This window comes from Antedon mediterranea, chromosome 2 (genome assembly GCF_964355755.1).
Source record: "Antedon mediterranea chromosome 2, ecAntMedi1.1, whole genome shotgun sequence".
NCBI classification, from domain to species: domain Eukaryota; kingdom Metazoa; phylum Echinodermata; class Crinoidea; order Comatulida; family Antedonidae; genus Antedon; species Antedon mediterranea.
The window spans coordinates 15967501-16020109 of record NC_092671.1 but is presented as its reverse complement, the minus strand read 5'-3'; the positions used below and the strand labels follow the sequence as shown (position 1 = coordinate 16020109).

The 52609-nt window shown below is 34.1% G+C and overlaps 2 protein-coding genes and 2 non-coding genes across 6 annotated transcripts in view; 2 read left to right on the top strand and 2 right to left on the bottom strand.

Annotated features, from left to right (window-relative positions):
* Nucleotides 1–219: 219 nt before the first annotated feature.
* On the bottom strand, nt 220–20457 carry LOC140040564 (uncharacterized). 3 transcript variants are annotated; one of them, XM_072086595.1, is made up of 30 exons: nt 20356–20457; nt 19156–19272; nt 18673–18789; nt 18280–18369; nt 17576–17663; nt 15921–15985; nt 15312–15443; nt 14356–14445; nt 14004–14091; nt 13668–13729; nt 13420–13509; nt 12909–12998; nt 12487–12574; nt 12133–12191; nt 8870–8962; nt 8674–8763; nt 8489–8575; nt 7262–7396; nt 7053–7136; nt 6487–6588; nt 6127–6225; nt 5402–5536; nt 4953–5036; nt 4201–4296; nt 3562–3657; nt 3068–3158; nt 2869–2939; nt 2553–2684; nt 1731–1957; nt 220–491 (listed from the first exon to the last, which is right to left on the bottom strand). In XM_072086595.1, exons 1-30 carry the CDS (start codon nt 20429–20431, stop codon nt 381–383), a joined length of 2985 nt encoding a protein of 994 aa, XP_071942696.1. In that variant the 5' UTR covers nt 20432–20457; the 3' UTR covers nt 220–380. The 3 variants fall into 3 exon arrangements, with proteins under 3 accessions (XP_071942696.1, XP_071942697.1, XP_071942698.1); XM_072086596.1 differs by lacking the exon at nt 6487–6588; XM_072086597.1 differs by lacking the exons at nt 4201–4296; nt 4953–5036; nt 5402–5536; nt 6127–6225 and having other exon boundaries at nt 6493–6588.
* Nucleotides 20458–49372: 28915 nt separating this feature from the next.
* Nucleotides 49373–50446, bottom strand: LOC140039317 (uncharacterized). The gene is made up of 2 exons (XM_072084922.1): nt 49971–50446; nt 49373–49775 (listed from the first exon to the last, which is right to left on the bottom strand). The coding sequence occupies exons 1-2, from the start codon at nt 50444–50446 to the stop codon at nt 49373–49375; spliced, it is 879 nt and encodes a 292-aa protein (XP_071941023.1).
* A 382-nt stretch (nt 50447–50828) lies between these two features.
* LOC140041479 (5.8S ribosomal RNA) lies at nt 50829–50984 on the top strand. Its single transcript, XR_011843073.1, has one exon. It is a non-coding gene; the product is annotated as a 5.8S ribosomal RNA (ribosomal RNA).
* Nucleotides 50985–51248: 264 nt separating this feature from the next.
* LOC140042430 (large subunit ribosomal RNA) overlaps nt 51249–52609 on the top strand; it is a 3705-nt gene continuing 2344 nt past the window's right edge. Inside the window, exon 1 of the ribosomal RNA XR_011843938.1 lies at nt 51249–52609. This exon is cut by the window's right edge and continues 2344 nt beyond it. This is a non-coding gene — a ribosomal RNA (large subunit ribosomal RNA).

Below are 52609 nucleotides of genomic sequence, written 5' to 3'. Positions count from 1 at the left end.
GGCCTAGTCTTTAAAATTGCAATTTGAAATGTTTAATGTTTTCCCATAAATACACATGATTGGCTAGTTTCTATTATTAGACTATATTTGCGTTGATTTTCGTTTTTCAGTATCGTTTTCAGTATTGATTTCATTTTCGTTTGTCCGTATACCAACTTCAGTAGGCAAAACACGTTTAGACACATTTTCAGGCAACACTTCATTTACCAAGAAAATAAGTTTAGTCGAAAGGAATATTTATTTTAATTCACAAAAGAATAAATACATATAATAATATAATATAACCAGAAAGAATACAATTTATATTAACAAATAATTTATTAGGTAAAAAGAAAAATGTTAGTTAATAGTTAAGTTTAGACATGTAATTGTCGTTTGATTTATATTTTTCCTGATCTTTTTCTTTGACACGTCATAGATGTTGTCGAACCGTATTGGGTATTTTGACGACACACACAGATACGCCTTTGATCCTCGTACGATTCGTTTACCTGCAAAAGATAACATTTCATTTTATATATAGATATTTCTATAAATAGCCTAAAAGATTAACCAATCACGGGCGTTTCTATTTTTGCAACTTCAAACTTCAAAGTGATTAGGCCTATTATACTTTATCTTTTTATTGATTTGTACATTCTAAAAATAGGTTCTCTGTGTATTTAGTATCATATGATAATAATACCATATCCATCATGGCTTACATATAACTAAGCATTTGCAGTATTTAGAATTAGGTTATCATTTTAATTTTAAATAAACTTTTTGAAAATTTCTTATGCACATTTAACGCCAAAACTGATCGTTTTTGCAATTACCAGCGTGATGTTTGTGCAATTGGTAGATTATGCATTTTTACACATTTGCACATTTGATGGTGCCATGTTTGCACAAATGTTGTTTGTACATTTAAGAACCAAATGTTTGCTCAAATATGGTTGTTTGCAAAAATATGACTTTTTGCACATTTCACGGCTCAACAGACCCCCAATTTAGTTTGATTTGTAAAAGAAACCATTTTCAGCAAGTTTAACAACTCTCAGCTTTCAGTAACCAGAATATATATATATATATCTTGTTATTTTAAGTTACAGTCTTTTATTTAAATTTAATTTTCTTCACTCATGTTTATTTTGTGTGTAAGCGTTCGTTCAGAATGTCTAATAATATACTTTCCATTTGCGACGACGTATAGAACACCAAGACTTATAAATTGTACAATACGTCATTTGTCAAAACCGCGAAGTTCTGTCAAAATAATTTCGTTTTATTCGTGACGACAGTACGCCAAAAAAAAGGTTCAAATGCGCATGTTTTACCAGAACCTAGAATTGGGTCGGACGACTTGACAAATTCAACGTATACGAATAGTACCTCCATATGACAAGGAATAGTTAAATTGCAATTAAAATATAATTTAACTCTTCCCTGATATGACATCAAGTCAAATTAGGGACTTACGAAACACGACGGGAAGCCACAGGACGGTGAGAGCTTTAACAAAGTGGGTGGAGCTTAGCGTGAAATTCCGTCGTCTTAACTTTTTGAGGATGATAAAGTTGCCATACGACTAGAAATAATGTATATATAATATATTTTACGCTCTAGCAAACACAGGATATATTCGTCGTCCTCCCCTAACCGCCGTGTTTCGTAAAGTCCCTATTATCATATTTTGTAAATAAACCATAAACCATTAGGCCTAAAATAGCGTTCGAGATATATCTTACCGAGTAGTAAACATCATTGTAAATGCAGCCGCATTCTTCTTGAGCCACACACCTATTATTCTTGTCCAGTACGCCACCATTTGGGCAAACACATCCCAGGACACACTGCTGTGTACAAAAAGTGATATCTCCTTGTCGTATTTCCTCGCAGGTAGTTATACCACAAGCACTTGCACACGTGCTAAGTTCCGTATCGCCTTCACAGGTACTGTCTTCAAGTTCAACATCTGGTGGATTAAAATGTATAAATTGTCTCTGAAATGCATGTGTATTAATAACTGTTCATGCTTTAGGCAATCAAATCAAATCAGATCTTTTTTTTTTCCATATAAAAATGTGTACTTAGAAAAATTGTTTTTCTAGACAGAAATATGGTAAAACAAACAAAACGTTCACAGTTACATCATACATAGATACAATTACGATTTATAAAAAAGATTTATTCAAACACACATCAATTCCATATAAAAGTACTATGTTATTATTGTATTTATATTCCCATTAAAAAACTGTAAAACTTATAAAAATATATATAAAGGCCTAGCCTATATTGCATGTGCGCTATTATGATCTAACAATCTTATGTTATGTTAGTTATGCCAATGCCAGCTTTGCTCCTATTATCCAAACTCGAACAAACCGCGGGATTCAAAATTAATTGAGGCCTAACATGGCACAAACATGTTATTTTACTAATGATGTTATAGTTAACTATAATTATCTGTTATAGAAGTTTCTCGGGCTAATGTTGCACAATCTGATAATACTTTAATGTATATATTGTTGGCCTACTATTAAATTGAAATCATCATCCGCACGTACCTTCATTGCAATATTTTCCAGTGAGTTGTGGTGGACATTCGCATGTGTAATGTGGGTCAGATGGGTCTGGGTTTTTTGGTCGACATGTTGATTCACTGGAACACTTATGTGACCCATCGTAGCAGGGATGACCTTTAAAAAAAATAAAGAATTATTATAATTGTTTAGATGTTGTATTAATTCTCGCACCATTCATTTTCTGCAATAACTCGAGGTAATGCAAATGAACCCTATATTAAGGGGACTCTTGCTTAGTGTCCCCTTAATTTAGGTGTCCATTGAGGTGTTATCTGTAAAAACAAATAAAAAAACATACCAGCTTTACAATCTACTAAATTAGCGCTGTCATCGTAATACTCGTAGTGACATCCACCGCAAAAGTTAGGCCTGAAAGATAATATTTGTACATAATAAATTGCTTATCTATCGTAATTTCTTAATGCCAACAGTTTTATTTGTCAGTGTTTTCTCGCGGTCATTTTGTCGTCATCATCGAGTTTTATAGTTTTACTTACACACATATGGCAGAATCATCGAGGAGACATCGCGTCCCTTTGCAGGGATTCTTACAATCAGCTGTAGGAACATTGGATCCAGGACAACGATCTGTATTATAAAATAAAATTTATATTCACTGAATAAAGCTGCATTCACACAAGGCGGCGTCGTTTATTAAATAATGGGAAATTTATCAAGAATTTAACGATCCCGTCTTCCGTTCCGTGAAATGGAACAAGTGTAAAATGTAGCTTAATAATAATATACTCCTTAGATATAGATTAAGCAGCTGCGGATAACCAAATTCGCAGGAACGTTTTGTATCGATTGCCATTTGAGCCAATTTCACGGGTTGGAAGTTATAAGGATAGATTACAGGAGTCAAACTTCGATTACCGAAAGCTATTTTTTGGCTCCTATCACATATTGTAACCGTAGTGTTAGTTTTTGTGACACCCGTTTGATTTGTATCGGATTTGGTTACGTGTATATTAGTTTTGGTGAATCTTACCTGGGTTTGGTTTGCATCGACAAGTCTTACAACCGTCTGAATCTAACTCATGTCCAAATGGACATTGGTACTCACACACGGGACAAATAACAGGGTCTGAGGGGAAAAAATTCCTAGATGAATCATTTATTAATGGTAGTCATTAAAGAACGTGGTGTTGTTCTTACACAACATATTCCATATTGCGCATTTACTATGTTAGAAAGCAGAAATTGTGCTACTTTGGTCACATTAAACGACAAGATGGAATGGAGAAGAGAATTTGGAGGCTTACATTCCAGGGAAGAGAAAAAGAGGAAGACCAAGATGGAAGAAGATTATAGCAGATGTGTTTGGCTCTATGGAGCAAGCAAGTAGGATGGCAGAAGACAGGAGAAGGTTTCAGAATACTGTTAGAGAAGCCACGCTGTTATCATAGTTTGCTTTGACGACGACGAAGACGATTCTGAGTTTACTATATATGATTTGTGATCGTACTTTCCCCTTTATCTTGTCTATATAACATTATTAAGCAATTATTATTATAGTTCTGGGTTTACTAGAGGACCAGTTAATAGTAAACCTATTCTATGGTTTCATTGTGTAACCCTTTTTATTTGTTAATTAGTGGATGATACGTTGTCAATGTACTGGACTTACTTGGATTTGGTTTACAAATGCACGTCATGCAGCCATTGTTGTCTTCCACAAATCCATATGGACATTTGAAACATGTGTGGATTGAACAAGCGGGATCTAAGGAAACAGAACATGTATCATGTCTTGTACTACTTGTTATATAATTGCATAATTTATAGAGATTTTTAAACAGTATATTATTGCAATGTTTGTGTTCTCTGCCGGTTCAGTTTCAGTTCGATTAGTGATAAGGACGTGGACCATATTCATACCGATAAGTATGTTCCACAGGCTAGGGTCACATCAATGTGTTTATTTACAGTCTTACTATGTGTGTCTATATGTTTACGTATGAATGCATTATCTTGATATGAAGATTAAAGTCTATTAATGGGTTATTATTTATTTTTACTCTCATGTGTATATTACCTGTGTTTCTGATGATGTACTTTACTTGTTTTTACGTATATTACTGTAAGCATGGAATATATATATATATATATATATATAAATCCAAAGGCAAATTACTGACAAAATGACAATGCTGTGGGTATCAGTGGCTGGATCTCAATGGAGATACAAAATAAAAGCAAAAAGCTAAATCAAAACGAGAAGTAAAACAGCCAGAAAAGTTAGCAGAGCTTTCGGGCAACACTAGCCCTTCATCAGTGCAATATATATATATATATTCCCTCCATGCTGTAAGCCGGACCCATACTATTAAATTAATACTATACATAAAATCTACTATTTTGTATAATAACTGAACCTACTTGGTTTACACTCGCAAATTGGACAGTTGTTTTCGTCTAGAACGTTTCCATAAGGGCACAATTTCTTGCACAAAGGCGGACAGGCTGTATATAATCAGAATAAAAACAAAAGTAATATTTATTTTAACACCAAAAAGATCGTCATCATGCTCAACAGCATCATTATCATTCTTTATCAACTATATCATTGTTATCTTCATCATCATTATCATTCCTATATCAACTATATTATTATTATTATCATCAGCGTCATCATTCTCAATCTCAACTCATCATCCGTACCAACAGTGACGTCGACATCGACGCATCAACGTATTATCATCATTCTCAACAACCATCTTTGTCATCAACTCACAACTCCATTTTCATCATATTTTTTTTTCTTTCTATATTTAGATTATCGAACGAACTTTTGTTATAAATTCATTTAAAACATACAAACTACAAACCATTTTCGCAAATTTCTCCGTAGTATAATTTAGGACATTCACACGTAAATCCACTGTCGTCTGGGTTTGGTACGCATGTCCCGCCATTTTCACATCCGGGTGTTCCTGGAGCACAGGGTCTACCAATCACAGGGCCTGTTTATATAAAGTAGTATATAGTTGATTTAGCACAAAAGGGTAACATAGTGTTTGTATATAATATATGCAGGGATGAGGCCGATATTTGAAGGTATAGTACGGGTCTTTGTGTATTAGAAGCAACTCACTCAATCGCAAATTTATGAAATGCTCTACTAATGTTAAATGTTGCCCCTTTAGATCATATTGTAATAATCTGTATTGTGCTGCCATTTGGTGTGACTATATTAATAAGACTATTAGATCACTTAATGTATGCTACAATAATGTTCTGCGCTGTATACTGAATATCTCAAGAAGCAGTAGTGCCTGTATGTTTATTGAACATGGCATCCCTTCTTTTAATGAGAATATGCGAAAATCTATTGATAGTTTTATGCAACGTATTTTGAATATTCTTGGCATCTGTGTTTGCAATGTGATATATTGTAGACGAAGAAGTATTCTATATATTTCAGCTTTAGAGTTTTCTAAATGATGCAAATTTGTTTTTTCCTTTTCTTTCTATTAGATTTTTTTTGATATGGATGAAATAATTTCAAAAGAAAACAAATTGAATACGCCTAGGTAATTAATTCTTATCTTACCTGGATCTGTTTTGCACTTGCATGTCTGACAGCCGTCTGAATCCAACTCATAACCAAATGAACATGGGAGACATTTGTACAGGGGACAAATAACAGGGTCTAAGAAAAAAAAAACAATTCATAATTAATCATAGTCATTGAGATGCCCAATTGTATATGTTGTCTGTTACTGCGTCACTTTTTGCGCATTTATGAAAATAAACATTTGTTCCTAAAATATAATGTGTACAGGACAAAACGACAAAAGTATTACAGTTGTTGACGAGTATCAAATCTAGTTATATTACGGGTTGTTTTTTGTGGTTTGGCCCTTTGTTGAATAGTGAAAATAATGTTAGTAAATACTATATTGTATATTACCTGGAATTGGATTTGGTTTACAAATGCACGTCATGCAGCCATTGTTGTCTTCCACAAATCCGTATGGACATTTGAAACATGTAAGGATTGGACAAGCGGGATCTAAGGAAACAAAACATGTATCTTGTCATATACAGTACTTTTTATGTTACGAAAAATTGACTATAATTTATAGAGATTATAGCATTTTATTGAAATATTGTAACGTTGTTTTGTTTTCTCTCCACCGGTAAAATTTCAGTTTTATTAATGATTAACACATGGATCATAATATATCCATACCTGATATTAAGATATACTATAGTATATTGCCGGTAAGACAGTTGGTCACATCAATGTTTTTTTAGTTTATACTATTGTATTAAGATTGTCTAAAGGTTTGCATAACGATTGGACATTAACAAGTTAAAACGTTGTGAATGCCTTTGAGATTGGGTTGTGTAGCAATCGTCTTCTTTAATTCATAAGAACGATTGTAATTGAAACGTGGAGACGTGTATTTCATTTTGGAAACTTAGTGTACCGCAACCCTTACTTTATATTGTATAAATAATAACTGAACCTACTTGGTTTACACTCGCAAATTGGGCAGTTGTTTTCGTCTAGAACGTTTCCATAAGGGCACAATTTTTTGCACAAAGACGGGCAGGCTGTTAGAATAGAAATAAGAACATTATTAACACATTATTAGTATATTATTGGAATCAGTCTGCACAATCTTGTTTTAAACTTTATTTGTAATTGTTTTAAATTATATATTTAAGAAGAAACAAACCATTTTCACAAATTTCTCCGTAGTATAATTTAGGACATTCACACGTAAATCCACTGTCGTCTGGGTTTGGTACGCACGTACCACCATTTTCACATCCGGGTGTTCCTGGTGCACAGGGTCTACCAATCAGAGGAGCTGTTTAATATATAAAACATATCTTGCACATAAAGCAAATTATTTTGTGAAAATTTCCTGGTGTGTTATTTTGATATTAGCACAACTATACAAATGTCGAACAGTGGATGATGTTTTCTCCAAACAAATAAATGTACTTATATAGCATGAATGAGCGAAAGTTAATTATAACAAACCTATGATAGTGTATGCCTAAACGCCCAACAATCTTATTTTAATTTTACGTAAACGAAACAGGTGGAGGTGGGAATATAGAAGTAATTTTTAACCCCAAAACAGAGCTGCTACATCGGAGTTATATCGCGGTTAACGACGAGGAGGTAAGAGAGTTAACTGATCGCACGGCCACTTACCTCGGATGTAACTCGGATATGATGAGCAGTAGCCTAAGCATGTATACAATAGAACAGAGTTAATTCTAGTGCGTGTAAATACAGGTTTATAGATAATAAAGTTACAGAATAAACAAGAGTGAGGCGCTTGTAGCCGCAGGATTCATGGGTGAAGATTTATCTGGGTGATATCTCTTTTTCGGCTCTTTTGGCTTGGAAGATTCACAGGTTCACACCACCGAAGACCTGACCTTCAGCTGTTTCGAAATGCATGTGGTTAAACTGCACACATCCATAGTGTTTACACGCACTTGAGTTAACTCGTTACCGGTAACTTGGTTTCGTTAACCTCGATGTAACTCCGATTCGCCTCTGATATCCGATTCGCCTCTGATACTCCGATGGGTTTCAGAGGTGTGTAACTATCTTCGATAGGTTTAAGAACCAACTGAACCGAAATGGAACTCTGATAGTCCGCTATTTAACTTCGATAGAGAATAGATCATGTAAAGAAAGCTCATGAACTGTCGAAACATTTCCATCCATAAAGGCATCATTATTACATTGACACAGACAGGGTGTTATAATCAGTAAAACCATAACAATATTTTATCATCCATCTATTCCGGGATTATTGGAATCAGTTGCAAAAAGTGTTTTATTTTTCAAAATAAAAAATAAAGGAAGTTGCATTTTCACAAGTAGGAGTCTGTGGACCGTGTAATGTGTTTTTAATTAAAATTAGCTTAGGCCTGCTCACCTGGTCTGCATAAACATGTGGGACAACCGTTTTCATCGGGAACGTTTCCAAACTCACAGAATATTGCACAAACGGGAGGACATGGCTCTAAGAATGGAAAAGCACGGCACCATTATCATCAATTATTCTTTGAAGTAAGTATAATATCATAGATTATGGTAATTAGTATGGTCGTGTAAACTCACTTGGTTTGCATGTGCATATTGGACAACCGTTTTCATCGAGAACATTTCCATACAAACAGAATTTCTCGCATAAAGGAGGACACGTCGGTTCTGAAATATTAAAGTTCCATATCATACCACTGCTATCCTAATTACACATTAACACTTTTCATAATTTATTGGTATTATTTTTATAATTATCATCATTTATACTAACTTGGTTCGCATACGCAGGTGGGGCAACCATTTTCGTCGAGAACATTTCCAAACTCACAGTATATATCACAAACTGGTGGACACGTGGTCGGTTCTAAAAGAGAAATACAACCAATGTATCACTATTAAAATATTATCACTGTTTTTATTATATTCATCCTTTTCGTCATCACTATTACAATCTTATCACTATCTTCTTTATATTCCTCGTTTTCGTCATCACTATTACAATCGTATCACTATCTTCTTTATATTCCTCGTTTTCGTCATCACTATTACAATCTTATCACTCTCTTCTTTATATTCATCTTTTTCGTCATCACTATTACAATCTTATCACTCTCTTCATTATGGCCATCGTTTTTGTCATCACTATTACAATCTTGTCACTCTCTTCATTATAGTCATCCTTTTTGTCATCACTATTACAATCTTGTCACTCTCTTCATTATAGTCATCCTTTTCGTCATCACTATTACAATCTTATCACCCTCTTCATTATAGTCATCCTTTTCGTCATCACTATTACAATCTTATCACCCTCTTCATTATAGTCATCCTTTTCGTCATCACTATTACAATCTTATCACCCTCTTCATTATAGTCATCCTTTTCGTCATCACTATTACAATCTTATCACCCTCTTTATTATAGTCATCCTTTTCGTCATCACTATTACAATCTTATCACCCTCTTCATTATAGTCATCCTTTTTGTCATCACTATTACAATCTTGTCACTCTCTTCATTATAGTCATCCTTTTCGTCATCACTATTACAATCTTATCACTCTCTTCATTATAGTCATCCTTTTTGTCATCACTATTACAATCTTATCACTCTCTTTATTATATTCATCCTTTTCGTCATCACTATTAAAATATTATCACTGTTTTTATTATAGTCATCCTTTTCGTCATCACTTCAGCTGTTTCGAAATGCATGTGGTCAAACTGCACACATCCATAGTGTTTACACGCACTTGAGTTAACTCGTTACCGGTAACTTGGTTTCGTTAACCTCGATGTAACTCCGATTCGCCTCTGATATCCGATTCGCCTCTGATACTCCGATGGGTTTCAGAGGTGTGTAACTATCTTCGATAGGTTTAAGAACCAACTGAACCGAAATGGAACTCTGATAGTCCGCTATTTAACTTCGATAGAGAATAGATCATGTAAAGAAAGCTCATGAACTGTCGAAACATTTCCATCCATAAAGGCATCATTATTACATTGACACAGACAGGGTGTTATAATCAGTAAAATCATAACAATATTTTATCATCCATCTATTCCGGGATTATTGGAATCAGTTGCAAAAAGTGTTTTATTTTTCAAAATAAAAAATAAAGGAAGTTGCATTTTCACAAGTTGAGTCTTATCACCCTCTTCATTATAGTCATCCTTTTTGTCATCACTATTACAATCTTATCACTCTTTTCATTATATTCATCCTTTTCGTCATCACTATTACAATCTTGTCACTCTCTTTATTATAGTCATCCTTTTCGTCATCACTTTTACAATCTTGTCACTCTCTTCTTTATATTCATCCTTTACGTCATCACTATTACAATCTTATCACTCTCTTCATTATAGTCATCCTTGTCGTCATCACTATTACAATCTTGTCACTCTCTTTTTTATATTCATCCTTTACGTCATCACTATTACAATCTTATCACTCTATTCATTATAGTCATCGTTTTTGTCATCACTATTACAATCTTGTCACTCTCTTCTTTATATTCATCCTTTACGTCATCACTATTACAATCTTATCACTATCTTCATTATAGTCATCCTTGTCGTCATCACTATTACAATCTTATCACTCTCTTCATTATAGTCATCCTTGTCGTCATCACTATTACAATCTTATCACTCTCTTCTTTATATCCATCCTTTTCGTCATCACTTTTACAATCTTATCACTCTCTTCTTTATATTCATCCTTTTCGTCATCACTATTACAATCTTATCACACTCTTCTTTATATTCATCCTTTTCGTCATCACTATTACAATCTTATCACTATCTTCATTATAGTCATCGTTTTTGTCATCACTATTACAATCTTATCACTCTCTTCATTATAGTCATCCTTTTCGTCATCACTATTACAATCTTATCACTCTCTTCTTTATATTCATCCTTTTCGTCCTCACTATTACAATCTTGTCACTCTCTTCTTTATATCCATCCTTTACGTCATCACTATTACAATCTTATCACTCTCTTCATTATAGTCATCCTTTTCGTCATCACTATTACAATCTTGTCACTCTCTTCTTTATATTCATCCTTTTCGTCATCACTATTACAATCTTATCACACTCTTCTTTATATTCATCCTTTTCGTCATCACTATTACAATCTTATCACTATCTTCATTATAGTCATCGTTTTTGTCATCACTATTACAATCTTATCACTCTCTTCATTATAGTCACCCTTTTTGTCATCACTATTACAATCTTATCACTCTCTTCTTTATATTCATCCTTTTCGTCATCACTATTACAATCTTGTCACTCTCTTCATTATAGTCATCCTTTTCGTCATCACTATTACAATCTTATCACTCTCTTCATTATAGTCACCCTTTTCGTCATCACTATTACAATCTTATCACTCTCTTCTTTATATTCATCCTTTTCGTCATCACTATTACAATCTTATCACTCTCTTCTTTATATTCATCCTTTTCGTCATCACTATTACAATCTTATCACTCTCTTCATTATAGTCATCGTTTTTGTCATCACTATTACAATCTTATCACTCTCTTCTTTATATTGATCGTTTTCGTCATCACTATTACAATCTTATTACTCTCTTCATTATAGTCATCGTTTTTGTCATCACTATTACAATCTTATCACTCTCTTTTTTATATTCATCCTTTTCGTCATCACTATATTACAATCTTATCATTCTCTTCATTATAGTCACCCTTTTCGTCATCACTATTACAATCTTATCACTCTCTTCTTTATATTCATCCTTTTCGTCATCACTATTACAATCTTATCACTCTCTTCATTATAGTCACCCTTTTCGTCATCACTATTACAATCTTATCACTCTCTTCTTTATATTCATCCTTTTCGTCATCACTATTACAATCTTATCACTCTCTTCATTATAGTCATCCTTTTCGTCATCACTATTACAATCGTATCACTCTCTTTATTATATTCATCCTTTTCGTCATCACTATTACAATCTTATCACCTTTCTTCATTATAGTCAAACTTACCACAGATCGCCAGCTCACCATCTCGTGTATAAAATTCTTGAGTACAGACACAAGAAGCGCTGAAAATCGATATATTTGTACCGTTAAACCTTACAAAAACAACTAGAAGTAGGTTTTAAAAACGAAGTTCAATATTATGAGAACATAAATGTCTAAATTGAATGGTTAAAACCATTAAACCATAATTAGAATGAGTAGGCCTACACATAGGTATCCCAAACCATAGTTCCGGCCCACACCTTCCCAAATAGAATCCTGAAACCAGTCTTATTGAGGCTAATTATAAGTTAAAAAGTTGATAATGTTGTTTTAAATACTCGACAAGTTTAAAAGGTTGTTTAGGGTTTAACTTACACACAAATTGCGTCTGGTTGTAGTTCACAGGTGAAGAAACGTTTGTCGCAAGGATCAATGAAACAGAATGGTGGGTTTTCACAAGGCTCTATACAGTAGCAATATTATAATCAATAACATATAACTGTATATTGATGTAGATTTCAGATAGTTATTAGGCCTATGTCTTTATTATTGTTATACATATTGTGTTTGAAAAGCATAATCAAAGTGGTTTATCTATAAACAGATTCACAGTAATAATCGGGCAGTGAAATCGTTAGAAATCTGTTTTAAGGTTATTTAATCGATGACCTGTATTCTTTTAACTTATAAAACCAAAACTATGAAACAATAGGCCATATGTATTAATGGTGTGATTTGGTTGGGAATATTTTAATACATTATATTTATTAACGTACAAATACAATCAATTGCAATACCTGGTAAGCAGATACAGGTCGGACAGCCTCTCCTGTCTGTCACGTAACCGAATGGACACGTTTTATTTCCACAAGAAACCAGTTCACAAGCTGAACATAAAAAGGTTTATTTTCAACTATAAACTACAGATATTAATAATGGGATATTATTGTAAAGCTCTGTCTACACTACCAAACTAGTTTGACAAAAAAGTGTGATATGCCCAAATATGGAAATGATATGTTCAAATATGGTAGTGATATGACATCAATGGGCACATCACATTTTTTGTCGCATCACGTTTGACGAAGCTTTCGTTAATGGAATATGAACAGAAGGTTTGGGAGAGATAAGAGCTTTTTTAACAGCTCTTATGCACATTAAAATGTGCATACTGTTGTGAAACTAATTTTGAGTAATAAGGGACCCACTATTAATACAGTAAACTAAAGTGGGTTTATATTGAAGTTTCAAAATAACATTGTATACTTAATTGTACATATAGGATATGGCCTTACGGTTTAAACTTACGTGGTGCGGGCTTGCATTCGCACGTTGGACAACCGTTTTTATCAAGAACATTTCCAAATTCACAGGCTATTTCACAGACTGGCGGACACTCTGCAGATATCAAAGTACGAAAGATGGCATCTTATTTTGTGTGTTTTTTGTGACACAAGAATGGATATATGAACATGTGTATGTAATTGTATTATATACTGACATGTATTTATTATTTTCGAAAATCTACTTTACATTGAAGAGAAATATAAACTTACCACACACTGCTAATTTACCAGAATGTGTGTAAAACTCTTGAGTGCAATCGCAGTTGTTTGGGCTACAAATGATAATTAAAATGGAATGGTAATACAACATTGAATGGCTTATAACTTTATTGGCGTGCTAACAAGTTTGGTATATGGCAAAAGGCCTAAAAACTAAAACACTTATTAGCCCTGATCTCACTTTCACACCACCGATATCAATTTTGCATGTGTTACAAAGTAATTATGATTCAATATATACTGAAAATATTACAAAAACTTACTTTAAATTTAGAAAATTCAAATGAAAAAAAAATATAATTAAAGTATAGTGCCTATAATACTTACACACAAACGGCATTTGGATTGAGATTGCATGTAAAGAACTCTGGATCACATGGGTCGATTAGACATGTAGCGGGAGGATCGCATGGCTCTGGAAACATAATAATCACGAATAACTACGACTACAAATTGTACCGAGTTATCATTCATTAGGGAGAAAAATAACGCTCGATATAGAAGCCTCGATTAATAACTGCACAATTAATTAATTATCAGTGTGTACCGCATATAGCCATAATACTTGGATGGTACTTAGTTTTTCCCATCATGTGGCGAAAAACATTAGGCCTATAGGCAGGTAGTTAGCCTGATGATATGAAATATTCATTAATGTAGCTATGTAGGCCTTACTTACCTGGTAGACACACACAAATGTCACAGCCACAGTCATCCGTGGCATAACCAAAGGGACATTTTTTGTTGCAGTAGTTGAAAGGACAGTTCTCTGGGGGAAAATAGTATTATTAAGGTATATGTATCATAGTAATAAAATATTTTAGATATGACGGCTGTCCCTTCGTTACGTGGGTGAGTGGCCGAGCGGTTAAGACAGTGGAACCGTAATCACGTAGCCATAACATCGGCAGGGGTTCGAGGCTCACTCACTCCATGGTTCTGGTGGTAGAACGAGTCTTCTCGGATAAGGACTATAAACCGTAGGTCCAGTGTACACAACTTGCTCGTGTGCACTTTAAAGAACCTAGTACATCTTTCGAGACGAGTAGGGGGTTATTAGTACATCACAGCCACTGATCACCAACTGGGCCCTCTGGGAGACCAGTCTTTGACTGAAGAGGTTACCCAGTATAAATATATATTTCAATCAATCAATTTCAATCAATTTCAATTTCAAAACACTTTGAATTGAATTATTATTATGAATAATTATGAATTTTAATAATTTGTAGGCAATGATGTTAAAATAGTTTAGATATGACGACTGTCCCTTAATTACGTAACGTAAAACACTAAATTGTATAATGAATAATTATGAATATCAATATTTTTTTAGGCATTGATAAAAACAGTGATAATATTGGTATCCGGAGTTTTAAAACATCCATAAAGTATACAGAACATTTGACAAATCAATGAATACTATTGTGTGAGGACGCATTAAGCTCTGTCTACACTATCAAACTTTATGTGACAACAAAATGTGATGTGCCCATATATGGACACGATAATGTAATATCACTACCATATTTGGCATATCACTACCATATTTGGGCACATCAAACTTTTTTTGTCAAACTAGTTTGATACTGTAGACAGAGCTTTAGAATACAATGATTGTCATTATAAACTTACTTCTTCCACATCGACGACCTTTGTAACACTTTGGACAGTCACATGTAAAGCCACGGGCGATTGTTGGATCTTCTACACAAACTCCTCCATTCAAACAGTTATCACCACTCTCACATGCATCCAATGTCACAGCTAAGAAAATAAGAATATAAATGGCACGCCTAAATATAACAATACGGTACCCTACTATAAGTAAGTTAGTAAAATGAACTCGGCGTTCAAAGTTGCAGGCTCTAAAATATGGAATAACCTACCAACTGAAATTAAACATTGCTTCATTCAAAGCTAGATATCGATCTCATTTTTTTCACAAAACTAAACTTTTTTTTCCTGATTTGTTTGTATCAAGACAGGACCCCGATGCGAAACCGGTTTTCTTTTGCCTGATTGTGTAATCCTGTATATAGAAGTTGTTAAATAAATAAAGCATAATTTATGTCTAGGTCTACCAGCAAGTCATCCATTCAATGTTGTATCTTTTGTAATATATGCACAACACAACACATGCATTTGCTACATATTTTTTTCTATGTATGTAAAGTTTTGATACTAAACAATAAATATTATATTCATTATGGATATGATTGTGTCACAATATTTTTTAAATACCTGTGCATTCCACTTCTCTTCCACCAATATCATAAAAATGTGGTTTACAATCACAATTACTTGGCCTAAAATATAAATAAAAATAATATCATAGAAAAGATAATGTAATGTACTAATAACTATATTATCGCATATTCAACCTTATATATATATATATTATAATCGCGCCCATCTCTTCCTCCACAATGTGAATTGTGTTTCTATGTTATTAATCCACAATCGAATTTCGAACCTTAAGCTTGGTTCTCACTAGGACGTAACGCAAGAGCGTAAACGCAACGCAAGCGTGTTGACCAATGACAAGCGACAGTTCGAATAATTCATTGCTTGTGATTGGTCAACTTACGTTGCGTTACGTCCTTGTGTTTCGTCTCTAGTGGATCCCAATGTGCAATTGTATTCATTTTCCTTAGATGTTCATATTACTGTTTTCCACTGAAAACCGAAGTTCAACAACCAGAGCCGATCATAACGGAACTCTGAGTACGGTTAAACCACTTTCCTTCACCTAAAGTAGTTGACTCAGTCGTGCCTATATTGTTAATACGTACAATGGATTAGATTCTACTTCCTACTTCAACATATCTTTTGTATTACGATTCACTTATGATTAGTTGCTAAATAGTTGAAGACTTCCTAAGTACGCCACTCCACTTCCTCTGGATTTTAACTATCCGTTCATTAAGACGAATATATTATATAGTTAATTCCAAATAGTTTGTTCTTTAATACTTATAATTATAAGTGCCGGACCTATACCAATTAACATATGTTTTTGTGTAAGTTTTATCCATCTTGAAAATATGCGATTGTTCTAAGAATTGAATTAAATCACATCCGATGTATTTTGTTCGTTTACGTTTACGAATTGATGTATAACGTACTCTAAGAACTATTCATTCATTCGTTTTTATTTCACAATGCATCACTTGATACGTTATGACAGCTTAAGTATTAAATAAAAGACGCAAAGCCTGTAAAAGACCAAATAAGCTAACAAAATAACTAATAATAATAATTGTATAAAGTAATAATAAACAATACAAACCTTTAAGTAAATAAGATCAAACCAGTAGTAGTATTAATTAAGGTGAAACGAAACATTTTAAAATCTTTTACTACCTCCTTTATTTATTCAATGTTTCATTAGGCCCTACATAATTATTTCTAAACATGTTCTACCTTTTTTTTTTTTTTTTTTTTCTGTTTTCCCTCATAATTTTAAGCTTTAGTATCATACTTATTGTCATACCATTCGTAAACATTGGCATTCATTTTTTTCTGAATTTTCTGTATTTCAATATCTTTTTTTTTCAATTTGGGTTTTGTTTAGGGTTTATTTGAATGCAAGGAAGAGTGAAATCAGTTGTAATTTAACTTTTCTTTGCTTTAAGCAAATCATAACAATTGATATGTTAAAAGAATCGTTTGCGTCAAATTCTTCTGGATTCCCGTAAATCAGGGAAGAGTGAAAAGTGTAATTTCACTTTTCCCTGTGCAAATATAAATATAGGCCTATACGTCGTCAGGATTTTAATCCGCGACTACTCGACCACCTCCTTAATTAGTTCATGGACTTATTTCTCATTAGTTTAAAACTGTAACGACATGATTTTTTAATTATAATTGTAGGAATAAGATTGTATTTAACTTACACACACACTGTTGATATTTTCCATGGACAGACGACTCCAGGTGCACACGGGTTGTTCTTACATATTTTGGAGGCGTCGCAACTTTCATCTATATAATACAATTGTACAGTGTACGAATATATAATATGATTGCAATATCTGTTTAAGGTACCTTATTTAATCATTTATTGTTCTGGAGGGGTTTTAGGGAGAGTTAATTTATTCGAAGGAGGCGTTTATTTTGGGCGTGATTATGTATCATCAAATTGCTCCCTCCATGAAAAAATACAACATAACTAAGGCCTAATATCACTAATAAAATACAGTAAAAATTGTGTCAAAATGCATAGTAAATTGTAGATCTTGAAAGTCATGAATTCTACTACAAAATGTGTTATAATACAGTATTCAGGGGGTGCAGAGGGGGAGTGGGGGGAGCGTGTATTAGTGGCGGAGTTTATTCGAGTAAATGATGGTATACGTATTTATTGGTATATAAGTACTCTTGGCGTTGATTTCTGTTCTGATGATGAGAATAGTTTCTCGAAACACGGTGTTTTATGGCAGTTTGCCTATTTATCAAATGCTTCACAATCTTGATTTTAACTCGAAAGTTTGGTGGTATCATACATGATTTACCTAACAAATAGAGATAGAATAATATAGGCTTAGGCTTTCATATCTATGGTTATACGACTTAAGCTGAGGGCAGCAATTCAACTTACCCGGCCTGCATTTGCATGTTTCACATCCGTTTTCATCTCTTAAATACCCAAATGGACAATTAAAAAGGCAATCTAAATCAGGACATGGACCTAAAAATAATACAATAGCTCTTTTATTTATTTATTTATTGCTGTTAGATTGTTCATTATATTCGTTCATTAAATTCATCAATGTTCAGCAGTATTTGTTCCGATTATATTCGTTTATTTCATATATTAATATTATTATTCATTCATACATTCGTTTATTCATTCATTCATATTTATCTCCATATTCTTTCGTCTATATACGCTCATTCATTTATTCGTTCCTTAATAATTCATAAACTGTTCATTCATTCTGTAAATGTTGTTTTATTTATGTTATTTATCATCTGTTATCATATGGCTTACCCGCTGTGCATTCGCATATGTAGCAACCGTTTTCGCGTGCATAGCCGTACTGGCAATCCAGCAATGGACAGGTAAGACCTGGACAGGGCCTTGGTGTAGTTGATTCCTCGCCTGGGCCTAACAAAATATAGTTAAATAAAAAATAATTAAACCCAACTCTTAAATATTGCAATTGAATGTTAAAATATTCTAAGAAAAAGGAATGTAGATTAGTTGACTTTATGGGGGGTGTCATTTGGATAGCAACACCAGTCATGAAAATTCTGTTTTTCTATTCTATTATTCATTCTGTAAAGCTCTATCTACACTGTCAAAGTTTATGTGACAAACAAATGTGATGTGCCCATATATAGACTATCACTACCATATTTAGGCACACACTACCATATTTGGGCACAAACTTGTTTTTCAAATTAGTTTGATAGTGTAGACCGAGCTTAATGTATTCTATTTTCATTTATTCAGTCTGTTATCATCACTTACCCGTAGCGCATTCGCATATCTGGCAACCGTATTCATCGCGTGCGTATCCGTACAGCAGACAATCAAGTAATGGACAGTCAAGCCCCGGACATGGTCTGGGTGTAGTTGATTCCTCACCTGAGCAAAACAATTAGTGGGTTCTGAGGACCAGTGACGGTATATTCACCATTCACACTTAAGCTAAGGGAAACATTTACCCTTACAATTAAAACAATCTAAGTGAATACAATCTAAGGGAAAAACTTAAATATTGAGTTAAGTGAAATACTTAAAATATTTAAGGTTGATATATCACTTAAGTGTGATTGGTGAATACGGTCATAGGGTTGGTGAATGTAGTTTAGACAATCATATACTAATAAAAATAAAGTTAAATTTAATATAGCGCAAAATTCAGGGCGCCTGTAACCGCTGAACAATCAACAGAAAAAAGAAAAAGAATAATGACGAAGTGAAAGTTTGCTTTTTTCTTCACATTTTAAAGAATTTGTTTTTTCAGGTTTTGCCATTTTGTATTATTGATTTCTAAGACCTTGTAAAACCAATGATTCTTAAAGATAAATATTTATGCATTCAGAAAGGATGTTCAAACATCGTTGAGACAATACAATCGCCGAAACCCAATGCATTGCGTACTTCCCTTTCTATTACGATTGGATACAAGTATCTGTTTCCTTCCTAACACCCACTTTTAAGGTATCAAACCCACATTGAAGATTAAGTGGAAATACATCATAGACTTGTTTAAAAAAACCCATTTTTTTTAAAATAACGTAAGCAAAAATAATGTGTACATATTTGTTTCTTTTAAAGCCAAATAAAAATAAACTGTTAGTAACATTAATAAAGCTTCAGTTTTCACTTAAGCATTATTAATTGACTTAAGCAAAACGATTAAGACGGGGAAATAATAAAATGACCGTGGTTTAATTACCCTTGACCTATTCGTCTTACATTTGAATTCGACGAACGTGAAGTAACTAATTGGGTTTGCTCATAGTAGCCATCCCCCGCCCCCACCCACTTCTCCAGTGATACGGTAATGTTTTACTACAACATTAGACCTACCGATAATTGAAAACATAGGCATATACATTACCTCTTGTTCTTCTCTACTGATAATTGTCTTGAAATCTAAAGGTATGATATTCGTATGTATTTTATGAAAAAACATAAAAATGTAATGACGTGTGTACTTACCAATTACGTATGGATGTGCTATGCTTACTGCACAGAGCAGACTGGCCGTGATAACTAACTGTAATGTCTTAGCCATCTTATTCAACTGAATAACGATTTTAAACATACGTGTTTTGTTTTTATATATACCGGATACATAGTTATGACCAATCCATGGCCAACGATTCTAGATTAGCGGAGAAGTCTTTAATTCGATTGCACATTATGTTTTCCAAAAGTTTGATTGGCACCATAGATTCCAGACACCTCGACGGAAGCGGATATAATATATAAATGCCTAAAACCCTCCCCGGATTAACACTAAAGATCTTCTATGATTATTTTTTTTTTTGTCTTGTGTGGGTTCGTCCCACTTTTATTATATAAATATAAATAATATATGTATATATGCACATTTATATAATTCTCTTATTTATAAGGTACATTGTTAAAAAAGACATATCTTTTGAACAGTATATACATAAGACTAAGATTATTTTGATGTTAAGAAGTAACCACATTTACATTCATACATTTTTAAAAATACAATTAATTAAAATATGTCGATGGCAGTAAACTGACGATAAAAATTGATTTAAAAAAAACGTACTTATGAAAAAGTTATTATTGTTGTTTTATTCTGTTCGTGTCCGTTGTCTGGGTAGAGAGGCTATAAACTCAGGGGAAGAATATAAAGAATCTTCCCTTTTCACCAAGAAAAAAATGGATGAGATGAAAACGAAGAATGCAAAAGCTTGAAAAAAGGGTGTTTAGAATGGATAGGATGGAATGATATATATAATGAAAACCGTAAGGTTAGAGTCCATACACAGTGCAAGTCCAAGGTAATATTTTGGCTCTGTGTGTATGTGAGTCGCTTCATACCCGGATGACATATCTTAAAACTAATATAGTTACTAGGCCTATATACAATGTATTTAAGAGATAAAAATAGCATTTTTTTTATTTCATTAATTTAAGGAGATTTTGCTTTATATCTCCCCATTTACATTGAGCTTTAAAGTAGTAGCACTTATACTCATTTTCAATTAAATGCTTTACTTCAGTAATAAAAAGATTCCAGATCTTTTTTTCATAGTTGTTTCCTTTTTTTTTCAGGTTTTGTTAATATATGCAACTTATATATAGAGAATACAAATAATGAAATCAATTCATTTACAATTATGTTATTTGATCCAGTAATCATTGTAGTCCAAGTTATTGGGTCTTCGTTTGAAAAGCTCTTAGCTATGACATTTTTAAATTTAAGCCATATCCATTGAATTACACTGCATTTATATAACATGTGTTTTTCAGTTTCAACCTTGTTTATACATTTATCACATAAATCATTACCTGCTAAGTTCCAGATTTTCAATCGTTTTTTACATGGTAGTATTCTATGCAGAAGTTTAAAATTAAATTGAGCAACTTTGGGTATATGTTTTAGTCTATAAACTTTATAGTACCAAACATTACTCCAATCAATGTCTACCTTACCTAGTTCTATTTCCCATTTTGTTTGTGAATTTGGTATTTTTGAACATCTATTAATAAAATGATTATAGAAGACGGTTCCTTTATTTTTCATATAAAGTCGTAGACTAGGAATACTATTGTCTTCCTTTTTTGTATTACCTTTTTCAATAATTTCTTTCCACTCTTTTGGTATGGCTTTTAACAATTGCATATATTCAATTAAGGCGTTATGCCGTTTATACAGTTTAGAAAATATTTCACAAGGTGAAAGTACTCTATCAATCATGTAAATATCACCGATTGTTTTAAACCCAGAAGATAACCATACTTTAAAATACATAGATTTATTGTTCAATACGATATGTCTGTTTTCCCATAATTGTTGGCTCTTTATTTCCATGGTAGTTTTTGGTTTTACATGTATGATATTGTTTAATTTTACAACAGACTTCATCATATTTCTATAAAATAAAGGCATACTGCCCAGGTTAGCATGCTCTTCTAAATTCAACTGCGTTATGTTAACTGTATATTCAATAGGTTGAAGGTAAAACTTTGGAATGCATTTCCATTTACCTGGATCTGGGCTTAAGAGTCTCTTACCCAGGTTAGTTTGAGCGATTCTATCACCGAAGTGAGATCTGGCATATTCAAACCACCTTCTTCCACATTTCTAATTAATGTTGTTCGTTTTATTTTTTCTTTTTTATTACTCCAAAGGAAGTCATATAACAGTTTTTCTATTTTTGTAATTATTTCCTTAGGCACCTCAATAATACTAGCAGTATAGATAAACCTTGATATTGCTAGTGTTTTTATAATAGTAATTTTACCAAAAAAACTTAGGTTACGTCTTTTCCATAAATTTAATACATTTTCTAAGTTCTATGATTATGATACACAGGTTGGATCCGAATTAAGAGAGAGAAAAAAACGAAATGACAAGATAAGCACAGATGTTGTGCTTATCTTTTCATTTGTCATTTGTACGTATAGCTTAAGTTATAATAGCCAAAAACGCATAATTATCATGATACAATCATCGTATAGGCCTATTGGTTTGTTGATACATCGAGCAGTCGATCTGGTTATTAATCCAATATTATTAGTTTCAATTAGGGCTGTGGCCGGGTTTATGTATTAATAATGGTTCATGGCCGATGAGTTCAGTTTATCAGCAGTAGAGATCAGATGGATCACTAAAGTTGGCGTTCATTCGAGTATTGAGCCTGGAGGAAAACTTCTCAATGGTGAGAGTCAGTGGTGTTTTTTTTTTCACGCTGCTGCTTTAGCCAGCACGCGTCCTAAGAAGACAACTCATTCAGAAGCTGAAAGCAAGCAGCAGAAAGTTATTCACTTCTCATGTAACAAAAAACAATATTTATTCACGTATAAAAAGAGAAAAGAAACGTTTGATTATAACCCAAAAACCATTGTCTGTACAATTTAAGTATTTTTTTCTTTAAATTACATTTTTTCAGGTGAATAATTGTTTGGTTAACGTGAATAACTATTTAATGTGACAATAAAATGACACATTCAAACGAGCTACGTTTTTTGTAAGAAATATTTCTTGCTTATTTTAACTTTATTTATTTTTCTAGTTTTTAGTCGCGTGGACGCGACTCTATAGTTCACTATGTCGGTCGGTCGGTCGGTCTGTTGGTCTGTCTGTCGGTCTGTCGGTCTGTCTGTCGGTCCGGTATCACTATGCGATTTATCGCTTTCTGACCTTATCTTGATATCAGTTTAATCTAGCTAATAGTGTAGGCTGGTATGTCGTTTATATGAATGTCGTGTATATTTTTTGTTAAAAGCAAACTTTGACTTTATTTCATATCTTGATAATATAAGGAATGAAAAAAAATATGTTGCCATTTTTTCAAAAGACCTTTAAAGGACCAAATTCAAGATGGCCGCCAACATTCAAATAACCCTATTAAAAATCAGAATATCACCAATAATACAAATTATGAATGTGGAACAAGTCCGTTTTGATGGTATTACTGTACCCATTATACAATCCTAACTATGTAAAGCGATAATCTGTCGGCCATCTTGGATTTCAAAATGGCCGCCACTAAAAATTAAATTCTTTAAATAATATTTTTTAAATGTGTGCATAAATTGTTGTTTGTACACAATGTTCTAAAATTGTTGTCACTTCTCACAGGATTGTAAACTGTAAATATAAGGCTAAAGTTGTCAATGTCCTGTATAACAGATATATAATACCCCACTATGACTATTAAATTAAATAATCGTTCAAAGTTGAAGTTGCAAAAGTATGGAACAAATTAACAATTTATATCAAATATTCAACATCAATTACGTCTAACTAGAGGGTTAGACCTCTAGTTCGCTCGCTCCCCTCTAGGAAGTGTAAACGAAGGTTCTCGGAAGGATAATGACTCGGGTAAAAATGTTTTAGAAGGACGTTCTCCTTGTACGTTTTCTGTCGGTTACCATTATTGAAAATGCTTGACATTCGAAAAACTAAACCTACTCTGTTTCACAGTGTCTTAGATGATTAATAACATTTTAAAGTATAGTGTTTATTGTTTAATAGGGCGGAGGTGGGGAGGCAGAGTTCATTTGAGGGAAAAGCTTATTCGAGGAATTTTTTAGTTTTAATAATATCGTAACATTTATAATCAAATAAAATCCTCTAATAGATATGAAAAGTGGTAAAAAATTATAACAAATGCTTGGTAAATTATAGTTAACAGTGTAATGAATTCTATTATAAATAGTATATACAATATTGTGTGTATAATTAATGTAGATGGGCGTTTATTAGATAGTTGGGTAGGTGGGGGGGGGGGGGTGGTGTAGGCGATTATTATTCAAAGTGATGTTTTATTGGGAGGCGTTTATTCAAATAAATACCATCATAATACATTATTTCATTTAAACATCTTTTAAAACTAACTTCCGCGACAGTGTAGGCCGTTTCGGCCCAAGAAGGAAGATGTTTTTAGACTGCTTGCAATATGGGCCCTAATGGGACATAGATAGCCTACAGTAATTCCTGCCAGCTTACTCAATAAAACTCGGCTATCGGGATTTTATTTTTTAACTACTGTACCTTCACACGCGCGGTCCGATCCGAAAATAAACAAAAAACTAAAATAGCTATAGCCACTAACGACCAACTTAACTGAAACCAGGTAGTTGCAAGGTGAACCTGTGAACTCATCGTGAACCTGGAAATTACTTTGACCGCGTACAATTGAAATTGAGTTGAAAATCTACCGATGAATCAGAAATTTTGTTTAAAAACTCTTTATAATATATTCCTAAGATAGAAATATGGAACAATATCGTAATGGTAAAAACTGTTTTACATTTCGTGGTACACCTGAGATAATTCAGGTAGGTATCCAAGGCAGAAATTTGTTCCAAAGTTTTTCCATTGTGCTCGCCTATGTCAGAATTAACCATAATTTATATATAGATTCTAAATTACAAATCTCATTTCTTTTCATGAACCTGAAACTTGACAGGAGACAGGACCACAATATACAACAAGTGCATTTATAACTTATTGTGAAATCCTGTATAAATATGTTAAATAATAAATGCGTTATTGCTATGTAATTCAATGTCTGAACCTTCAGGGCCATAGTCACCAGTATGGTTGGTAAGTTTTCAACCTGTCAACTTTTGGCAGAAGCTTGAAGGAAATACAGATACACCTCTGCCTATAAATAACCTTGTAAATGAATGAACTCCTACTTCTCATCTTCTACAATCTCAACCAATTTCATTAGATATGTACCCCCTACAGACAGACCAGCATTATACACTGGGTTGATGAGTGCACATGGTTGTGGTATAAAAACTCATGTACTAGGGAAAGACAAGAATGCCTGGTGATGACTCTTGCCCAATATGAGTGGAGGTGGACAGAGCTGACATCAAAAAGCAATTAGTATGTCGACCCGGTGAACTATATGGCTTTTGGACATGTAGCATTGTGAGAATAGTGTTGAGGCAGGTGCTTTTGTTGAAACTGAACTTGTATTACCTATACAACCAGTGACACAAATCGGGACACAAATATCTTAAATGGAAAACATCTGTAAAGGACAAAACCACACTAATTCTGCTTTCTCTCTACAACTTGCTTCTACAAATGCAGACGGAGAAAGAGATTCTAAGTTAAGTATGTATATGAGAGGACATGTATGTGTGGGACTTGCTGGATTTACACCAATTGATCAGGGTCATTGAGCATGGTATCATTGGAATAACACAAATTAATGATTTCATCAGAGCTGGCAAATCTAGTTAACATTTAAAGAGAGATGATATCCCGGTTAATGAAGAATGCTGCAATTCGCACAAAGGTGTTTGTTGGCCATGGCATGATGAAATTGGACAGAAAATGTTTGAGGCATTGGTAAAAGTCTTGTAGAAGGCAAACTGTCTATATGGGATCCTAAGAAAAAGACGAATTTTGGCAAAAAAATATATATGACGGTGAATACAGGTGACAAACTTATCAAAGTAAAAGAAGACTCCTATAGAGATTATTTGCCGGTGAAATGAGGTCTTTCAGTTATTTTGCCAATTTGTTTCTGAACAAGGTTGTTGGGAACGGAGATCAGTCTGTGGAAGTTTGATGGATACAGTAGTAGAGAACGAAGGAAGGTCAACTTACTGTATCGCATTCAAGATTAGAAATATTTCATTGAAGGACTTTGGCGGAGTTAGTTGTCATTTAACTGAAGAAGTTTATGAGATGTTTTAATATGAAGAAGTATACAGTCAGTACTATAGACCTCCTGATGGTCAACATTTTGTGTTAATCACCATGTTGTTGTCATAAGCATATCATTTTGTATATTTCAATCTAATTTTATTTAACAAGTTTTAATAAGAAATTTAACCCATTTAAAAAAAAAATGTTGTTTTATTTGATTTTATGTGATTTCAATCAACGTCATAACTTGCACATGTTTTAATAAGAAATTTAATCCATTTTTAAAAAATGGCGGCCATTTTGAAATTCAAAATGTCAGAATACTAATGAATATAGGTTTATAATAATTCTTATATAGCAGAGAACCCATATGAACTTAAAATATTATTCATAATGGGTGTTACTTTGTCCAATATGGTACATTTATTGGATATTTTACGTATTGGCGGCCATCTTGAATTTGACACCCTTAAGCTTTTTTAAAAAAATGGCAACATATTTTTTTCATTACTTTACATCCTAAAGACACTAAATCAGCTGGAATTTTGCTTTTAACAAAAAAATGACACGAAATTACATAGTGGCCTACACTATAAGTCAATTTTTCACAGTATATTCCTTATGGCCAGGAATCGATGTGGTTATGTTTTCACGGTGCGCAATACAAAAATTACGCGGTCTACGCACGATTTAACGAAATCACGTTTGTAATCATATCTTCAGAACCATGAATCACAATTAAATAAAATTTGGTAATCATAAATTTCAGGGCATAAATCATCATATGGCAATACAATTACGTGCGTAGCGCATGTAACGCATGCGTACGCACGCTTAAAATTTTCAAAATTTATTTTCGATGAAATAAGAGTACATTTCAGGCAATTTTAAGCGCTCACTCACTGCTTATATCAATATACTATATTTTTTGTGTTTCTGCCCAAGTCAGCTGTGTGACTTAGGCAATTAAGGAGAGCTGACTTATGATCTGCCTAACTCACTGCTTATATCAATATACTATATTTTTTGTGTTTCTGCCTAAGTCAGCTGTGTGACTTAGGCAATTAAGGAGAGCTGACTTATGATCTGCCTAACTCACTGCTTATATCAATATACTATATTTTTTGTGTTTCTGCCTAAGTCAGCTGTGTGACTTAGGCAATTAAGGAGAGCTGACTTATGATCTGCCTAACTCACTGCTTATATCAATATACTATATTTTTTGTGTTTCTGCCTAAGTCAGATGTGTGACTTAGGCAATTAAGTAGAGCTGACTTATGATCTGCCTAACTCACTGCTTATATCTTTATACTGCCCTCTGTACATTATCTGGGTGCTTTTATATACATTTGCACATGCTCAGATGGTTTTTTTGTGTTTCTGCCAAAGTCAGCTGTGTGACTTAGGCAATTAAGGAGAGGAGACTCATGATTTTTTAAATAAAATAAGAAATACATTTTTATAGTATATTTTTTAACCCATTTGTTACAAATTCTTTCTCTTTTATTGCTACTTTCGTTTTCTAAAATCATCAGTATTAGTTTTAATCTGAAGAGCTAATGCTATTAAATTTTGTTACTTAAAGGTAGCAGTTTTTGTATATAGATGATATCGACAGCCTCATAACAAAAGTGTCTAAGTCATAATATTTGTTTTGTTTTTCTGCCTAAGTCAGCTGTGTGACTTAGGCAATTAAGGAGAGGAGACTCATGATTTTTTAAATAAAATAAGAAATACATTTTTATAGTATATTTTTTAACCCATTTGTTACAAATTCTTTCTCTTTTATTGCTACTTTCCTTTTCTAAAATCATCAGTGTTAATTTTAATCTGAAGAGCTAATGCTATTAAATTTTGTTACTTAAAGGTAGCATTTTTTGTATATAGATGATATCGAGAGCCTCATAACAAAAGTGTCTAAGTCATAATTTTTTTTTTCTGCCTGACTCACTGCTTATATCAATATACTATATTTGTTGTGTTTCTGCCCAAGTCAGCTGTGTGACTTAGGCAATTAAGGAGAGCTGACTTATGGTCTGCCTAACTCACTGCTTATATCTTTATACTGCCCTCTCTACATTATCTGAGTGCTTTTATATACATTTGCACATGCTCAGATTGTTTTTTTTTTGTGTTTCTGCCTAAGTCAGCTGTGTGACTTAGGCAATTAAGGAGAGGAGACTCATGCTTTTTTAAATAAAATAAGAAATACATTTTTATAGTATATTTTTTAACCCATTTGTTACAAATTCTTTCTCTTTTATTGCTACTTTCCTTTTCTAAAATCATCAGTGTTAATTTTAATCTGAAGAGCTGATGCTATTAAATTTTGTTACTTAAAGGTAGCATTTTTTGTATATAGATGATATCGACAGCCTAATAACAAAAGTGTCTAAGTCATAATTTTTTTTCCTGCCTAACTCACTGCTTTTATCAATATACTATATTTTTTGTGTTTCTGCCTAAGTCAGCTGTGTGACTTAGGCAATTAAGGAGAGCTGACTTATGATCTGCCTAACTCACTGCTTATATCTTTATACTGCCCTCTGTACATTATCTGAGTGCTTTTATATACATTTGCACATGCTCAGATCATTTTTGTGTGTTTTTGCCTAAGTCAGTTGTGTGATTTAGGCAATTAAGGAGAGGAGACTCATGATTTTTTAAATAAAATAAGAAATACATTTTTATAGTATATTTTTTAACCCATTTGTTACAAATTCTTTCTCTTTTATTGCTACTTTCCTTTTTTAAAATCATCAGTATTAATTTTAATCTGAAGAGCTAATGCTATTAAATTTTGTTACTTAAAGGTAGCATTTTTTGTATATAGATGATATCGACTGCCTCATAACAAAAGTGTCTAAGTCATAATTATTTTTTCTGACTAACTCACTGCTTATATCAATATACTATATATGTTGTGTTTCTGCCCAAGTCAGCTGTGTGACTTAGGCAATTAAGGAGAGCTGACTTATGATCTGCCTAACTCACTGCTTATATCAATATACTATATTTTTTGTGTTTCTGCCTTAGTCAGCTGTGTGACTTAGGCAATTAAAGAGAGGAGACTCATGATTTTTTAAATAAAATAAGAAATACATTTTTATAGCATATTTTTTAACCCATTTGTTACAAATTCTTTCTCTTTTATTGCTACTTTCCTTTTCTAAAATCATCAGTGTTAATTTTAATCTGAAGAGCTAATGCTATTAAATTTTGTTACTTAAAGGTAGCATTTTTTGTATATAGATGATATCGACAGCCTCATAACAAAAGTGTCTAAGTCATAATTTTTTTTTTCTCCCTAACTCACTGCTTTTATCAATATACTATATTTTTTGTGTTTCTGCCTAAGTCAGCTGTGTGACTTAGGCAATTAAGGAGAGCTGACTTATGATCTGCCTAACTCACTGCTTATATCTTTATACTGCCTTCTGTACATTATCTAAGTGCTTTTATATACATTTGCACATGCTCAGGTCATTTTTTTGTGTTTCTGCCTAAGTCAGCTGTGTGACTTAGGCAATTAAAGAGAGGAGACTCATGATTTTTTAAATAAAATAAGAAATACATTTTTATAGTATATTTTTAACCCATTTGTTACACATTCTTTCTCTTTTATTGCTACTTTCCTTTTCTAAAATCATCAGTGTTAATTTAAATCTGAAGAGCTGATGCTATTAAATTTTGTTACTTAAAGGTAGCATTTTTTGTATATAGATGATATCGACAGCCTCATAACAAAAGTGTCTAAGTCATAATTTTTTTTTCTGCCTAACTCACTGCTTTTATCAATATACTATATTTTTTGTGTTTCTGCCGAAGTCAGCTGTGTGATTTAGGCAATTAAGGAGAGCTGACTTATGATCTGCCTAACTCACTGCTTATATCTTTATACTGCCCTCTGTACATTATCTGAGTGCTTTTATATACATTTGCACATGCTCAGATCATTTTTGTGTGTTTCTGCCTAAGTCAGTTGTGTGACTTAGGCAATTAAGGAGAGGAGACTCATGATTTTTTAAATAAAATAAGAAATACATTTTTATAGTATATTTTTTAACCCATTTGTTACAAATTCTTTCTCTTTTATTGCTACTTTCCTTTTTTAAAATCATCAGTATTAATTTTAATCTGAAGAGCTAATGCTATTAAATTTTGTTACTTAAAGGTAGCATTTTTTGTATATAGATGATATCGACAGCCTCAGAACAAAAGTGTCTAAGTCATAATTTTTTTTTCTGCCTAACTCACTGCCTATATCAATATACTATATATGTTGTGTTTCTGCCCAATTCAGCTGTGTGACTTAGGCAATTAAGGAGAGCTGACTTATGATCTGCCTAACTCACTGCTTATATCAATATACTATATTTGTTGTGTTTCTGCCTAAGTCAGCTGTGTGACTTAGGCAATTAAGGAGAGCTGACTTATGGTCTGCCTAACTCACTGCTTATATCTTTATACTGCCCTCTCTACATTATCTGAGTGCTTTTATATACATTTGCACATGCTCAGATCGTTTTTTTTTTTGTGTTTCTGCCTAAGTCAGCTGTGTGACTTAGGCAATTAAGGAGAGGAGACTCATGCTTTTTGAAATAAAATAAGAAATACATTTTTATAGTATATTTTTTAACCCATTTGTTACAAATTCTTTCTCTTTTATTGCTACTTTCCTTTTCTAAAATCATCAGTGTTAATTTTAATCTGAAGAGCTGATGCTATTAAATTTTGTTACTTAAAGGTAGCATTTTTTGTATATAGATGATATCGACAGCCTAATAACAAAAGTGTCTAAGTCATAATTTTTTTTCCTGCCTAACTCACTGCTTTTATCAATATACTATATTTTTTGTGTTTCTGCCTAAGTCAGCTATGTGACTTAGGCAATTAAGGAGAGCTGACTTATGATCTGCCTAACTCACTGCTTATATCTTTATACTGCCCTCTGTACATTATCTGAGTGCTTTTATATACATTTGCACATGCTCAGATCATTTTTGTGTGTTTCTGCCTAAGTCAGTTGTGTGATTTAGGCAATTAAGGAGAGGAGACTCATGATTTTTTAAATAAAATAAGAAATACATTTTTATAGTATATTTTTTAACCCATTTGTTACAAATTCTTTCTCTTTTATTGCTACTTTCCTTTTTTAAAATCATCAGTATTAATTTTAATCTGAAGAGCTAATGCTATTAAATTTTGTTACTTAAAGGTAGCATTTTTTGTATATAGATGATATCGACAGCCTCATAACAAAAGTGTCTAAGTCATAATTTTTTTTTCTGACTAACTCACTGCTTATATCAATATACTATATATGTTGTGTTTCTGCCCAAGTCAGCTGTGTGACTTAGGCAATTAAGGAGAGCTGACTTATGATCTGCCTAACTCACTGCTTATATCAATATACTATATTTTTTGTGTTTCTGCCTTAGTCAGCTGTGTGACTTAGGCAATTAAGGAGAGCTGACTTATGATCTGCCTAACTCACTGCTTATATCTTTATACTGCCCTCTCTACATTATCTGAGTGCTTTTATATACATTTGCACATGCTCAGATCGTTTTTTTGTGTTTCTGCCTAAATCAGCTGTGTGACTTAGGCAATTAAGGAGAGGAGACTCATGATTTTTTAAATAAAATAAGAAATACATTTTTATAGCATATTTTTTAACCCATTTGTTACAAATTCTTTCTCTTTTATTGCTACTTTCCTTTTCTAAAATCATCAGTGTTAATTTTAATCTGAAGAGCTAATGCTATTAAATTTTGTTACTTAAAGGTAGCATTTTTTGTATATAGATGATATCGACAGCCTCAGAACAAAAGTGTCTAAGTCATAATTTTTTTTTCTGCCTAACTCACTGCCTATATCAATATACTATATATGTTGTGTTTCTGCCCAATTCAGCTGTGTGACTTAGGCAATTAAGGAGAGCTGACTTATGATCTGCCTAACTCACTGCTTATATCAATATACTATATTTTTTGTGTTTCTGCCTTAGTCAGCTGTGTGACTTAGGCAATTAAGGAGAGCTGACTTATGATCTGCCTAACTCACTGCTTATATCTTTATACTGCCCTCTCTACATTATCTGAGTGCTTTTATATACATTTGCACATGCTCAGATCGTTTTTTTGTGTTTCTGCCTAAATCAGCTGTGTGACTTAGGCAATTAAGGAGAGGAGACTCATGATTTTTTAAATAAAATAAGAAATACATTTTTATAGCATATTTTTTAACCCATTTGTTACAAATTCTTTCTCTTTTATTGCTACTTTCCTTTTCTAAAATCATCAGTGTTAATTTTAATCTGAAGAGCTAATGCTATTAAATTTTGTTACTTAAAGGTAGCATTTTTTGTATATAGATGATATCGACAGCCTCAGAACAAAAGTGTCTAAGTCATAATTTTTTTTTCTGCCTAACTCACTGCCTATATCAATATACTATATATGTTGTGTTTCTGCCCAATTCAGCTGTGTGACTTAGGCAATTAAGGAGAGCTGACTTATGATCTGCCTAACTCACTGCTTATATCAATATACTATATTTGTTGTGTTTCTGCCTAAGTCAGCTGTGTGACTTAGGCAATTAAGGAGAGCTGACTTATGGTCTGCCTAACTCACTGCTTATATCTTTATACTGCCCTCTCTACATTATCTGAGTGCTTTTATATACATTTGCACATGCTCAGATCGTTTTTTTTTTGTTTCTGCCTAAGTCAGCTGTGTGACTTAGGCAATTAAGGAGAGGAGACTCATGCTTTTTTAAATAAAATAAGAAATACATTTTTATAGTATATTTTTTAACCCATTTGTTACAAATTCTTTCTCTTTTATTGCTACTTTCCTTTTCTAAAATCATCAGTGTTAATTTTAATCTGAAGAGCTGATGCTATTAAATTTTGTTACTTAAAGGTAGCATTTTTTGTATATAGATGATATCGACAGCCTAATAACAAAAGTGTCTAAGTCATAATTTTTTTTCCTGCCTAACTCACTGCTTTTATCAATATACTATATTTTTTGTGTTTCTGCCTAAGTCAGCTATGTGACTTAGGCAATTAAGGAGAGCTGACTTATGATCTGCCTAACTCACTGCTTATATCTTTATACTGCCCTCTGTACATTATCTGAGTGCTTTTATATACATTTGCACATGCTCAGATCATTTTTGTGTGTTTCTGCCTAAGTCAGTTGTGTGATTTAGGCAATTAAGGAGAGGAGACTCATGATTTTTTAAATAAAATAAGAAATACATTTTTATAGTATATTTTTTAACCCATTTGTTACAAATTCTTTCTCTTTTATTGCTACTTTCCTTTTTTAAAATCATCAGTATTAATTTTAATCTGAAGAGCTAATGCTATTAAATTTTGTTACTTAAAGGTAGCATTTTTTGTATATAGATGATATCGACAGCCTCATAACAAAAGTGTCTAAGTCATAATTTTTTTTTCTGACTAACTCACTGCTTATATCAATATACTATATATGTTGTGTTTCTGCCCAAGTCAGCTGTGTGACTTAGGCAATTAAGGAGAGCTGACTTATGATCTGCCTAACTCACTGCTTATATCAATATACTATATTTTTTGTGTTTCTGCCTTAGTCAGCTGTGTGACTTAGGCAATTAAGGAGAGCTGACTTATGATCTGCCTAACTCACTGCTTATACCTTTATACTGCCCTCTCTACATTATCTGAGTGCTTTTATATACATTTGCACATGCTCAGATCGTTTTTTTGTGTTTCTGCCTAAATCAGCTGTGTGACTTAGGCAATTAAGGAGAGGAGACTCATGATTTTTTAAATAAAATAAGAAATACATTTTTATAGCATATTTTTTAACCCATTTGTTACAAATTCTTTCTCTTTTATTGCTACTTTCCTTTTCTAAAATCATCAGTGTTAATTTTAATCTGAAGAGCTAATGCTATTAAATTTTGTTACTTAAAGGTAGCATTTTTTGTATATAGATGATATCGACAGCCTCAGAACAAAAGTGTCTAAGTCATAATTTTTTTTTCTGCCTAACTCACTGCCTATATCAATATACTATATATGTTGTGTTTCTGCCCAATTCAGCTGTGTGACTTAGGCAATTAAGGAGAGCTGACTTATGATCTGCCTAACTCACTGCTTATATCAATATACTATATTTGTTGTGTTTCTGCCTAAGTCAGCTGTGTGACTTAGGCAATTAAGGAGAGCTGACTTATGGTCTGCCTAACTCACTGCTTATATCTTTATACTGCCCTCTCTACATTATCTGAGTGCTTTTATATACATTTGCACATGCTCAGATCGTTTTTTTTTTGTTTCTGCCTAAGTCAGCTGTGTGACTTAGGCAATTAAGGAGAGGAGACTCATGCTTTTTTAAATAAAATAAGAAATACATTTTTATAGTATATTTTTTAACCCATTTGTTACAAATTCTTTCTCTTTTATTGCTACTTTCCTTTTCTAAAATCATCAGTGTTAATTTTAATCTGAAGAGCTGATGCTATTAAATTTTGTTACTTAAAGGTAGCATTTTTTGTATATAGATGATATCGACAGCCTAATAACAAAAGTGTCTAAGTCATAATTTTTTTTCCTGCCTAACTCACTGCTTTTATCAATATACTATATTTTTTGTGTTTCTGCCTAAGTCAGCTATGTGACTTAGGCAATTAAGGAGAGCTGACTTATGATCTGCCTAACTCACTGCTTATATCTTTATACTGCCCTCTGTACATTATCTGAGTGCTTTTATATACATTTGCACATGCTCAGATCATTTTTGTGTGTTTCTGCCTAAGTCAGTTGTGTGATTTAGGCAATTAAGGAGAGGAGACTCATGATTTTTTAAATAAAATAAGAAATACATTTTTATAGTATATTTTTTAACCCATTTGTTACAAATTCTTTCTCTTTTATTGCTACTTTCCTTTTTTAAAATCATCAGTATTAATTTTAATCTGAAGAGCTAATGCTATTAAATTTTGTTACTTAAAGGTAGCATTTTTTGTATATAGATGATATCGACAGCCTCATAACAAAAGTGTCTAAGTCATAATTTTTTTTTCTGACTAACTCACTGCTTATATCAATATACTATATATGTTGTGTTTCTGCCCAAGTCAGCTGTGTGACTTAGGCAATTAAGGAGAGCTGACTTATGATCTGCCTAACTCACTGCTTATATCAATATACTATATTTTTTGTGTTTCTGCCTTAGTCAGCTGTGTGACTTAGGCAATTAAGGAGAGCTGACTTATGATCTGCCTAACTCACTGCTTATACCTTTATACTGCCCTCTCTACATTATCTGAGTGCTTTTATATACATTTGCACATGCTCAGATCGCTTTTTTGTGTTTCTGCCTAAATCAGCTGTGTGACTTAGGCAATTAAGGAGAGGAGACTCATGATTTTTTAAATAAAATAAGAAATACATTTTTATAGCATATTTTTTAACCCATTTGTTACAAATTCTTTCTCTTTTATTGCTACTTTCCTTTTCTAAAATCATCAGTGTTAATTTTAATCTGAAGAGCTAATGCTATTAAATTTTGTTACTTAAAGGTAGCATTTTTTGTATATAGATGATATCGACAGCCTCAGAACAAAAGTGTCTAAGTCATAATTTTTTTTTCTGCCTAACTCACTGCCTATATCAATATACTATATATGTTGTGTTTCTGCCCAATTCAGCTGTGTGACTTAGGCAATTAAGGAGAGCTGACTTATGATCTGCCTAACTCACTGCTTATATCAATATACTATATTTGTTGTGTTTCTGCCTAAGTCAGCTGTGTGACTTAGGCAATTAAGGAGAGCTGACTTATAGTCTGCCTAACTCACTGCTTATATCTTTATACTGCCCTCTCTACATTATCTGAGTGCTTTTATATACATTTGCACATGCTCAGATCGTTTTTTTTTTGTTTCTGCCTAAGTCAGCTGTGTGACTTAGGCAATTAAGGAGAGGAGACTCATGCTTTTTTAAATAAAATAAGAAATACATTTTTATAGTATATTTTTTAACCCATTTGTTACAAATTCTTTCTCTTTTATTGCTACTTTCTTTTTCTAAAATCATCAGTGTTAATTTTAATCTGAAGAGCTGATGCTATTAAATTTTGTTACTTAAAGGTAGCATTTTTTGTATATAGATGATATCGACAGCCTAATAACAAAAGTGTCTAAGTCATAATTTTTTTTTCTGCCTAACTCACTGCTTTTATCAATATACTATATTTTTTGTGTTTCTGCCTAAGTCAGCTGTGTGACTTAGGCAATTAAGGAGAGCTGACTTATGATCTGCCTAACTCACTGCTTATATCTTTATACTGCCCTCTGTACATTATCTGAGTGCTTTTATATACATTTGCACATGCTCAGATCATTTTTGTGTGTTTCTGCCTAAGTCAGTTGTGTGATTTAGGCAATTAAGGAGAGGAGACTCATGATTTTTTAAATAAAATAAGAAATACATTTTTATAGTATATTTTTTAACCCATTTGTTACAAATTCTTTCTCTTTTATTGCTACTTTCCTTTTTTAAAATCATCAGTATTAATTTTAATCTGAAGAGCTAATGCTATTAAATTTTGTTACTTAAAGGTAGCATTTTTTGTATATAGATGATATCGACAGCCTCATAACAAAAGTGTCTAAGTCATAATTTTTTTTTCTGACTAACTCACTGCTTATATCAATATACTATATATGTTGTGTTTCTGCCCAAGTCAGCTGTGTGACTTAGGCAATTAAGGAGAGCTGACTTATGATCTGCCTAACTCACTGCTTATATCAATATACTATATTTTTTGTGTTTCTGCCTTAGTCAGCTGTGTGACTTAGGCAATTAAGGAGAGCTGACTTATGATCTGCCTAACTCACTGCTTATATCTTTATACTGCCCTCTCTACATTATCTGAGTGCTTTTATATACATTTGCACATGCTCAGATCGTTTTTTTGTGTTTCTGCCTAAGTCAGCTGTGTGACTTAGGCAATTAAGGAGAGGAGACTCATGATTTTTTGAATAAAATAAGAAATACATTTTTATAGCATATTTTTTAACCCATTTGTTACAAATTCTTTCTCTTTTATTGCTACTTTCCTTTTCTAAAATCATCAGTGTTAATTTTAATCTGAAGAGCTGATGCTATTAAATTTTGTTACTTAAAGGTAGCATTTTTTGTATATAGATGATATCGACAGCCTCATAACAAAAGTGTCTAAGTCATAATTTTTTTTTCTGCCTAACTCACTGCTTTTATCAATATACTATATTTTTTGTGTTTCTGCCGAAGTCAGCTGTGTGATTTAGGCAATTAAGGAGAGCTGACTTATGATCTGCCTAACTCACTGCTTATATCTTTATACTGCCCTCTGTACATTATCTGAGTGCTTTTATATACATTTGCACATGCTCAGATCATTTTTGTGTGTTTCTGCCTAAGTCAGTTGTGTGACTTAGGCAATTAAGGAGAGGAGACTCATGATTTTTTAAATAAAATAAGAAATACATTTTTATAGTATATTTTTTAACCCATTTGTTACAAATTCTTTCTCTTTTATTGCTACTTTCCTTTTTTAAAATCATCAGTATTAATTTTAATCTGAAGAGCTAATGCTATTAAATTTTGTTACTTAAAGGTAGCATTTTTTGTATATAGATGATATCGACAGCCTCAGAACAAAAGTGTCTAAGTCATAATTTTTTTTTCTGCCTAACTCACTGCCTATATCAATATACTATATATGTTGTGTTTCTGCCCAATTCAGCTGTGTGACTTAGGCAATTAAGGAGAGCTGACTTATGATCTGCCTAACTCACTGCTTATATCAATATACTATATTTGTTGTGTTTCTGCCTAAGTCAGCTGTGTGACTTAGGCAATTAAGGAGAGCTGACTTATGGTCTGCCTAACTCACTGCTTATATCTTTATACTGCCCTCTCTACATTATCTGAGTGCTTTTATATACATTTGCACATGCTCAGATCGTTTTTTTTTTGTGTTTCTGCCTAAGTCAGCTGTGTGACTTAGGCAATTAAGGAGAGGAGACTCATGCTTTTTGAAATAAAATAAGAAATACATTTTTATAGTATATTTTTTAACCCATTTGTTACAAATTCTTTCTCTTTTATTGCTACTTTCCTTTTCTAAAATCATCAGTGTTAATTTTAATCTGAAGAGCTGATGCTATTAAATTTTGTTACTTAAAGGTAGCATTTTTTGTATATAGATGATATCGACAGCCTAATAACAAAAGTGTCTAAGTCATAATTTTTTTTCCTGCCTAACTCACTGCTTTTATCAATATACTATATTTTTTGTGTTTCTGCCTAAGTCAGCTATGTGACTTAGGCAATTAAGGAGAGCTGACTTATGATCTGCCTAACTCACTGCTTATATCTTTATACTGCCCTCTGTACATTATCTGAGTGCTTTTATATACATTTGCACATGCTCAGATCATTTTTGTGTGTTTCTGCCTAAGTCAGTTGTGTGATTTAGGCAATTAAGGAGAGGAGACTCATGATTTTTTAAATAAAATAAGAAATACATTTTTATAGTATATTTTTTAACCCATTTGTTACAAATTCTTTCTCTTTTATTGCTACTTTCCTTTTTTAAAATCATCAGTATTAATTTTAATCTGAAGAGCTAATGCTATTAAATTTTGTTACTTAAAGGTAGCATTTTTTGTATATAGATGATATCGACAGCCTCATAACAAAAGTGTCTAAGTCATAATTTTTTTTTCTGACTAACTCACTGCTTATATCAATATACTATATATGTTGTGTTTCTGCCCAAGTCAGCTGTGTGACTTAGGCAATTAAGGAGAGCTGACTTATGATCTGCCTAACTCACTGCTTATATCAATATACTATATTTTTTGTGTTTCTGCCTTAGTCAGCTGTGTGACTTAGGCAATTAAGGAGAGCTGACTTATGATCTGCCTAACTCACTGCTTATATCTTTATACTGCCCTCTCTACATTATCTGAGTGCTTTTATATACATTTGCACATGCTCAGATCGTTTTTTTGTGTTTCTGCCTAAATCAGCTGTGTGACTTAGGCAATTAAGGAGAGGAGACTCATGATTTTTTAAATAAAATAAGAAATACATTTTTATAGCATATTTTTTAACCCATTTGTTACAAATTCTTTCTCTTTTATTGCTACTTTCCTTTTCTAAAATCATCAGTGTTAATTTTAATCTGAAGAGCTAATGCTATTAAATTTTGTTACTTAAAGGTAGCATTTTTTGTATATAGATGATATCGACAGCCTCAGAACAAAAGTGTCTAAGTCATAATTTTTTTTTCTGCCTAACTCACTGCCTATATCAATATACTATATATGTTGTGTTTCTGCCCAATTCAGCTGTGTGACTTAGGCAATTAAGGAGAGCTGACTTATGATCTGCCTAACTCACTGCTTATATCAATATACTATATTTTTTGTGTTTCTGCCTTAGTCAGCTGTGTGACTTAGGCAATTAAGGAGAGCTGACTTATGATCTGCCTAACTCACTGCTTATATCTTTATACTGCCCTCTCTACATTATCTGAGTGCTTTTATATACATTTGCACATGCTCAGATCGTTTTTTTGTGTTTCTGCCTAAATCAGCTGTGTGACTTAGGCAATTAAGGAGAGGAGACTCATGATTTTTTAAATAAAATAAGAAATACATTTTTATAGCATATTTTTTAACCCATTTGTTACAAATTCTTTCTCTTTTATTGCTACTTTCCTTTTCTAAAATCATCAGTGTTAATTTTAATCTGAAGAGCTAATGCTATTAAATTTTGTTACTTAAAGGTAGCATTTTTTGTATATAGATGATATCGACAGCCTCAGAACAAAAGTGTCTAAGTCATAATTTTTTTTTCTGCCTAACTCACTGCCTATATCAATATACTATATATGTTGTGTTTCTGCCCAATTCAGCTGTGTGACTTAGGCAATTAAGGAGAGCTGACTTATGATCTGCCTAACTCACTGCTTATATCAATATACTATATTTGTTGTGTTTCTGCCTAAGTCAGCTGTGTGACTTAGGCAATTAAGGAGAGCTGACTTATGGTCTGCCTAACTCACTGCTTATATCTTTATACTGCCCTCTCTACATTATCTGAGTGCTTTTATATACATTTGCACATGCTCAGATCGTTTTTTTTTTGTTTCTGCCTAAGTCAGCTGTGTGACTTAGGCAATTAAGGAGAGGAGACTCATGCTTTTTTAAATAAAATAAGAAATACATTTTTATAGTATATTTTTTAACCCATTTGTTACAAATTCTTTCTCTTTTATTGCTACTTTCCTTTTCTAAAATCATCAGTGTTAATTTTAATCTGAAGAGCTGATGCTATTAAATTTTGTTACTTAAAGGTAGCATTTTTTGTATATAGATGATATCGACAGCCTAATAACAAAAGTGTCTAAGTCATAATTTTTTTTCCTGCCTAACTCACTGCTTTTATCAATATACTATATTTTTTGTGTTTCTGCCTAAGTCAGCTATGTGACTTAGGCAATTAAGGAGAGCTGACTTATGATCTGCCTAACTCACTGCTTATATCTTTATACTGCCCTCTGTACATTATCTGAGTGCTTTTATATACATTTGCACATGCTCAGATCATTTTTGTGTGTTTCTGCCTAAGTCAGTTGTGTGATTTAGGCAATTAAGGAGAGGAGACTCATGATTTTTTAAATAAAATAAGAAATACATTTTTATAGTATATTTTTTAACCCATTTGTTACAAATTCTTTCTCTTTTATTGCTACTTTCCTTTTTTAAAATCATCAGTATTAATTTTAATCTGAAGAGCTAATGCTATTAAATTTTGTTACTTAAAGGTAGCATTTTTTGTATATAGATGATATCGACAGCCTCATAACAAAAGTGTCTAAGTCATAATTTTTTTTTCTGACTAACTCACTGCTTATATCAATATACTATATATGTTGTGTTTCTGCCCAAGTCAGCTGTGTGACTTAGGCAATTAAGGAGAGCTGACTTATGATCTGCCTAACTCACTGCTTATATCAATATACTATATTTTTTGTGTTTCTGCCTTAGTCAGCTGTGTGACTTAGGCAATTAAGGAGAGCTGACTTATGATCTGCCTAACTCACTGCTTATACCTTTATACTGCCCTCTCTACATTATCTGAGTGCTTTTATATACATTTGCACATGCTCAGATCGTTTTTTTGTGTTTCTGCCTAAATCAGCTGTGTGACTTAGGCAATTAAGGAGAGGAGACTCATGATTTTTTAAATAAAATAAGAAATACATTTTTATAGCATATTTTTTAACCCATTTGTTACAAATTCTTTCTCTTTTATTGCTACTTTCCTTTTCTAAAATCATCAGTGTTAATTTTAATCTGAAGAGCTAATGCTATTAAATTTTGTTACTTAAAGGTAGCATTTTTTGTATATAGATGATATCGACAGCCTCAGAACAAAAGTGTCTAAGTCATAATTTTTTTTTCTGCCTAACTCACTGCCTATATCAATATACTATATATGTTGTGTTTCTGCCCAATTCAGCTGTGTGACTTAGGCAATTAAGGAGAGCTGACTTATGATCTGCCTAACTCACTGCTTATATCAATATACTATATTTGTTGTGTTTCTGCCTAAGTCAGCTGTGTGACTTAGGCAATTAAGGAGAGCTGACTTATGGTCTGCCTAACTCACTGCTTATATCTTTATACTGCCCTCTCTACATTATCTGAGTGCTTTTATATACATTTGCACATGCTCAGATCGTTTTTTTTTTGTTTCTGCCTAAGTCAGCTGTGTGACTTAGGCAATTAAGGAGAGGAGACTCATGCTTTTTTAAATAAAATAAGAAATACATTTTTATAGTATATTTTTTAACCCATTTGTTACAAATTCTTTCTCTTTTATTGCTACTTTCCTTTTCTAAAATCATCAGTGTTAATTTTAATCTGAAGAGCTGATGCTATTAAATTTTGTTACTTAAAGGTAGCATTTTTTGTATATAGATGATATCGACAGCCTAATAACAAAAGTGTCTAAGTCATAATTTTTTTTCCTGCCTAACTCACTGCTTTTATCAATATACTATATTTTTTGTGTTTCTGCCTAAGTCAGCTATGTGACTTAGGCAATTAAGGAGAGCTGACTTATGATCTGCCTAACTCACTGCTTATATCTTTATACTGCCCTCTGTACATTATCTGAGTGCTTTTATATACATTTGCACATGCTCAGATCATTTTTGTGTGTTTCTGCCTAAGTCAGTTGTGTGATTTAGGCAATTAAGGAGAGGAGACTCATGATTTTTTAAATAAAATAAGAAATACATTTTTATAGTATATTTTTTAACCCATTTGTTACAAATTCTTTCTCTTTTATTGCTACTTTCCTTTTTTAAAATCATCAGTATTAATTTTAATCTGAAGAGCTAATGCTATTAAATTTTGTTACTTAAAGGTAGCATTTTTTGTATATAGATGATATCGACAGCCTCATAACAAAAGTGTCTAAGTCATAATTTTTTTTTCTGACTAACTCACTGCTTATATCAATATACTATATATGTTGTGTTTCTGCCCAAGTCAGCTGTGTGACTTAGGCAATTAAGGAGAGCTGACTTATGATCTGCCTAACTCACTGCTTATATCAATATACTATATTTTTTGTGTTTCTGCCTTAGTCAGCTGTGTGACTTAGGCAATTAAGGAGAGCTGACTTATGATCTGCCTAACTCACTGCTTATACCTTTATACTGCCCTCTCTACATTATCTGAGTGCTTTTATATACATTTGCACATGCTCAGATCGTTTTTTTGTGTTTCTGCCTAAATCAGCTGTGTGACTTAGGCAATTAAGGAGAGGAGACTCATGATTTTTTAAATAAAATAAGAAATACATTTTTATAGCATATTTTTTAACCCATTTGTTACAAATTCTTTCTCTTTTATTGCTACTTTCCTTTTCTAAAATCATCAGTGTTAATTTTAATCTGAAGAGCTAATGCTATTAAATTTTGTTACTTAAAGGTAGCATTTTTTGTATATAGATGATATCGACAGCCTCAGAACAAAAGTGTCTAAGTCATAATTTTTTTTTCTGCCTAACTCACTGCCTATATCAATATACTATATATGTTGTGTTTCTGCCCAATTCAGCTGTGTGACTTAGGCAATTAAGGAGAGCTGACTTATGATCTGCCTAACTCACTGCTTATATCAATATACTATATTTGTTGTGTTTCTGCCTAAGTCAGCTGTGTGACTTAGGCAATTAAGGAGAGCTGACTTATAGTCTGCCTAACTCACTGCTTATATCTTTATACTGCCCTCTCTACATTATCTGAGTGCTTTTATATACATTTGCACATGCTCAGATCGTTTTTTTTTTGTTTCTGCCTAAGTCAGCTGTGTGACTTAGGCAATTAAGGAGAGGAGACTCATGCTTTTTTAAATAAAATAAGAAATACATTTTTATAGTATATTTTTTAACCCATTTGTTACAAATTCTTTCTCTTTTATTGCTACTTTCTTTTTCTAAAATCATCAGTGTTAATTTTAATCTGAAGAGCTGATGCTATTAAATTTTGTTACTTAAAGGTAGCATTTTTTGTATATAGATGATATCGACAGCCTAATAACAAAAGTGTCTAAGTCATAATTTTTTTTTCTGCCTAACTCACTGCTTTTATCAATATACTATATTTTTTGTGTTTCTGCCTAAGTCAGCTGTGTGACTTAGGCAATTAAGGAGAGCTGACTTATGATCTGCCTAACTCACTGCTTATATCTTTATACTGCCCTCTGTACATTATCTGAGTGCTTTTATATACATTTGCACATGCTCAGATCATTTTTGTGTGTTTCTGCCTAAGTCAGTTGTGTGATTTAGGCAATTAAGGAGAGGAGACTCATGATTTTTTAAATAAAATAAGAAATACATTTTTATAGTATATTTTTTAACCCATTTGTTACAAATTCTTTCTCTTTTATTGCTACTTTCCTTTTTTAAAATCATCAGTATTAATTTTAATCTGAAGAGCTAATGCTATTAAATTTTGTTACTTAAAGGTAGCATTTTTTGTATATAGATGATATCGACAGCCTCATAACAAAAGTGTCTAAGTCATAATTTTTTTTTCTGACTAACTCACTGCTTATATCAATATACTATATATGTTGTGTTTCTGCCCAAGTCAGCTGTGTGACTTAGGCAATTAAGGAGAGCTGACTTATGATCTGCCTAACTCACTGCTTATATCAATATACTATATTTTTTGTGTTTCTGCCTTAGTCAGCTGTGTGACTTAGGCAATTAAGGAGAGCTGACTTATGATCTGCCTAACTCACTGCTTATATCTTTATACTGCCCTCTCTACATTATCTGAGTGCTTTTATATACATTTGCACATGCTCAGATCGTTTTTTTGTGTTTCTGCCTAAGTCAGCTGTGTGACTTAGGCAATTAAGGAGAGGAGACTCATGATTTTTTGAATAAAATAAGAAATACATTTTTATAGCATATTTTTTAACCCATTTGTTACAAATTCTTTCTCTTTTATTGCTACTTTCCTTTTCTAAAATCATCAGTGTTAATTTTAATCTGAAGAGCTGATGCTATTAAATTTTGTTACTTAAAGGTAGCATTTTTTGTATATAGATGATATCGACAGCCTCATAACAAAAGTGTCTAAGTCATAATTTTTTTTTCTGCCTAACTCACTGCTTTTATCAATATACTATATTTTTTGTGTTTCTGCCGAAGTCAGCTGTGTGATTTAGGCAATTAAGGAGAGCTGACTTATGATCTGCCTAACTCACTGCTTATATCTTTATACTGCCCTCTGTACATTATCTGAGTGCTTTTATATACATTTGCACATGCTCAGATCATTTTTGTGTGTTTCTGCCTAAGTCAGTTGTGTGACTTAGGCAATTAAGGAGAGGAGACTCATGATTTTTTAAATAAAATAAGAAATACATTTTTATAGTATATTTTTTAACCCATTTGTTACAAATTCTTTCTCTTTTATTGCTACTTTCCTTTTTTAAAATCATCAGTATTAATTTTAATCTGAAGAGCTAATGCTATTAAATTTTGTTACTTAAAGGTAGCATTTTTTGTATATAGATGATATCGACAGCCTCAGAACAAAAGTGTCTAAGTCATAATTTTTTTTTCTGCCTAACTCACTGCCTATATCAATATACTATATATGTTGTGTTTCTGCCCAATTCAGCTGTGTGACTTAGGCAATTAAGGAGAGCTGACTTATGATCTGCCTAACTCACTGCTTATATCAATATACTATATTTGTTGTGTTTCTGCCTAAGTCAGCTGTGTGACTTAGGCAATTAAGGAGAGCTGACTTATGGTCTGCCTAACTCACTGCTTATATCTTTATACTGCCCTCTCTACATTATCTGAGTGCTTTTATATACATTTGCACATGCTCAGATCGTTTTTTTTTTGTGTTTCTGCCTAAGTCAGCTGTGTGACTTAGGCAATTAAGGAGAGGAGACTCATGATTTTTTAAATAAAATAAGAAGTACATTTTTATAGCATATTTTTTAACCCATTTGTTACAAATTCTTTCTCTTTTATTGCTACTTTCCTTTTCTAAAATCATCAGTGTTAATTTTAATCTGAAGAGCTGATGCTATTAAATTTTGTTACTTAAAGGTAGCATTTTTTGTATATAGATGATATCGACAGCCTCATAACAAAAGTGTCTAAGTCATAATTTTTTTTTCTGCCTAACTCACTGCTTATATCAATATACTATATTTTTTGTGTTTCTGCCTAAGTCAGTTGTGTGACTTAGGCAATTAAGGAGAGCTGACTTATGATCTGCCTAACTCACTGCTTATATCAATATACTATATTTTTTGTATTTCTGCCTAAGTCAGCTGTGTGACTTAGGCAATTAAGGAGAGGAGACTCATGATTTTTTAAATAAAATAAGAAATACATTTTTATAGTATATTTTTTAACCCATTTGTTACAAATTCTTTCTCTTTTATTGCTACTTTCCTTTTCTAAAATCATCAGTGTTAATTTTAATCTGAAGAGCTGATGCTATTAAGTTTTGTTACTTAAAGGTAGCAATTTTTGTATATAGATGATATCGACAGCCTCATAACAAAAGTGTCTAAGTCATAATTTTTTTTCTGCCTAACTCACTGCTTTTATCAATATACTATATTTTTTGTGTTTCTGCCGAAGTCAGCTGTGTGACTTAGGCAATTAAGGAGAGCTGACTTATGATCTGCCTAACTCACTGCTTATATCTTTATACTGCCCTCTGTACATTATCTGAGTGCTTTTATATACATTTGCACATGCTCAGATCGTTTTTTTGTGTTTCTGCTTAAGTCAGCTGTGTGACTTAGGCAATTAAGGAGAGGAGACTCATGATTTTTTAAATAAAATAAGAAATACCTTTTTATAGCATATTTTTTAACCGATTTGTTACAAATTCTTTCTCTTTTATTGCTACTTTCTTTTTCTAAATCATGCGCTCGACTTCACCGTTGGCCTCGGGCCACAATGGAGTTACTTTCCTATGATGGAAACCAAGATATTTTGAAAATTTATCAAATGCATCACTGTTGAAGGGTGGGCCATTATCTGACCGGACAACCTTGGGAACCCCTAGCATGCTGAAAATTTTGTCAATTTTCGGAATCACAGCATTTGCTGAAGTTGAAGTTAGGAGCTCGACAACAGGGAACCGTGAGTAATCATCGATTACAACCATTACATATTCATTGTTAACATGACCAAAATCTATGCTAACCTGCTCCCATCTGTTTTGTGGTAAACCAGATATTTTGAGTGGGGCTCGTACTGACTGAGGAGTTGCAGCCTGACACAACATACACTCCTTTACAACTATTTCACTAAGTTTGTCTAACTCAGGGAACCAGACCTTAGAACGCAATAAATTCTTTGTCTTAACTATCCCCTGGTGCCCTTCGTGAGCAAGGTCAACAACTTTACGTCTTAAGCTAAGGGGGATAATGATATTTTTGCCTCTTAATAATATTTTGCCATCATCAGAACAAATTATTTCATCTTTTACATTCATATATGATTTGAGGTCTTCTAGATCAACATCAGTTAGGTCTTCTGGCTTCAACTTGGCCATATCCCAATTATCATTTAGCATAAACTTAAGAACACATTGAATCGTTTTATCAGACTCTGTTGCTAACTGAATGTCGGCAATAGTCATTGCATTAGGTTTAGCTTGTTCAATACACATATTTACATATGCAGTGGCACTGTCAGTCACACAGTTATTTACTTCATTACACTTATCTAATGTGTACCGTGACATATAGTCGGCAGGATTAGTCGAACCTTTTTGGAAACATACTTCAAACTGAAACATTTGCAACCTTAGTATCCAATTTTCTATTCTGAGAGAGGGTTTGGACCGTGGGTTGTTAAACAGTGAAAGTAGCGGTTTGTGGTCAGTAAAGACTCTAAATGGTTTGCCAACTAGAAACAGTCGAAAATAATGGCACGCCCATGCTATGGCCAATGCCTCCCGTTCAATTTGGGAATACCTTTTTTCAGTGGCTGTTAATGACCTATTACCACAGAAAACGACTTTGTCATCTTGCATTAAGATTCCAGCTAGACCCACTGGACTAGCGTCTACATAAACATTGGTGGTTTGTGTGGGGTCGAAATATGCCATAACACAATCAGAATTGAGCTTATCCTTGAGCATTTCTAGAGCTTTGTTTTGCTCTTCACCCCATTCAAATTTGGTGTCACTTTGTAGCAACTTACGCATAGGTGCTGTAATAGTGGCATAATTTGGAATGAACCGACTGAGAAAATTAACCATACCAAAAAGAGAACGCAATTCTGTAATGCATTCTGGGGCCTTTAATGCTTTGATCGCAGTAACTTTCCTAGGATCTGGGGAAATTCCCTCCTTGGAAAAAACCATGCCAAAAAACGTGATATTTTACTTGTAAAATTCACATTTATCTTTGTTTACTGTAACGTTAGAATCACGCAAACATTCAAATGCAGCATTTAAAGCTTCATCATGTTCCTTAGTGTCTTTACCAAAAATTATAATGTCATCACTTATGTTGAGTTGGTTCTGTACTCCGCTCAGCATGTTTTTGACTTTTTCATTGAAGATCTCGTGCGCAGCGTTGACGCCGTAAAATAATCGCTTGTAACGATACAGTCCTTTGTGCGTAGAGAATGTACTTATGTTGCGCGAATCAGGATGCAGAAGTAGTTGTTGGTACCCGCTGTTCATGTCGATTTTGCTAAACACGGTAGCGCCTGTTAGCTTGCAAATTATATCATCTAGCGTTGGCGTTAAGTACCTCTCGCGTCCTATCGCTTTGTTTGCCTCACGCATGTCCACAACCATTCGCGTTTTACCATTGCTTTTGGGTACAAGTACGATCGGATTAATCCAGGTGTGTGGTCCAGGTGCTGGCTCTATAACTTCATCTTGCAGCATTCTGTCAAGGCATTTTTCCACTACGGCGCGTTGGTGGAATGGTATTCTGCGGTGAATTTGATTAACAGGCTTGGCGTCGGGGTTGATGTGCAATTTGATTGTTGCATCTTTCATCTTACCCAGTCCTTTGAACACATTCTCGTATTTTGCGGTTATGTCCGTCATGGGTTGTTGTGGGATGCTACATGTTATGTCAATGATTCCAAGCTCTACCCCTGTGCTGTATCCGATAATTGGAGTGGGGCCACATTTTACAACAACAAAATCCGCGAGGACAACCTTTTTGCTCGATTCCACCATCGCGTTGAATCCACCCAGAACTTTAAGGTGGGGTGTCGGCAGCATAAGGATATATCTTCGTGTTCGTTTTACCTATTTTCACCTTAAGCTTTTTGGCTACGTCTTCAGTCACGATGTTGACTGTCGATCCGCTGTCGATTAGCAATTGTAAACTAACATTGTTTACCTTCAGTGTTGCTTTTGGTAGCTTCGCTTTGGTTTCATTTTTCAACGAGAAAAGATACTCATCCTCTGATGATTCAGCTTTTCGATCATCGCTATTCATAGCATTAACTGCCCTTTTGGAAGGGGGCCTACTTGACTTGGCTGCTACATTACTACCACTAGATCTACATACGCTTGCAAAATGATTAGGTTTGCTGCACAAATTACAAGACTTGCCCATGGCTGGACAGGAACCAGTGTGTGGGTAGTTACCTCCACATCTACGACAGATATTGTTAGTTTTGGTTTGCTTGGAAGTGTAGCTATGCCTACTACTACTACCAGTATGCTTAGCATGTGTCCTCTGCTTGCTGGTCGTCGTCGCCGCTGCAGAATAATTGACGTACTGGGGATTTCCCTTTTTGCTTTCAATCTCAGACGCTTGTTTTTGCGATGCCTCGATTGCGCGCGCTCACTCCAAGATCTTGTCTAGCGTTAGCGTAGGATCTCGTAGAGCCGCACGTCTAAGCTTTGGCGAGCAACAGTGAGATATTATTTGCATTTTTATTTCACCATCAACGTCCGCAAACGAGCATGTCCTAGCAGCCTGACGTAAGCGTGTGACGTAGTCGTCAATCGATTCGCTGGCATTTTGGCTTAACTGACGGAAGGTGTAGATGGCGAATGGAATATTCTTCTTGGGCTCAAAGTAGTTTTTCATTGCTAGTTTGGCCTCATCATAAGTATTGCCTGTATTTTGCAAAGTTCCAAAAATATCGTATACCTTCTCACCTGCATAGTGAAGCAACAGTGCTCTCTTCCTCTTGTCGTCCCGGATGTTCATAGCCGTGAAAAAATTTTCGAGTCGGCCTGCGTATTTTTCGAATTCTTGCGCATCGTCGCCGGAATTTCGTATTTTGAAGTTCGGGAAGTTTGCCAGTGTGGATTCCATTTTTACTTGATCCTACTCGTCGCCAGTGTAATATTGTTTATGATGACTTTAATAAAGATTCGGTAGACACTATAAATGCAGTTCTATCTTTTTTATTACATGCTGTTTGGTACTACAGCGTGTCCTGCACGCATGCGTATTCTACACGAGTTTGGCGTTGCCAGGATGTGTTTACTAAATAACCCATTTATAAACTGTACAACACTACACTTCCGAGGTTTTCGGGATGCTTTTCGGGGCCGCCCGTGGTCTGGTTCGGTGGCTCTGCTTGAAGGACGTGCCCGGACCGGCGCCTCCGCTCCCGTTCTTTGTTTTTTCTCAAACGAAAATCTTTTTTTTTTTTTGTCGCACTCTGTAAGCGTTTAAAACGCAAGTTGCGAACAATTCTTAGTGGTGGATCACTCGGCTCGTGCGTCGATGAAGAACGCAGCCAGCTGCGTTAACTAATGTGAATTGCAGGATACATTGATCATCGATACTTCGAACGCACATTGCGGCCCGGGTCCTCGCGATCCGGACCACGTCCGTCTGAGGGTCGGCAATGCGACGCATCGCGCCCGTTCCGTTTACACAAGACGGAACGGACGCGGACCAGCGCCCGACTGAGCACGGCGGCTGCACGTTCAGCCTGTCGAGCCGGGTGAATTCAGATGCAGCATGTTTCTCAGGCCGCTTCCCTCCGAGAGGAAGAGGCGGTTGGACTGGCAGGGGAACCTTCCGCCCGCGGATCGAGCACCATCTCTCGGAGCCGCGCAGAAGCATCGGCCTGGCCTCTCAACACGGCACACTAGACCTACCAACTCGACCTCAGATCGGGCGAGAATACCCGCTGAATTTAAGCATATTACTAAGCGGAGGAAAAGAAACTAACAAGGATTCCCTCAGTAGCGGCGAGTGAAGCGGGAACAGCCCAGCGCCGAATCCCCGTGCCTGAACGGTACGCGGAAAATGTGGCGTAAGAAAGCCCTACTCCGCGCGTGTGCTCGGGCTCACGTCCTTCTGATCGAGGCCTTCCCATAGAGGGTGTCAGGCCCCCACGGCCTGGGCCGCGTGCGGACCACGGTTTTCAGGAGTCGGGTTGTTTTGGAATGCAGCCCAAAGACGGGTGGTAAACTCCATCCAAGGCTAAATACTGGCACGAGTCCGATATCGAACAAGTACCGTGAGGAAAAGTTGAAAAGAACTTTGAAGAGAGAGTTAAAAAGTACGTGAAACCGCTAAGAAGCAAACGGGTGGGCCCGCAATGTGGCACGAAAGATTTAGCGCGTTCGGGAGCACGTCCGTCTCTCTGCAGGATCCGCAAGGACCGGCCGAGTGACGGCTCGTGCCTCCGTCGCGTGCACTTCTTGCGTGCGTAGAGCTGACGACCGGCCGGTAGTCCACCAGAATGCCGATCGGCAGGTTCCTCCCACGGTCGTTCGCGGCCCGGGAGAGCTTATAGCCGATCTCCAGCGGCTGGACGCCCGGTCGAGGAAGGGAATCCGCGTCTTCCCTCTTTCGGGAGGGCTGGGCCGCCTGTCTCCCGCGAGTTGGATCGGAGCGGGACTGTTCTCAGTGTCGTTTCGGTGCAGCTTTCGGCTGCGCAGGTCCGGTCTCAACAGGTGCCCAGGGTCGGTCAGCGAGGTCAGTAGCCCACCCAACCCGTCTTGAAACACGGACCAAGGAGTCTAACACGCCCGCGAGTCGTAGGGACTTCGAAGCCCGAAGGCGCAATGAAAGTGAAGGCCATTCCGTCTGGCCGAGGTGGGATCCCGTCGCTCGGCGGCGGGCGCACCACTGCCCCGTCTCGATCGCTCTGTCGGCGAGGCGGAGGAGGAGCGTGTGCGTTAGGACCCGAAAGATGGTGAACTATGCCTGAGCAGGACGAAGCCAGAGGAAACTCTGGTGGAAGTCCGCAGCGATTCTGACGTGCAAATCGATCGTCAAACTTGGGTATAGGGGCGAAAGACTAATCGAACCATCTAGTAGCTGGTTCCCTCCGAAGTTTCCCTCAGGATAGCTGGCGCTCGAACGCAGTTTTATCTGGTAAAGCGAATGATTAGAGGCCTTGGGGCCGAAACGACCTCAACCTATTCTCAAACTTTAAATTGGTAAGAAGTCCGACTCGCTCGATTGGAGCCGGGCGACGAATGCGAGTGCCCAGTGGGCCACTTTTGGTAAGCA

Coding starts and splice junctions, on each gene's coding strand:
- LOC140040564 (XM_072086595.1), bottom strand. CDS start 20,431: ATGGCTAAGACATTACAGTTAGTTATCACGGCCAGTCTGCTCTGTGCA. Junction 14,092..14,355: donor CATTTGTGTGTGTCTACCAG/GTAAGTAAGGCC, acceptor TTATGTTTCCAG/AGCCATGCGATCCTCCCGCT. Junction 7,397..8,488: donor CACATGTTTATGCAGACCAG/GTGAGCAGGCCT, acceptor TATATTAAACAG/CTCCTCTGATTGGTAGACCC.
- LOC140039317 (XM_072084922.1), bottom strand. CDS start 50,446: ATGGAATCCACACTGGCAAACTTCCCGAACTTCAAAATACGAAATTCC. Junction 49,776..49,970: donor ACGCTAGACAAGATCTTGGA/GTGAGCGCGCGC, acceptor TATCTGTCGTAG/ATGTGGAGGTAACTACCCAC.